Consider the following 72,089-nt stretch of genomic DNA (forward strand, 5'->3'; position numbering starts at 1 on the left):
TATATTTCAAAGGAAATTTTAAATATAAACTCTAAAATACATTTGGCTACTTTTATTTACCTTTCATTGTTTTGGGAAAGAGTGTAAGTACTCTCTATTTAATAACTCAATGGACTCTTAAATTGAGAATTCTAAAAATTATATCCAAATAAATCTAACATTCTTTTGGCTCCTATGAAAAACTGAATTATAGTATTAACCACAAAGTAAAGCATTGTTTCTTTGCTTTTGCTTAGAACAGCTTTTAGGACTTCCATGATCAAACACAACTAATTTCATAAATTCATAGCCAGTCAAGAAGTCAATTTATGTCAGATAGACCTGGCTGAATATTAAGAAGACAGATAAATTCTTCAAGATATTTTCAAAGCATTCTAGTATATAAGGACTATCTTAAGAGAGGCAAAGGAAAACACAACTTGGCCTCCCACCAAGGAAGAATATTTCTTAAAGATTAATAGATATTCTAATTTGTGATATTTCACATGTTGAAGACCATGAGAAATGTAAGTAGTGTTCCAAATGGGAGAAAGTGATAGGAGAAACTGAAATCTGTCTTTCTCCATTGATGTGACGTGTCTAAGATAATGACGATGAAATATACAGATAAGAGCAGGAATATAAACTAGAATGGCCCTTCATTATTTTTTCTGTAATTTCATGCTTTTTACTCTAATCTAAAGTTTTAATTTTTAAAAATAAATCCAACAATATTTAGTTAATTAACTGAAAAATTTACTGATGTAAACAACTAAATGCTAAGATTGGGCTATTTTTCATTTGTTTTAAGAGTTATTTAAAAATCATATCTGAGATTTCAAGAAAGTAGAGGAAGTTCTCAGTTGCCAAATAGGAAGCATTTATAAGAATTCAAAGTGGGTACTGAAGCCAGGGGTTACCACTGGACAACTACCAGTCATAGTGTCACAATGGGAAAATCTTTCATGATTGTTCTCGAAACAAGAAATGAGGCATAAGTCCAACTTATGAAAAGCAGTGTATATGTGCAAGAAAACTCTCAGTGAAAGTCTACCAGAAAAAACAAAATAAAAAAACAAAAGTGACATGTTCAAAAAGCGATAGAGAAGTGACAATGCCTCTAGGTTATGGGTGAATGAGATGATTTTCTCTGAGAATCCTTAAACAGGGGTTGAGACCCATGAATTTAGGATTAAAACTCATACTATAAGCACATGCAAAGGACCCAAAAATGACACAATTATTTAAAGTGGTGCAGATGGTCTACAACCTTATTCAAATTTTTTCTCTAGAATAGTAAGTCCTCAGATTTGTTAGAATATTCTAGATGAAGTTCAAATAAACATGTTTGCAAACAAGCAAAAAAAAAAACCTCATATCATGAAATAGGCTGACATCCATCGTGAATTCAGCAAACATTATTTGAGTACTAACTATATTCTAGATACTGTTCAAAATTCTAGGCATCTTCTAGTAAACAACAAAGGAAAAATAGCTCTTGCATTCACAAGACTTGTGTTTTGATTAAGGAGAGATAGGAAATCCAATATATAACTGCATAAGATAGTATGGTTAACAATCAAAACTTCTATGGGAATCTAGGAGTAAGATAAATGGAGAGTATAGAGGTGAGGGAGTATCATAATGAATAAGACACAGTAGAAACCAACCAACCAAAATGACCAACAGTTCTCCAATTATCCTTCTGTTACCAGTGATATTAAATAGAAGAATTACCCAGCAAAAGTTCCAAAAGTTCTAGGGCCCACAACTGATTTCCCAAACTGTGAATCCGGCAAAAGAACTGAGAACCCTCAGAGAATTTGACTTTGAAAGGCAGTGGGATTTGATTACAGAACTTCCACAGGACTGAGGAGACAGACCCTTGGAGGACAAAACAACCTTGGACACACCAGGACCCAGGAGAAAGGAGTAGTGACCCCACAAGAAACTGAGCCAGACTTGCCTGTGAATGCCCAGGAGTCTCCGGCAGAGGCGTGGGTTGACAGTGGCCTACCATGGGGTCAGGGGCACTGACTATAACAGTCCTGGGAGCCACAGCATGCTGGCATAAGTCCTTTTGAAGGAGGTCACTGTTACCTCCATTACCACTATTACCCCTACCACAGTTAGGCCTCAGGCAAAACTACAGGGAGGGAACACAACAGAAAATTGGATTAAAGATTTACTGAGCATGGCCTGCCCGCCAGAGCAAGATCTATTTTCCCAAAAGCCAGTCACTCCCATAAGGAAGCTCCACAAATCTCATCCTCATCCATCAGAGGGCAGGCAGAATGAAAACCACAATCACAGGAAACTACCAAACTGATTACATGGATCACAGCCCTGCCTAACTCAATGAAACTAAGAACCATGCCATGCAGGTCCACCCAAGATGGAAGGGTTATGGTGGAGAGTTCTGAAAAAATGTGATCCACTGAAGAAGACAATGGCAAACCACTTCAGCATGCTTGCCTTGAGAATCCCATGAACAATATGAAAAGGCAAAAAGATATGACATTGAAAGATGAACTGCCCAAGTTGGTAGGTGCCCAATATGGTACTGGAGAAGAGCAGAGAAATAGCTCCAGAAGAAATGAAGAGGCTGAGCAAAAGCAGAAATGACACACAGTTGTGGATGTGTCTGGTGGTAAAAGTATAAAGTCCAATGATATAATGAACAACATTGCATAAGAACCAGAATGTTAGATCCATGAATCAAGGTAAAACAGAAGTCACCAAACTCTGCTGATGGTAAGAGCAAACATCAACATTTTAGGAATCAGTGAAGTAAAATGAACTGGAATGGGTGAATTTAATTCAGCATTACTTTTGCCAACAAAGGTCTTGTTTTTCCAGGAGCCATGTATGGATGTAAGATCCCCTCACTGTCCAAGGGACTCCTAAGAGTCTTCTTCAGCACCACAGCTCAAAAGCATCAATTCTTTGATACCCAGCCTCCTTTATGGTCCAACTCTCACATCTGTACATGATTACTGGAAAAACTATAACTCTGACTATATGGACCTTTGTCAGCAAAATGATGTCTGTTTTTTAATATGCTGTCAAGTTTTATCACAGCTCTTCTTTCAAGGAGCAATAGTCTTAATTTCATGGCTGCAGTCACCATCTGCAGTGATTTTTGGAGCCCAAGAAAAAACAATCTCTCACTGTTTTCATTGTTTCCCCATCAGTTTTCCAGGAAGTAATGGTACTGGATGCCATGATATTCATTTCTTGAGTGTTGACATTTAAGCCAGCTTTTTCACTCTCTTTCACCTTCATCAAGAGGCTCTTTAGTTCCTCTTCACTTTCTGCCATTAGGGTTATGTCATCTGCATATCTTAGGTTATTGCTATTTCTCCCAGCAATCTTGATTCCAGCTTCTACTTCATGCAATCAGAGTATTTTACAGTCATATCAAACGGAAAGGGCAGTGGTGGTTTAAGAAATTTTGCAAAGGAGATAAGAGCCTTGAAGATGAGGAGTGCGTGGCCAGCCATTAGAAGTTGACAATGATAACTGAGAGCCATCTTTGAAGCTGATCCTTTTACAACTACTTGAGAAGTTGCCAAAGAACTCAATATCGACCATTTTATGGTCGTATGGCATTTGAAGCAAACTGGAATTGTGAAAAAGTGCAGTAAGTGTGTGCCTCATATGCTGATTGCAAATCAAATAAATTGTCATTTTGAAGTGTCATCTTCTCTTATTCTGTGGAACAACAGTGAACAATTTCTTGAATGGTTTGTGATGTGCAACGAAAAGTGGATTTTATACGGTTAGCAGAAATGACCAGCTAGTGGTTGGCCTGAGAAGACACTTCAAGCATTTCCCAAAGCCAAACCTACACCAAAAAAGGTCATGGTTGTTGTTTGGTGGTCTGGTGCACTCTGATCCACCACATCTTTCTCAATTCTGGTGAAACCATTACATCTGAGAAGTGTGTTCAGCTAATTGATGAGGTGCGTGGAAAAATGCAATGCCTTCAGCCAACATTGATCAACAGAAAGGGCCTAATTCTTCACGACAACGTCCAACTGCATGTGGCACAACCAACGCTTCAAAAGTTGAATGAATCGGGCTGTAACTCATCTGCCATAATCATCTGACCTCCCACAACTGACTACAACTTCTTCAAGCATTTGGACAACTCTGTGCAGAAAACTAAGATCATGGCATCTGGTCCCATCACTCCATGGGAAATAGATGGGGAAACAGTGGAAACAGTGTCAGACTTTACTTTTTTGGGCTCCAGAATCACTGCTGATGGTGACTGCAGCCATGAAATTAAAAGACGCTTACTCCTTGGAAGGAAGATTATGGCCAACCTAGATAGCATGTTTAAAAGCAGAGACATTACTTTGCCAACAAAAGTCCGTCTAGTCAAGGCTATGGTTTTTCCAGTGGTCATGTATGGATGTGAGAGTTGGACGGTGAAGAAAGCTGAGCGCCGAAGAATTGATGCTTTTGAACTGTGGTGTTGGAGAAGACTCTTGAGAGTCCCTTGGACTGCAAGGAGATTCAATCAATCCATCCTAAAAGAGATCAATCCTGGGTGTTCATTGGAAGGTCTGATGTTGAAGCTGAAACTCCAATACTTTGGCCACCTCATGCGAAGGGTTGACTCACTGGAAAAGACCCTAATGCTGGGTAGGATTGGGGGCGGGAGGAGAAGGGGACGACAGAGGATGAGATGGTTGGATGGCATCACCGACTCGATGAACATGGGTTTGGGTAGACTCCGGGAGTTGGTGATGGACAGAGAGGCCTGGCGTGCTGCAATTCGTGGGGTCGCAGAGAGTCGGACACGACTGAGCGACTGAACTGAACTGAACTGAACTGTGCAGGGAAAACACTTCTACAATCAGCAGGAGGCAGAAAATGCTTTCCAAGAGTTGTTGAATCCTAAAATACAGCTTTTTATGCTACAGGAATAAACAAACTTATCTCTCATTGGCAAACATTTGTTGATCATAATGGTTCCTATTTTGATTAAAAAATATATGTTTGAGCCTAGTTATAATTTAAAATTCATGGTCTGAAACCACAATTATGTTTGCACCAACCTAATATGATTTTCTTTAAGGACTTCAGATTTTTTTTTTCATGTGATGATTTTATCTGACCCTTCATTTAAACATTAGTTCTAAATATTATTATATCTATGTTGTATCTATCTGAATAAACTCAAATATTTTCAGTGTGTAAATGATAGTATGCTACAGATCTTAGTGATATACTTTTTGTTATTATTCATTTTGAAGATTATTCAGAAAGAGAAGTAAATGACACCCATCTTCACAGATATTAAGGTTATTAATGCCTTGAAATTTTGTAAATTTCAATGCAGGAAATTTACAACTTATATTTCTTCCAACAGTGTATCACTGTCATCTGTTTTATACTTAAGTCAATTAATATATGCATTAACATGTTTCTTTTCTAAATTTTTCCAATTTGAGAAAGTTAAAAATCTTCAAGTACTATTCTTTAATTCTTATTGATGTTGGCCATTTATAACTATTTATTATTGGAAGACACTGTTTTTAACTTGTCTAAACAATTCAACCTAAATGAAAATATTGTAAACACCATATCCCAGGCAATTTTTTTGAAACATGCAAACTGTAATAGAGAGATATGAAGCACATAAATGACAAACAAAACATTTAATGACTCATTACCTGTTTATATTATGCTATTAATGAGAGAAAATACTAAATGAGAAAAATAAAGCAAAATGAGAAAGGTGTTTATACAACTTGCATGCAAAAAATAGTTTTGGAGAAACCAGAAAATTACCCCATTTTATGTTAACAAGAGAAGCCCCTTTGTGGTGTTGACAGAATATTCAGAAGTTTATATGAAAAATTTAATGTTTTACTAACAATAAATTGAAAGTAATGGGTAGAATATTCAACTTACTATTGGCATTATGAATGTAACTCAAACAATTAGTAAATATTAAGATGTTAATAAGTAACAATATCAACAGTTACATCAATAAATATGCCAATAGTTTAAAAACTTATATATGAATAAATTTTAAATTTTCAAAACTGCATCTATATGGATTAAGCCTGCCATGAAATGCACTGAAAAATTTATGGTGTTTATCAATTACTTAAGAGTTTATGTCTACATCTACATGGATAAAGAGCAAATATCCTTATATTTCAAGTTGTGTTCTCTAAAATGGCAACATCTGTTTATAATAAGTTCAGTTTCTAGCCAAATCTAAGAAAGGAAAATAGATGGTTTTAATAGTTAAAAAGATATTTATGGCAGTAATGTATAATTAATATATTGAGAAACTACAGTAAATTAGCTCATATTTTTGGTAAACTTTTTAGCAACTCATGGTATTCTATTCATCATATATTTTTCCACATTAATTTACTTAATATGAACATAGAAATATTTGCTTTGTTTAACATGTGTTTCATGGATCGCTATGAGAAATCACAATTGCAGAAACTTTTTTCACATGGTTTCACAGGACCCATTGGAATCTAAAAATGAAGCAATTGAGATGAAGTCATTAATACTGTAACAATAAACTCTAATTCTTTTAACTTGCATATTCATTTAACATTGTGGCTGACAACATGCAATGATTATAGTTATCATTTTCATCCATGGAATGATTATTTAATTATTCTATAGTCTACATTTTCACACAGAGGGATTAAGAAAGATGTTATGGCCAAAAGCACATCATTTCCCATAAGCTGCACAAATAAGTAAATAAATCAAACAATTATTTCCTAACACACTAACAACCATGAATAGCTCAAGAAAAACAAAGTAAACAAAAAATCACCACCAGAGGCTAGATATTTAATTTATCATGGTAGCAGTATGAAATGGGAGTCTCTGCAAAGACTCAGTGAAATAGTGTATAAAGCATGGCCAGTAATAATCCAATATTAGTAGAATAACGCAATAAGAAAAATTTAAATGGTATAGTTGAACTATCCAAGAAGAGTTATTAGTGATTTTATATGTTTAGTATATAGTACAATAGCAGAGTGAATTATTTCTGATATTTTAAATGAAATTATTTGTGTTCAAAATAAACATCATCAGTTTGTATGCTCAATATAACAGTAGGATTTGATTAAATTTAACTCTACCCTTCAGGCATTGTCGTTTCCTCAAAATCACTTTGGTGAGAATATTGAACAGAATCTAGTTCAGCAAATTAACAAGCATCCAGTACACTCTCTCCATCACAATTTATTCCTAAAATGAAAAATTGAAAATAAAAATCTGGAAAAAATTGCATGCATAGGAAATTTTACTATTAAAAATGTGAGTGGAATTGCATTTAACCATACAGTATTTATATATATTATATATAATAAACAAGCTCACTCATCAAAAAAGTGAAAGATGATCTTGAAGTAATTTGAGTTAATTTTTTATCACAAATTTTTGATTATGAGAATCTGGGAGAATTAAGCTAATTCACATAGTGAATTAATTAACACTAATTCATTTAGTGTTACTAGTCAGAGTATGACATGAAAGTAAGTACCTAGTTGCAGTATTCAAATCCAGCAGGAAAAAAAAAGTTTCCTAACATTACAGGTTAGGAAAAGGAGTGGTAAGTAAATGTGATGAGGAGAATGTTGAGAAAAGGGAACCCTCATACACTATTGAAAGTGAAAGTCATTCAGTCGTATCTGACCCCTTGCAACCCTTCTTGGAATTCTTCAGGCCAGAATACTGGTGTGGGTAGCCTTTCCCTTCTCCAGGGAATCTTCTTGACCAGGAATCAAACCAGGGTCTCCTGCATTGCAGGTGGTTTTTACCAACTGAGCTATCAGGGAAGCCCCAAAATACACTATTGGGGGGAATATAAATTGGTGCTACAGACACTACTGAAAACTGTACAGAGGTTGCTTAAAGTAAAAATAGAGCTACCATATGATCCTGCAGTCTCATCCTGGGTATATATCCAGAAAAGCTACATGCACCCTCGTGTCATAACATTAGTATTTACAAAAGCAAAGACATGGAAGCAGCCCAAGTCCCTATCAACAGGTGACTGAATTAAGATAATGTGGTGTATATATACATTGTATATATACAATGGAATATTACTCAGAAACAAAAACTTATACTGCTATTTGAAGCACCATGGATGGACCTAGAGAATATAATAACAAGTAAAATAAGTAAGACAGTGAAAGACAAATGCTACATGATAGCACTTATATATGTAAGCTAAAAAACAATACGAGTGAATGTATATATAAAAACTCATAGATGTTGTAAAACTTGTAATTACCAAAGGGTGAGAAAAGAGGAATGGACAAATTGGTGGTTGGAATTAACATATATATATAATATATATTGATAAGCAACAATAATACATTGTATACTAGAGGGAACTATATTCCAGATCTTGTAATAATCTATAATGGAATATAAGCTACAAAAATACTGAATACCTGAATACTGTAAAATACTGAATACTGTACACCTGAAACTAAAACAATCCTGTAAAACAACTATATTTCAATTTAAAAAGAGTAATATTTAAAATAATGCAAATTTAATAAATTTAATGACAATTTAATGAGAATTAATGATAAATTTTTGATCAATTTTCTATAAAATATTATATACATAACCTTAGGTTATGTATAATTTGTAATTCACTCATAATATTAATTAATTGTCACAATCTTTTCCCACTTTCTTCCCTTGTTTTTTGCAATGTGGAACTGAAAGAACCATCTTTTTCTATCTACTTAATTTCTTTATTTTGCATTTTTGTAATTATGAATTGTTCTAAAAGGAGCTTCTGAGTTAAACACCTCATTTTCTTTTTGCCTCCATTTTTATTTTTGACAGAATGCAACCATATAATGTTTTTAGAGTCTCTCTGTTTTTACCGAGGTCTTAATTCGAACACAGGATCCTGGTTTTGATGACTATTCATTTCAATTACACTTAAAAAGCTGAAACTGTTTCTTAATAAGATGTATTATCATCTAAATAACCACGCATTATTTAAGTGGAAGGCTTGTGATACGTTACAGACAAGAGCAACTTAATGAAAAAAAAAGCAAAAACATTGCCTACACAAAATGAAATATACATTCAAAAAACACATTGGATAAGATTCATTACCAGATGGAAGAGAATGTAGCAACATTTACAGAACAGTTAAAAACTGGTTTAGGTCTGACATATAGGAAAACATATGACAGAGCTAGGTAAATTTTCCAAATGAATGACTTGAAGGCATATGTCTGAAGTATGAACTTTACCAGGAGAAACTTTTGAAAAAATGTTTTTAAAAAAGATAACATAATAATTATAAAATGTGACTGAATTTTCTAAACAGTTCTAAATATAACAAAATTTTCTGAACAATTTTTTCAGTTCAGTTCAGTTCAGTCACTCAGTTGTGTTCAACTCTTTGCAACCCCATGGACGGCAGCACACCAGGCCTTTCTATCCATTGCCAACTCCCGGTGTTTACTCAAACTCATGCCCATTGAGTCAGTGAGGCCATCCAACCGTCTCATCCTCTGTCGTCCCCTTCTCCTCCTGCCTTCAATCTTTCCCAGCATCCGAGTCTTTTCAAATGAGTCAGTTATTTGCATCAGGTAGCCAAAGTATTGCAGAAGGCAATGGCAACCCCCTCCAGTACTCTTGCCTGAAAATCTCATGGACGGAGGAGCCCGGTAGGCTGCAGTCCATGGGGTCGCTGAGAGTCGGACACTACTGAGAGACTTCACTTTCACTTTTCACTTTCACGCATTGGAGAAGGAAATGGCAACCAACTCCAGTGTGCTTGCCTGGAGAATCCCAGGGACGGGGGAGCCTGGTGGGCAGCCGTCTATGGGGTCGCACAGAGTCGGACACTATTGAAGCGACTTAGCGGCAGCAGCAGCCAAAGTATTGGAGTTTCAGCAATTTTTTTAGAATGTGGTTAACCTGAGGTGGTAGAATCTGGGGTTTGGACAGACTGGTAGAATTTTGTATTATTTATTCTACATATGAATTTGGGAAATTGTTAAATCAAACTTATTTTCAAATAGTTTCCTATTTTCAAGTAGAAAAAAAAAACTGGGAAAATCACATAAAGTGGTATATTAAGAATATAAATAGGATATAATTTTTTAAAACCATATTTTTTATTATGCAGCAAAGAGCAAATTGAACCAATGTGAGATAGCATACTACATAAAAATTTGGAGGGTAGTATGCTAAGTCAGGAAAAGAAAGAGAAAGGCTCTATTATCTCTTATATGGAAACTAAATCCATACACACATACATAAGAAATAGATATAAGCTAATAGATATAGAGAACAGATAGTTGGTTACCAGAGGCACAGGGTGGGGGTTGGGTGAAATGGGAAAACTGTTTCAGTTTAAATAAGTTGAATAAAACAAATAAAACATGTAATTAAATAAATATTTGCAGGAAATGCTGAAATGAAAAGTTCAGGCACTGATGCTAAGAACATGAAATGATATAGCCATTTCAGAGAGCAAAGGAAATGGCAACCCACTCCAGTATTCTTGCCTAGAGAATCCCAGGGATGGTGGAGCCTGGTGGGCTGCCGTCTATGGGGTCGCACAGAGTCGGACATGACTGAAGCGACTTAGCAGCAGCAGTGAACCTTAAACTCACAAATCTGCTCTCTTGGTAAAATACTGTATAAAACTCTAACACAGTCATGAGAACAGACTTTTGTGGGAAAATTCTTTACAAGATTATGTGTGATATTGAAGACTGGCAAAAACATGTTTATCAACCTGAAAAAATAGATAAAACATGTTCAATGCACACCATGTAGTATTATAGCTTTCAAAATTAAATTGATGAGGATTTCTCAGAGCAATTTTGAATGGTCTAAAGAAATGTTGAGTGAAGTAAATGAGAAGCTGAATAACTCAGCACAATTTATCTACATATCAATCCAGCCTACACACATAAAAGGGGCTTCCCAGGTGCCCTTAGAAGTAAGGAACCCACCAGCCAATGCAGCAGACACAGACACCAGTTTGATCCCTGGGTCAGGAAGAGCCCCTGGAGGAGGGTATGGCAACCCACTCTAGTATTCTTGCCTGGAAAATCCCATGGACAGGGGAGCCTGGTGGACTACGGTCCGTAGGGTTTCACAGAGTCAGACATGACTGAAGGGACTTAGTATGCACACATACATGCACAAAAAAGCAAAATAAAACAATACAGTATTTATAGAGCTATCATTAATTAAAAATGTTTGTGGTGGATTCTATAAAAATATCATTATATGAATGTAGTTCCTATTGGGAAGAAGGTATATTTAGATTGAAATATATGCATATAGAAAACTATTGATTACAATGCTAAGAACTATTTTTTTATCTTGAGTATTTTTTAATAAAATGGCATTATACTTTTTCCTATTGGAAACAGAGTTTCATGTTGATATTTTGGAAAAATTTCGGGGGGGAGAAGAGCGGAATACTTCAAAGTGGCAAATCCAAAAAAAATTTTACCATGTTTGAATATGGCATGTTACTATTGATGCCTTGTGTGAAGTGCATGTGAATTTCAAATCTTAAACGAACGTGAAGAAAATGAATCCCTGCAGATGAATACAAAGTTAGAGATGTTTGAGAATTTTAGAAGCTATGAAAAGTGATCGCTGTTGTGAAGCCTGCTGTTTTCTCTTACAACACAACAATAATGTGTAAGTTAAATTGCAACAGGAAGTGTGTGTAATAGTATACTATCCTAGTTGCTTTTCACGCAGAGGTATATGAAAAATGTACAAAAACTTTACAGCAAAAATAAAAAAGGTATTTAATCAGCTTAAACCACTTAAAATTACCCACAGCAGAATATAGACAATTTAAAAAATCATATCCCTATTTTCAAGACAATAGGGATTCAAGAGATATACTGCCTAGTATATAAATTTCAATACAGTTAATGGATGTATTTTTATTCATTAATATGTTTCTTAGTCAATTTGGTACTTTAAGCTTAATAGACTACAAGTGAATAAATGGTGAAGTGGTTTCTCCTCAAGAGATAGATTTTTCAGGTCTGTACTCTCTGGAAAATGTGCTAAGATAATGACTTCCTCTCTGAAATACATTAAAATTTGGCAATCAAATTCTATTTTAAAACTACTCCAAAGATTATTTCTTGATACAAAATAATTTTGATAGCATAAATTATTAGTCTCTAAAGTTGATAATTCTGTAGAGTTGTTTGGCATTATAATCTCAATTTTTAGGTCACAGATTGATAATCAAAATAATTAAGAAAGTTGGCCATTATCCTTGAGAAAGTCAGAAGAATAGCCACAAAATTATTTGCTGCTGCTGTTCAGTGGCTCAGTCATGTCTGATTCTGCAATCCCATGGACTACTGCACACCAGGCTTCCCTGTCCTTCACTATGTCCTAGAGTTGGCTCAAACTCATGCCCATTGAATCTGTGACGCCATCCAACCATCTCATCTTCTGTCGTCTCCTTCTCCCCCTGCCCTCTATCATTCCCAGCATCAGGGTCTTTTCTAGGAGTCGGCTCTTTGCGTCAGGTGGCCAAGTATTGGAGCTTCAGGTTCAGCATCAGTCCTACCAATGAATATTTAGGGTTGATTTCCTTTAGTATTGATTAGTTTGATCCCCTAGCTGTCTAAGGGACTCTGAAGAGTGTTTCCAGCAAAAAAGAGATCAAGTATAATGATAAAAGCAAATTTCCTCGGGAACAATACAGAATGTCCATAATGATTCCTTGTTCTTGTCAGGTCAACAGAAAATGTATCATCCCGGATAAATGCTTACTTAAGCATTTGTGTACTCCCTCACAGCTGCAGATCCCTGGAATACACTGACACCTATTTGACACCTGTGTTCAAGATTTGACACTGTGTTCAAGATGCTGTTTTTGAACACAGCCTCCAAAGAATGAAGGGACTGATTGCTCTCTATGCCCCTATAGTTAGGTCAGCCATGTTTAACTTGAGGAATTTTAATTGAGCTTGATAGGTTCTCCCTTGGATTCACTTGTTGAGCATTTTATAGCTGCTTTGGGACATAGCTGAAAAAAGCAGGCCTTCCAAAATAAAAAGAGTTCAAGGTTTGATGAAAAACTGTTCATGGGACTAGGGTTAAGCAAATGAGGGATTGGGAGAAAAGGGAAAAGGTAATAACTATCCTTAGGTATCTTGATCAGAAGGGTTCTATGAAACCAAAACTATCTCACAATACAGCTAAGATGTCATTTGTATTACTTGCCTTTAAATCCGTGTTGAAATGTGGTTTGATGATGTAAAAGCAATGAGGGGAGTGGTGAGGGGCAAGATGTTGGTTCTCAAAGTAAGGCATTCACAAGATGACCTAGTAGTCATGATCTTCAATATTAGATATAGAAAAAAAAAAAGCCAGTTTCCATAACAAATGTCCTTGATGCAGCCGTAAATATTAATCTTAAGTCATTGCTTTTTAATGTTTTGTGTGATGAAATAGAAATACACATGACACACTTCTGCTTCCTACAAATGTACAATAGTTACATCAAGAAAAAGTACTTTAGAAACAATGACTAACAGTGATTGCTCAGATTGGCTATTTGGTAGCTATTTTCAAAATGAAGGAAGTGATTCAACGGAAACAACACATCTGTTGTCAAAAATAAAATGTGAGTTTTCAAGTTCAGATTAGCATTTTGGAAAACTTGCATCTGCCATCTTAAGCTTGACATGTTCTCAACACAGAGAATTGTCTGATAACATTGGTTGTGATTAATAAATGTTATCTTGATGTTATCTAATGAAATACATCAGCATTTGGAAAAGCTGTGGAAGCATTAAACAATATTTTTAAATTACAAATGCATAATATTACACAACCATACATTACAAAATAAATTCTCAAAGCAACATAGATCAATAACTTTTAAGGAAAGTGCAAAGTGCTTTGGTATGGTTTTAGACTTCAAATTGTAATTGATGCAAACTGCAACTAGTCAAGTAAAATTGCAATATCAAAATGGAATATTCATAACCATCTTAATTTTAAATAATCCCTCTTTCTCAATGTCATGCGTGAGCATATTTTCCATATATTCAAACAAATACCGTATTGAAACATTTTGAATGCAGAAGATCACAAAAATACAGCTGATTTCTTTATTGCCAGTAATCTTATAGTGTTATAAATGTTTAGTAGTGCTACCCTTCACACTAAATTTTCACTGGAGAAAATATATTTTCCTAAATTATATTGATAATAAAGTTAATTTTTTTAATAATTATTTTTATTTCTCTGTTTTCATTTGTAATATGACATATATTAACAGACATGCCTCACATGAAAAGGGCATTTTGGAGTCAATAATTTTTAAGAGATTAAAAGTTGATGGATCTAAACATTTGAGAATTTCTGCTTTTCATTACCAGAGGCATCAGAAACCCTTAATAAAACTGTCTGCTTGCTGCAAGTTTCTATCCCTCATGCATCAAACTGATTATGCTTTATACCTTTATGCATGTGTACTAAGTTGCTTCAGTTGTGTCCAACTCTGCAACTCCACGGACTGTGTAGCCTGTCAGGCTCCTCTGTCCATGGGGTTGTCCTGGCAAGAATAGTGGAATGGGTTGTCATTTCCTTCTGCCTTATACCTTTATAGTTAATCCAAATTGTTCTTTATTAGTAAAGTGCTGTTTGTAAATAAATATTCAAAGGTGGCTTTGAGGAGAAGTAACATTTCTGGTATAAAATTTTCCCAACCTGATTCATTTTTTTAATACTCTTCAATAGGTTTTGTTTTATTAATGGAGATTTTTGTCTTATGTATATTCAAGTCTGCAGATATTTTTGGTTACTGAAAATGTAAAATGTTTCTGTAATAACGTGGGTGCGTATTATCAGAAAAGAATAAAATGTTACTTTTGAATAATAATCTTTAATCAAGTTACAAAAATCCTTTATTAGTTTTAATATTTAAGCATTTTTATACTTTCATTTTAAAAAATATTCTTCTAGTGTGAAGAGGTATTCTGTTGAATGTTCTGATGGTCATTTCAGTTTTATTAAGTATATTCAGTTGATTGTATTATCTTAATAATGTGCACTTATAAATGATTACAAAACCACATGTCCTCCAATTCCTGATTTTCATAGACACTTTTTTTTTTTTAATATTTTACAGTTTAGGTTAATAATTACTCAGCTATTGTTTAAAGATCTTTCCAGTATTTAATCTTTCATTTTATTCTTAAGAGTTTACCTGAGAAATATCAGCATTTCTAAAACAATAGGTTGAAATTCTTTAAATAAAATTGGAACGCTTAGTTATTAAAAGGTAAAAGGATATTTATCTTCAAATTTCTAAGTTAACTCGAACTTTATCCTGACCCTTTTTATTTTGATGTAGTCACCTCTTTTTGAGCCAAAAGCAATTTGAAATAGTGTTAGTTACTTCTGCCACTGAGTTATTTATAACTATAATTTAAATGCAAATCATCTGGTATTATGAAAGTGGAAGTGTTAGTCAATCAGTCATGTCCAACTCTTTGTGACATCATGGATTATATAGCCCACCAGGCTCCTCTGCCCATGGGATTCTCCATGCAAGTATATTGGAGTATACTTCATTCCCTTGCCATTCCCTTCTCCAGGGGATCTTCCCAACCCAGGGATTGAACCTGGGTCTCCTGCATTGCAGGCAGATTCTTTACCATCTGAGCCACCAGATAGTATTATAAGTATGGTATTATAACTCTTGCCTATACTTTTTTCATTATAAAGTTTATCACCATGATGTCTCTTTAGATTGCTTAGTAATTTTTTTCTAAAATTCTACTTTCTGTGGTAAAAGAAAATATTTTTATTTTTCATTTGATAAACTAAATATCATTTTTCCCATGATTTTACATGGATGCTTTATCAATTTAATTCTATATATTACATGCATATTAGATTTGAGACATCTTTTTAATCCAGTTGAAAAACTAATTTAGATTTTAATTGGAGAGCATTTAATATAATGATGGTTTTGATGTCTTGGTTATTTGAAATATATAGGAAGCAATTGAGCAAGCAAAATGTAACCAAATACATTTCAGATATAAGCTTGAGTCTCTGAATGATTTTACCTAGAAGAACAGAGGTTTCAAACAGTGATAAATTCCAGGGTAGTTTTTTAAGTTAGTGGCAAAGATGATATGGAAAAAGAAAATATCACTAGACATAAAGAGCTCAAGAAACTGAGGATTCAAGGTAATGGTTTGCTTATCTCATGGATGTTAACATCCCCGGGGACAATGAAATAGTGAGTACAAAAACAAAATCTCTGATTTAAGTGCCACAAAATAAAGGAGGAATACAGGTGAGGAATCTTGAGTAGTTGACTATGGTGAACCTGGCAGTTTAAATATAAAAGTTATTACTACTGTTTGGATACACTTTTATTGGCATCATGTTGTACTTACAAACTTAGCTGTTTTTCACTTCCAATGATTTTGCTTTCAATGAACTGTGCTGTGCTCAGTTGCTCAGTCATGTCCAACTCTGTGACCTCATGGACTGTAGGCTCCCAGGCTCCTCTTTCTATGGGATTCTCCAGGCAAGAATACTGGACTGGGTTGCCATGCCCTCCTCCAGGGCATCTTCCTGATCCAGTGATCAAACCCACATCTCTTGGATTGGCAGGTGGATTCTTTACCACTGAGCAACTCTGGAAGCCCATCAGGTGGATTCAAATTATAGTTCTAGACCATAACTGCACATTTAATAAAAAGCTTTTTTACTTACAATAATTATCCTTAGTTTATACTAAGTTAGCCTGAAAATTGCTGTTATTTTATAATCCTTCATAACTTGCGGTGTTTAATCCAAGTGAAAATGTGAGACCCCTTTGTTCTAAAATAATTTTGAGGCAGTGATAATAGAGCATTAAACCAAGTGGGACATCCTTTTGATCGCAGGCGCTTTACAATAACACAAGTGGTTGTCTATGAAGTCAGCTAACTCCAAGATAAATATTTAAGATAATTTACATTGTGTTTTGTTATTTTGATGCTTCAGTGAATTGTCTGTTTTTTGTTTGCTTGTTTAAAATTACTAATGCTTGTATTCCTAGCCCATGCATCTAACTTTAGTCACTTCTACTTAGGGAAAAAGTTTTCATGGCAGAATAATAGAAAGAGAAGAAAAGATAACAATCTGGGAATTTTACTGCTAAATACCTACTATGTCTTGAGCTATCACTTCCTTTACCTGTCAAAAATCTGATTAGAAAAGAAAAAAGCACTCCATTTGTTGAAAGAGTGAAAGAAAATTAGAGGAAAGAGGAAACAAAAAGGTTGCCACTGGTGAGAATCTCTGAGCAGAAAAGTTTCCCCTTGACTACATGAAGTTCACTTCAAGAGTAATGACATATACAGCAGACATATTTGGGGAAATACGGCACTAGTGGTAAGAAACCTGCTTGCCAATGCAGGAGACACAGGAGACGCAGGTTCAATCCCTGGGTCAGGAAGATCCCCTGGAGGAGGGCATGGCAACCCACTCTAGTATTCTTGCTTGGAGAATCCCATGGATAGAGGAGACTGTTGGGCTACAGTCCAGAGAGTCGTGAAGAGTCTGACATGACTGAAGCAACTTAGCACATTAAACAAACAAAGAAAAGACCAGTGCCACAGCTTCCCTTTAAGGGGCCACAGTGTGACTTGAGATTTCTAGAGCAAGGCTGACAAAGTGGTAGAGTCCCCTTTAAGGAATGAAATAATTGGAGTGATCCCCAAATTGTTCCATAAGACTAAGGAAAAAACAAGGGTAAGTGAAGCTTCCTAGGCCTACTAAGTGGCCTGAAAACTAGCTAAGTGTGTATACTGCCTGAAGAAGGCTACTTTTTGAAGACGGGACGCCTCTGTTGAAATTGTTTTAACAACTTATTCAGACATCCATTCTTAGAGTAGGCCCTTTGACAGTTACCAACATGGAGATATGGTGATATTTGAGAAAGACAGGGGGTCTTTAATATTTCTAGTAGCAGCTTCTTCAGAACATATTAAGACACAGGAGTGGATACCTCCTCTCCAGTGATGCTACCGACTTGATAAGACTTTAGTGTTTATAACTAATCCTAGGAAGGAAACGGGAAAAATGCTTAAAATGACTAAGTTTTCTGGAGTTTTTATGAACACTTTTTATTCCTCCTAGAGCAATTAATGCTCATTAAGTTAGAAAACAAAACAAAACAACAACAACAAAACACTTTCTTTTCCATGCATATTTGAGGGTTTCTTTAAAACCTCTACTCAATAAACTAGCATTTGCATTTTTTGTCCACAAAAACTTGTGCTTTAGAGTTATTATGTATGTCAGTAAGAACATGAATATTAATATTTTAATATTAATATATTAAAGGAATTTTCAACATCATTCATAAAAGAATCATACTTTTATAAAACTTAATTACTAAATATATTTTAAACTGTTGAGTATAAATGGCTTATCATGACAAATTGGTAGAGTTATTGCATTGATAACGTGATTCTATTTTTGAACAAACCAACACGACATATTAGGAAAAACACTTTTTAACCTCAGGGCAACAAGTTCTCATATTACTTTTTTCATGTTTCACCCTGTTTTGATTCCCTTATGCCAAGGGCAAATAATAGAACATTTACAATTTTTATTTGTTTTCTATTTGTCATCTCTATTTTTGACAAGACTCAAAGTTTTAATATATGGGACTATCATGTTCTAAAATGGATCTAAACTATTAAAATGTTGTGAAGGAAAAGTGATTCTATGTAATATATGTTCAAATCATCAAGGCACACTGATTTTCTGATTTGTGGCATCAATTCAATAGAAGCAGCATAAGTCTGTCATGGAGTCCTTTCACAATTTTGAATTTGACCATCTTCCTTAAAGTATTTATTTCAATCATTCATATTTAATATAACTATATTATACATTAATATAACTATATCATACATTAATATAACTGCTTATTAATTACAATTACTAATAGTACCTGTATTGGTTTGCTACAGCTGCCATAAAGAAATTTACAAACTGTGGGGCTTAAACAACAGAAATTGTTCATCACAGGACCGCATGGCTTTCAAGCTGCAGAAATAAGCCTTGAATACCCCTGTGAAATATGGAGTGATGAGTGGGAAAAGAGGAGAAAGCTAAATTGTTCTTATTTTTTATCTCTACCTCTTTTTGCATAGAATTTTATTTTAAAAGCCCAGGTCTCAAGAATGATTAACTGGCATAAATCCTGTGTTGACATAAGGAGTAGCCATGACTCTTTCATGTTTTTTAGCTTTAATTTAATCCTTTATTTGATTTTAGAGGTAGGGCCAAACACTGAGCTTTAAAGAAAGGAAATTGCTACTGAGAAGGCCTAGTGAACTTAAACATTGCAGTTTTAATTCTTCATTGGCTCCTGAACTGAGAAAATAGTATTACGTGTTCCCCATGCCTAGCAGCTATTCTCCACAAGAGATCCTATATGACCTTAATTTTGATTAAACCTGTGCATTCTGCAAAAGGTTGCATGATGCTAACTTAAACAGTACAGAAATTAGCACCCAGCAAGGACATTTTAGGTAAGGAAACTTTTGAAAATAAGTTATGTTAAAGTGGATATGACAAGCCTAGACAGTGTATTATAAAGCAGAGACATCACTTTGCCACCTAAGGTCTGAATAGTCAAAACTATAGTTTTTCCAGCAGTCATGCATGGATGTGAGAGTTTAAATATAAAGAAGGCTGAGTGCCGAAGAATTGATGCTTTTGAACTGATGCTGGAGAAGACTCTTCAGAGTCTCTTGGACTGCAAGGAGATCCAACCAATCAATCCTAAATGAAATCAGTCCTGAATATTCATTGGAAAGACTGATGCTGAAGCTGAAGCTCCAATACTTTGGCCACTTGATGCAAAGAGCTGACTCATTGGAAAAGGCCTTGATACTGGGAAAGATTGAGGGCAGGAGAAGAAAGGGGCAACAGAAGGTGAGATGGTTGGATGGCGTCACTGACTCAATGGGCATGGATTTAAATAAACTCTGGGAGATGGTGAAGGATAGGAAAGCCTGGTATGCTGCAGTTCATGGGGGTCACAAAGAGTTGGACACAACTTAATCGACTGAACAACAAAAACTATTAACTGTTAACTGAAGGATGAGATGCTCTGACCCAGGTGATGATGGGAAAGTGGAAAGTCACATGAATTGGAATGTAGTCAAGGAAGCTCTTGATATGTTCAGGAAACTATGCGTAGTTGAATAACATTAATGCAGGGGAATTGGAGGGTTGGGGCTGCTGAAGAAATTAGTGATTAGGTAATGATCTACCTTGATTATGTGTGACTTAAGCACCAAAGTAGTTAGTAACTTATTCAAATTTATAGGTAGGAAGAGAATCAGTTAAGAGGTTTTTGAAGAGATAGAAGAAAAAAAAAGCACAATTCTGCTATAAAATACAGAAGTGGAAGAGGGATAGACTACAAGATGATACTCAATAGTTATCTAAGAAACAGGATAATGAGAATCTACTGTATAGCACAGGATTTAAAAAAAGTGCAATCTATTTCTAGGACATATATTTTTAACCTCAAAAATGCATTCCAATACACAATCAGTTCGGTTCAGTCACTCAGTTGTGTCCGACTCTTTGCGACCCCATGAATCGCAGCACGCCAGGCCTCCCTGTCCATCACCAACTCCCGGAGTTTACAAAAACCCATGTCCATTGAGTCAGTGATGCCATCCAACCATTTCATCCTCTGTTGTCCCCTTCTCCTCCTGCCCCCAATCCTTCCCAGCATTAGGGTCTTTTCCAATGAGTCAACACTTGCATGAGGTGGCCAAAGTATTGGAGTTTCAGCTTCAACATTAGTCCTTCCAATGAACACCCAGGACTGATCTCCTTTAGGATGGACTGGTTGGATCTCCTTGAAGTCCAAGGGACTCTCAAGAGTCTTCTCCAACACCACAGTTCAAAAGCATCAATTCTTCGGCGCTCAGCTTTCTTCATCATCCAATTCTCACATCCACACATGACCACTGGAAAAACCATAGCCTTGACTAGACAGACTAGGTACAGAAAAATTGTGTTTGACTCCATTTACACAAGGTACCCAAATACAATCAAATCATAGAATCAGAAAGTACATTGGTAGATGCCAGGGCCTGGGGGTGTGGTCAGGAATAGGGACTTAGTGTTTAATTGGGACAAAGTTTCAGTTTTGGAAAATGAAAAACTCAAGAGATGGATGATGGTGAGAGTTGTAAAACAATGTGAATGCATTCGATTCCATGAAATTATGCACTTAAATATGGTTAAAATAGTATTATTTTTTGACCTTTACTACAATAAAAAGAACATTAAAAATTCTGGTTAAAACTAGATTCTCTGGAGCATAACAGTTTTAGGTTTAAACACCATTATCATTGGTTCCTTCCCTCCTTCCATGTCTCCTTCCAACAAGTCCCAAAAATTTAAAAAAAGATTTTAATGCAAAGAAATTAAGGTGGAAATCAATAGTAAAGAAATAAGAAACAGTCACAAGTAGGTGAAAACAAGACAATGTTATTTTCAGGACTCACTGAGAATTCTTAATTGTCAATGAACCAAAGAGAAGTCACAAAGAAGTTAGAAAATACTTTGAAAACAAAACATAACAAAGAAAATATTGTGAGATGAAACTAAAACACTGCTTAAAGAGAAATGTATAGCTATAAATGACTATTTAGAGGGATGGAGGAAGGAGGTGAAAAAATAGATCTCAATTCAATAAATCAAAAGTATACTCTAAGACAAAAGGAATTAAAAAAAAAGCCTCAGGAAGGAAAATGCTAGTCAACTGCATCTAGAAGCAAATGCATGCATATGTCCTATATCATGACCAAGTGGACAAAGTCACAAGGAAACAATATTGATTAAGCATCAAACAATGTTGATCTAATAAAAATGAACCAATCTAATACATATAAATGGCATATAAATAGAATAAAGGACAAAAAGAAAAACAATATAATACAGGAAAAATATCTATAAAAAATTCAACACCCTTCTATAACAAGAGCCCTTGTTAAACAAGGAACGGAGGGAACTTCCTGAATCTCAAGGGTAATTATAAAATACCCACAGCTAACATCATGCTTAATGGTATAAAATTGAAAATCTTCTCCCTATGATCAGGAACAAGATAAAAATATTGCTTTTATGAATTCTATTCCACATTGAGCTGCAGGTTCTAGCCAGAGAAATTAGAAAGCAATGCAAAGGGATCTAGATTGTAGAGAATAAGTACAAAACTACACCTATTTCCATATGACATGATCTTTTCTACTGAGATCCGAAAAGCTTCTAGAATGAGATTAATGCTGGACTTTATAACAATCTAATGACTTGGAAGTCTAGAAATAAATTCTAATATATGGTCAATTAATTTCATCAGCGTTTTCACGACAATTCAATGAAGAAGGAATAGTCTTTTCAACAAATGTTTTTCCCATTCAGAAGACTACAGTTTTTCCTTCCATATCATTTTCACACAATTGTCTCAAGACAATTGGAGGCTTTCCTAGTGGCTTAGTGATGAAGAATCCACCTGGCAATGCAGGAGACACAGTTTTGATCTCTGGTCCGGGAGGATCCCACATTCTTTGGAGCAATTAAGCCCCGGGGCCATAACTATTGAGCCTGTGCCCTACAGCTGGGGAATTGCAAATACTGAGCCCATGTGCTGCAGCTAATGAAGCCTGCACAACCTAGAGCCTGTGCTCCATCATAAGAGAAGCCACTGAATGAGAAGCGTGCTGACTGCAATTACAAGGTATCCCCATTCTGCACAACTAGAGAAAAGTCTGTGCAGCAACAGAGACCCAGCACAGCCAAAAATAAATAAATGAATTTATAAAAATAAAAAGACACCTGGAGACTGAAGTGGTCAAGTAATGTTCCCTAGTCTATCACTATTCAGTTGCAGAGTCTGCATGCCAGATTCTGTGCCCTTAACTAGAGTCTACTATTTATAGCCATCCAAACACCAGTGAATGAGGTAAAAAATGTTGACACAAAAGTCACCCATTGTCTAACAGCTGGCAAAGCACATAATCAAATACAATTATTTAAAAATAAAGTAACAATATCATCTAGAATCTATCTCAAAAATAATTGCTTATTTTCAAATATCCTTACCCATATTAACTTCAGCAAAATATATGTAAATGCCTAATATTTAAAAATAATACTCATCTATTTTATTTAAACTAAAGAGAGAATCCAGAGGCTCTTAGCCTTTTATTGCTTCTTTTCTGGTGTGTGTGTGTGTGTGTTTGAGTGCATACGTGCGCAAGCTCAATCGTGTCCGCCTCTTTGTGACACCATGGATTGTAGCCCATCAGCCTCCTCTGTTATGTGATTTTCCAGATGAAAATATTGAAATGGATTGCTATTTTCTTCTCCACCTTTTCTGGTACATTTTTTGGAATCGTATAATATTAAATAACTGAGAGAAAAGATCTCTTATGAACATTCTTTCCACATGATTCATTTAGTTATATAATTAAGTTAAAAATATATTTTATTCAAAGAAAGCTTTGGGATTTGAAGTCTAAATAAGCCTTTATCTATTACCAAAAGTAGAATCTAATTAGATCTATCTGATTAAAAGCCATCCCATTCTAATTTCTGATTGGAATATTTATAATAGAGAACAGTGTCTTCCCATAATACTAATTTCTTTATATCCCCTTATATTGGCTGATAGCCTAAAATATTAATCTCAAAAAGAAAAACCTTTTATTAATTGGTTACCTGATATTCTGGGTAGTATTAAAGCAAAGCAAGCATTAAGTGTTATAAATATCAAAATTCACTAAAAACTACCTTTGATTTTTAGTTGCCCAGTTCTTTATTGGGTCTACTATTTTTTTTTAAGCACTTATTTATTTGGCTGCACGAGGTCTCAGTTGCTGTATGCAGGATCTTCGGTCTTAGTTGTGACATGAGGGATCTTTCAGTTGTGGCATGTGGGATCCACTTCCTGGACTAGGGATCAAACTTGGGCCCCCTGCACTGGGAACATGGCATTTTAGTCACTGGACCATCAGGGAAGTCTCATACTAACTTCTTCTTTATATTCCTTTATATTGGATGATGGCCTTCCCCGGTGGTTCAGTGGTAAAGAATCTGTCTGCGATACAGAAGACGCAGGAGGTGTGGGTGCAATCCCTTGGTCAGGAAGATTCCCTAAAGAAAGGGCATAGCAACCCCCTCCATTATTCTTTTCTGGAGAATCCCATGGACAGAGGAGCCTGGCGAGTTACAATCCATGGGGTCACAAAGAGTCAGACACAACCCAAGCAACTGAGCAGGCATGCTGGTTGACAATCTAAAAAATTAATCTCTCCATAAAAACCTGAGTGGTATTAAAACAAAGTGAATATGAAGTGTCAAAAACATCAAAGTTCATCAGAATTATTTTCCCTGAGTTTGAGTATTAACACCTATACATTGAATATAATTCATTACAGGCTATATAAGAAAACACTGATCATGCAATATTCATGCTATTGTACTAATAGTTGACATGATCTTACAGGCCAGAAGATTTTAAGTTGAAAACAATTATAGCCATATAGACAAAAATGTTCTTAAGGCATTAAGTAAAAGAAGAATACTCTATTATATCATTCTTCACTATCTCCAAAACCAAGAGTATGGAGACCAAGATAAAAAGAATTCCTCCAGGCCTACTATGCTTTGGGCATTTTTTTTTTTCTTTTCATTTTCATAAATTAGTTCATGTAATATCAAAACAGGGGTTTCCCAGGTGACACTAATTATAAAGAACTCACTTGCCAATGCAGGAAATGTAAGAGACTCAGGTTCAATTCCTGAGCCAGGAAGATCTGGTGGAGGAGGGCATGGCAACCCACTCCAGTGTTCTTGACTGGAGAAACCCACAGACAGAGGAGCCTGGTGAGCTGTGGTCCATAGGGCTGCAAAGAGTAGGACAACACTAAAGCAACTTAGCACGCATGCACACAATATCAAGACAATCCTAAAAATACATTGCTTTTATTTTATATGTAAGACTCTGAAGCACACAGAGAATAGCAACATATACAAGACTATATAAAACTGGTCTCTTTAATAGCTGAGGTGTGAACCAAAAATTCTGGTTTCAAAGGGTGAGATTTTAATCATTATGCCCCTTCAGGAAACAATGGTAAATTATGAGGCTCTATGAAAGTCAGATGCAACTCATAATACAAAGCAATTCCAATTTTGAAGGAATACTAACACAAGAATTTCATTTATTTCTTATGTTTGTCATACATTTCCCATAAGTGAGACTATATAATTAGTTTCATTTGATAAGTGAGACAGGCAGAAGTAAATCCATGTATGCCCCACAGTTACTCTGTGGAAGTAGAAGTGAAAAATTAATGTTTTCGTTGTGAATTCAGTGTTATTGAACCACATTACCTTAAAGCCCATACCAATTTCTGTTCAGGCCCAAAGCACAAGCATGCTGTTAATAAGAGAATGTGAGGTAAAAGATTTTATATTTTGTCTTTCCTCTTTACATATAACTCCATGAACTTGACATCTCAAAAGTTCTCTCTCACATCTTGATTTCATTTACAACAAAATTTAGACTTCAGTGTGTTTTAGGGCTACAGATTCACTGTTACACTGAGGTAAAACCTCAACTCCAAGATTAATTATACTTACAAAAAATTGTCAGATAATCTTGGCTTTAAAATTATAAGCAGGGTTGGTTTTTTAGCCATCTTTGATCTTTGCAGCAATTTACTAATGAAATTGATAAACTGGAAGAACTGAGATTTTTCCAAAATAAAAAAAAATAATAAAACTTGTAAATAATTTTAATTGAATTCATTACACTAGCATCAATAATCCATTGTTTCTGTTAGGGTAATTAGCACATGTTATTTGTTTACAGATGTTAGGTTAAATGTTCACAAAGCCCAAGGTTTAATATAACTGTCTTTTGTTATTGATTTCAGAAAAATTTAACTCAGATATGAAGACAGATAAAACAATTTTGAGGTGAGGATAAAAGGTAATAATAACCACACCTATACACACACGCAAAAGATTTGAGCACAGATTTGTGATCGAATCAAACATTATGGAAATTAAAGTATGTTTTATTTTCTCGTTCCTAGACAAACTTATTTTCAACTTTGTGCTTTTATTGCTTTATCTGAAAGTTAGCCAAGTATAATAATAAAAAATTTTGATTTGTATCATAGCAAACACCCTCTTCCAACAACACAAGAGAAAACTCTACACATGGACATCACCAGATGGTCGACACTGAAATCAGATTGATTATATTCTTTGAAGCCAAAGATGGAGAAGCTCTATACAGTCAGCAAAAGCAAGACCGAGAGCTGACTGTGGCTCAGATCATGAATTCCTTATTGCCAAATACTTTCCCTTTACGTGGCAATTTTTTCAGAAATATGTCTATATTTCCCCGTATTTAAAAAGACATTTTACAAATTTATGTGATTTAGGGAGAAGGCAATGGCACCCCACTCCAGTACTCTTGCCTGGAAAATCGCATGGACGGAGGAGCCTGGTGGGCTACAGTCCATGGGGTCGCTAAGAGTCGGACACGACTGAGCGACTTCACTTTCACTTTTCCCTTTCATGCACTGGAGAAAGAAATGGCAACCCACTCCAGTATTCTTGCCTGGAGAATCCTAGGGACGGCGGAGCCTGGTGAGCTGCCGTCTATGGGGTCGCACAGAGTCGGACACGACTGAAGCGACTTAGCATAGCATAGCATAGCATGTGATTTAGAGAGGGTAATCCAGTACTCTGTGACAACTTAGAGAGGTGGGCTAGGGGGCATGGGAGGTACAAGACAGAGGGGATATATATATATTAATGGCAGTTTCATGCTTTTGAATGGCATAAACCAACACAACATTGTAAAGCAATTATTCTCTAATTAAATCATAAAAAAAATTTAACAATCACATAAATCAGTTAATTGCATAAATTTTATTTTTATAAACTTTGTATTCAATGATTTGGAGTTTATATTTTATAAAAATGTTAAAGCAATATATCCATTCAAGATAAATAAAGTAAAAATATTAATTTTCAGTAATAAATTTCTAACTTTTTCAGCTAGGCTCACTTCTCTAAAAAAAAAACATGTTTTTGCAAATCAGTATTTACCACACAGTTTCTAAGTACTTTCATACTTATTTACAAAGCTTGAGAGGCCCACATACTCAAATTCACTTAATGGCTTTTGTGAAAAGTTTATTTATATCAGGAAAAAATCTGCTTCTTCAATCAAGATATTTAAACCAATCAGCAAAGAAAAATTAATTTCTACTAAATTGGTTCTCAACAGGATAAGTTAATTGCAAGAGAGTTCAATGCATGTGGAAAATTCAAGAAGGAAACTGAAACTTCAACATTTTTCTTAATTTAAAAAGACTCATTAATTTTGAGTTGTCAGCACAATAACCTAAATATGTCCACCAAACAATAAAGTCATTATCATAGAGCTATGTGTAGATCTGGAAGTAAATATCATATCAGTAAAGCAAATTTCCTACGGTTACTTTTTCCTTCTTGTCCTTAACTATGAATTGAGAACTTCTTTCACTTCTACTTAAGGATTGAAAAAAAAAAAAAAGGAAAGAAATTTCTTAGTTTATTGCTTATAAATCCAGAGATTAGAATTTTGCAAATTAAGAATATTTTATAACAACTAGCACCAGGAGAAACCATCCTAGTTAAAGATATTTTTATGTAAAAAGATATTAGTTTAACTCATTGAGATAGAAATTGTCTTCTATTAGAAAGCAGACATTAGAAGAACACATTTATTAATTTGTGTACATGTGTTTCTAGATTATTTATGGAAAGAAGGGGTCAAGAGGGTAAGTTGAGAAAGACAGACTTCAATTCAGTTCAGTTCAGTCTCTCAGTCGTGTCCGACTCTTTGCCGACCCCATGGACTGCAGCACACCAGGCCTCCCCGTCCATCATCAACTCCCGGAGTTTACCCAAACTCATATTCATTGAGTCAGTGATGCCATCCAATCATCTCATCCTCTGTCGTCCCCTCTCTTCCTCCCCTCAATCTTTCCTAGCATCAGGGGCTTTTCCAATGAGTCAGCTCTTCACATTAGGTGGCCAAAGTATTGGAGTTTCAGCTTCAACATCAGTCCTTCCACTGAACACTCAGGACTGATCTCTTTTAGGACGGACTGGTTGGATCTCCTTGCAGACTGATCCTCTTTAGGATGGACTGGTTGGATCTCCTTGCAGTCCAAGGGACTCTCAAGAGTCTTCTCCAACACCACAGTTCAAAAGCATCAATTCTTCCGCACTCAGCTTTTTTTACAGTCCAACTCTCACATCCATACATGACCACTGGAAAAAACTATAGCCTTGACTAGACAGACCTTTGTTAACAAAGTAATGTCTCTGCTTCTTAATATGAAGTCTAGGTTGGTCATAACGCTTCTTCCAAGGAGTAAGCATCTTTTAATTTCATAGCTGCCGTCACCATCGGCAGTGATTTTGGAGCCCAAAAAAATAAATTATGACACTGTTTCCACTGTTTCCCCATCTATTTCCCATGAAGTGATGGGACCAGATTCCATGATCTTAATTTTCTGAATGTTGAGTTTTAAGCCAACTTTTTCAGCCTCTTCTTTCACTTTCATCAAGAGGCTCTTTAGTTCTTCTTCATTTTCTGCCGTAAGGGTGGTGTCATCTGCATGTCTGAGGTTACTGATATTTCTCCCGGCAATCTTGATTCCAGCTTGTGCTTCCTCCAGCCCAGTGTTTCTCATGATGTACTCTGCAGATAAGTTAAATAAGCAGGGTGACAATATACAGCCTTGACATACTCCTTTTCCTATTTGGAACCAGTCTGTTTTTCTATGTCCAGTTCTAACTGTTGCTTCCTGACCTGCATACATATTTCTCAAGAGGCATGTCAGGTGGTCTGGTATTCACATCTCTTTCAGAATTTTCCACAGTTTATTGTGGAAAGTCAAAGGCTTTGGCATAGTCAACAAAGCAGAAATAGATGTTTTTCTGGAACTCTCTTGTTTTTTCAATGATCCATCGGATGCTGGCAATTTGATCTCTGGTTCCCCTGCCTTTTCTAAATCCAGCTTGAAAATTTGTAAGATCATGGTTCACATATTGATGAAGCCTGGCTTGGAGAATTTTGAGCATTATTTTGCTAGTGTGTGAGATGAGTGCAACTGTGTGATAGTTTGAACATTCTTTGACCTTGCCTTTCTTTGGGATTGGAATGAAAACTGACCTTCTCCAGTCCTGTGGCCACTGCTGAGTTTTCCAAATGTGCTGGCATATTGAGTGCAGCACTTTCACAGCATCATCTTTGAGGAATTGAAATGGATAAACTGTAATTTCATCACCTCCACTAGCTTTGATCGAAGTGATGCTTTCTAAGGCCCACTTGACTTCACATTCCAGTATGCTTGGCTCTAGGTGAGTGATCACACCATCATGGTTATGTGGGTCATGAAGATCTTTTTTATACAGTTCTTCTGTGTATTCTTGCCACCTCTTTCCAATATATTCTGCTTCTGTTAGGTCCATACCATTTCTATCCTTTATTGTGCTCATCTTTGAATGAAATGTTCCCTTGGTATCTCTAATTTTCTTGAAAAGATCTCTAGTCTTTCCCATTCTATTATTTTCCTCTATTTCTTTGCACTGATCACTAAAGAAGGCTTTCTTATCTCTCCTTGCTATTCTTTGGAACTCTGCATTCAAATGGGTATACCTTTCCTTTTCTCCTTTGCTTTCACTTCTCTTCTTTTCATAGTTATTTATAAGGGCTCCTCAGACAGCCATTTTTCTTTTTTGCATTTCTTTTTCTTGGGGATGGTCTTGCTCTCTGTCTCCTGTATAATGTCATGAACCTCTGTCCATATTTCATCAGGCACTCTATCAGATCTAGCAAAAAAAATAGCAAAAAATATAATAATAATAACAATCATCCCAGTTACAAATTTGGCAGAGGAACTGCACACAAATTTTTCTGAAGATATACAAATGGCCACTAGGTACATGAAAATGTGCTCAATATCACTAATCATTAGCAGAATGCAAGTTAAAACCACAATGAGGTATCACTTCACAACTGAAAAATGGCTATCATCAAACATAGTACTGTCAAGGAAGAAGAGAAAGGATATCTTGTTCACTGTTTGTGAGAATGTGCAACAGGTGCAGCTGGGATGGAAAACAGCATGGAGATCCCTCAAAAAATTAAAAATAGAACTACAATATGATCCAGAAATTCCATTCTTGGGTGTATATCCAAGAGATGTGAAAAGTTTGTCAATAGACCAATTGATTAAAAAAAAAAAAAAAAGATAAATGGATGAATATACAGTGGGATATTATTCAGTCCTAAGAAAATCCTGCCATTTGTGACAATATAATTAGACCCTAAGGCCATTACACTAAGTTAAATAAGGTAGAAAAAGATGAACAATGCATGGCATCAGTTTTACACAGAATAGGAAAAAAAAAAAAAAACTCATAAAACAGTAGAAAGGTGGTTGCTATAAATCCTGGGAATCTAAAGTAAAACAGTTACTATAGTTGATACTGTATAACTGTAGTTTGCTAAGAGAATTAGAACTTCAATATTCTCAACGGCAAAAAATATAAATATGTGAGGTGATTAAATACATGAGTTAATCCTTTAACAATTTAAATAGATTCAAGGATGAGAATAAAGCAGTTCAACTTCTAGGAAAAACAGAAATTAACAAATGGAAATTTTATGAAAAAACTGAAACATAGAGTGTTTCACCTACTTTGAACTTAACTGGTATAAGTGCCCTATTGTTTTCCCATATTCCTCCAAAAGTCTTATAAGCAGAAAAGTTTTTCTACACAGATGACCCTTGAACAATACAAGGGTTAGGGGCAATAGCACCTGGGCAGAAAAATCATTTCCTATATAATTCAAGTAGCTGATGGTACCGTATATTTGTGTCACTGGAAATAATGACATGACAAGTTAGGACACTTTAACTTTTTGGAATGCTTTTCCAAATTGTAACAGTGATTAAGGCAAGAGTTGTCAGTTTCATCAGTCCCTACCCACTCTGCCAAAATGACTTGGAATAAAAGAATCTGGATTATGTATTTCAGGTTTCTAGATTCCTACGATGGAAGATAAAAACCTTGAGACTAATGGTTATATTTTCATCTTCAAGAGAAACAAATTTAAACTAGAACTGAAGAGATAAAATGTCATGAGAGATGAAATGATTAAATGGATGATAAAATACATTTCTGGACCAATAGCCTGAACAATTTGTTTTCAATGCCCTATGAAATCTTGGAAGAATGTGTTTCAAATGAAGACTTACTAAAGAAAGGGAAAAAAATAAGAGGAGCAATGGGTTTGGCAAAAGAAGAATGCCATCACTGGGAATGAGGTTGATAAGATGATTTGTAAGAGATTCTTCAATAAAGAGTCATTAAATATTTTTCTTTAAATTTCACACATTTTCAGAATTCAAGAGTGGAAGGGCAAGTAGATAGAAGGTCCCTTTTCACTTAACCCCCTCTAGACAGGATAACTAGACCCTGTGCACTGGTGGTTAGGGTGGGGGTCTAAGCTCTAGCAGTCCCTTTCCCACTATGGTTCTATCTTCTTAAAATACAAAAGCATGAAAGACCTTGTCCTGGGGGATCAACTTTTGTGATCCTCATGCCCAAATGTGTGCACTGAAAATTTTCTCTTCAGATTGTTGTAAATGCCTAGAGATTATGGTGAAAGCTGAGATCAGTCACAGCCCTGATGCTCGTCACTATATAGCTATGTTAGAAGCAAGCAGACTCTTGACAGTATATCTCTTAACACTATACATATGCACATATGTGCATTTATGGAGATAGTTAAATATTTGAAGTTGAATGTAATTTATAAAATCTAAGCACACGTCAAAGAAAAAACAAGCTAGAAAAGAGTTAAAGCAGTGAAAACAAATTTTACTCAAGACTACTATAATAGAGGAAAAAGATCTCAATATTGAACCAGATTCAAGCCTGGAAAAATCAAGCTGGAAAAATCAAGCTGGACAATAGTTAAAGCAGTAAAAAACAAATTTTACTCAAGACCACTAAATAGAGGAAAAAGATCTCAATACAGAACCAAGTTCAATTCTCAATATAGCATGTTCAGTTCAGTTCAGTCGCACAGTCGTGTCTGACTCTTTGCGACCCCATGAATTGCAACACGCCAGCCTCCCTGTCCATCACCAACTCCCAGAGTCTAGCCAAACCCATGTCCATCGAGTCAGTAATGCCATCCAACCATCTCATCCTTCGTTGTCCCTTCTCCTCCTGCCCCCAATCCTTCCCAGCATTAGGGTCTTTTCCAATGAGTCAATTCTTCGCATGAGGTGGACAAAGTATTGGACTTTCAGCTTCAACACCAGTCCTTCCAATGAACACCCAGAACTGATCTCCTTTAGGATGGGCTGGTTGGATCTCCTTGCAGTCCAAGGGACCTTCAAGAGTATTCTCCAATATCACAGTTCAAAAGCATCAATTCTTTGGTGCTCAGCTTTCTTCACTGTCCAACTCTCACATCCATACATGACCACTGGAAAAACCATAGCCTTGACTAGACGGACTTTGTTGGCAAAGTAATGTCTCTGCTTTTCAATATGCTATCTAGGTTAGTCATAACCTTCCTTCCAAGGAGTAAGCGTCTTTTAATTTCATGGCTGCAGTCACCATCAGCAGTGATTCTGGAGCCCAAAAACGTAAAGTCTGACACTGTTTCCACTGTTTCCCCATCTATTTCCCATGAAGTGATGGGACCAGATGCCATGATCTTAGTTTTCTGAATGTTGAGCTTTAAGCCAACATTTTCCACTCTCCTCTTTCACTTTATTCAAGAGGCTCTTTAGTTCTTCTTCACTTTCTGCCATAAGGGTGGTGTCATCTGCATATCTGAGGTTATTGATATTTCTCCCGGCAATCTTAATTCCAGCTTGTGTTTCTTCCAGCCCAGCGTTTCTCATGATGTACTCTGCATAAAAGTTAAACAAGCAGGGTGACAATATACAGCCTTGATGTACTCCTTTTCCTATTTGGAACCAGTCTGTTGTTCCATGTCCAGTTCTAACTATTGCTTCCTGACCTGCATACAGGTTTGTCAAGAGACAGGTCAGATGGTCTGGTATGACCATCTCTTTCAGAATTTTCCACAGTTTATTGTGATCCACACAGTCAAATGCTTTGGCATAGTCAATAAAGCAGAAATAGATGTTTTTCTGGAACTCTCTTGCTTTTCAGTGATCCAGCGGATATTGACAATTTGATCTCTGGTTCCTCTGCCTTTTCTAAAACCAGCTTGAACATCTGGAAGTTCATGGTTCATGTATTGCTGAAGCCTGGCTTGGAGAATTTTGAAAATTACTTTACTAGCGTGTGAGATGAGTGCAATTGTGCGATAGTTTGAGCATTCTTTGCCTTTGCCTTTCTTTGGGGTTGGAATGAAAACTGACCTTTTCCAGTCCTGTAGCCACTGCTGAGTTTTCCAGATTTGCTGGCATATTGAGTGCAGCACTTTCATAGCATCATCTTTGAGGATTTGAAATAGCTCAACTGAAATTCCATCACCTCCACTAGCTTTGTTCGTTTCGTAGTGATGCTTTCTAAGGCCCACTTGACTTCACATTCCAGGATGTCTGGCTCTAGGTGAGTGATCGTAAATAGAAATTTATATACATACAAGAGGACAGAGATCAGGGATGGAAAATTACTAACAGGCAACATCTAAGAGGGGGTATGTGAGGTTCTGACTATACCAACCTGACAGGATTATTTGCTGAAGACAGGCCAAGGTGATCAGACATCACCTGAGGCATGGTGGAAGATAAAGAACACAATTAGATATGAAGGGTGATTAGACATCAAGGGTGGATGTTCTAGTTAAACTGAGTTAGCAGGGGTCTTGCTAAAAGTGAGTTTTACAAGAGTGCATAAATGGCTCCAGGAAAAGGTTTAGAAGTCTAAGTAAATTTGGTTAAACAAAGAAGGTCTGTAACATGTTAAAAGGAAGCATTCAGGAGCTTCCCTGGTGACTCAGTGGTAAAGGATCTGCCTGCAAATGCAAGAGACATGGGCTAGATCCCTGATCTAGGATGATCCCACATACATTGGAGCAACTAAGCCGGTACACGACAACTATTGAAAAACCCTGATGCTGGGAAAGATTGAAGGCGAGAGGAGAAGGGGACAACAGAGGATGAGATGGTTCAATGGCATCACCATTTCAATGGACATGCGTTTGAGTAAACTCCGGGAATTGGTGATGGACAGGGAGGCCTGGTGTGCTACAGTCCATGCGGTCACAAAGAGTTGGATATGACTGAGTGACTGAACTGAACTAAACCACAACTACTGAGCCTGTGCTCTAGAGCCCAGGAGCCACAATTACTGAGCCCAGGTACTGTAGCCACTGAAGAGTCCATGCTCTAGAGTCCATAGAGTCTACAGTCTATGCTCCACCATAGAGTCAACACTCCCTAGAGTACACGCTCCGCCGCTAAAGAAGCCAGAAGAAGCCAAGGCAGTAAGAAGCCCACACATAGCTACTAGAGAATAACCAGTCCCTGAACATTTCAACTAGAGAAAATCCTTTGCAGCAATGAAGACCCAGCACAGACAAAATAAATAAAATTATGAAAAAAATAAAATAATAAATAGAATCATTTCAAAATGTGTACAAACTGTCTAATAAACGCAAGTTGTGATTGTTCCATTTTTTTAATATTTGAAGAAAATAGTAACCTAAACATAAAATATACACTTAGTTATATATTTGTTTTGTTATGTTATGTGTGTGTTCAGTCAGTTGTGTCTGACTCTCTGCAACCCCATGGACTGTAGCCTTACAGGCTCCTCTGACCATGGAATTCCCCAGGTAAGAAAACTGGAGTGGGTTACCACTTTCTACTCCAGGGCATCATCTTGACCCAGGTGTTGAAACTGTGCCCTCTAGCTTCCTGCAATGGTGTCTTCCCAGGTGATGCAGTGATAAAGAAACATCTGAAAAGTAGGATATACAATTAGATCTCTGGGTTGGGAAGATGATTTAGAAAAGGAAATGACAACCTATTTCAATATTCTTGCCTGGGAAATTCCATGGAGAGATGAGCCTGGTGGGCCACAGTCCATGGGGTCACAAAGAGCAATTATATATTAGCATCATTAAATTTAAAGAAGTATATTAAAGTAAGAATTGCAGCAATACTGAAAAATATGAGTATGGTTTTATATTACAAATCCATGATTAGGGATTTAGTCATGCATGAAATTCACAGGAATGAAATTTTTTTTGCAAAGCCGTATGACCTTTGGATGTCCAATTCCCTCCCCCATAGCATCCTTCCATTTAGCAAATTATGGCAGAGAAATATTATTTTAGTCTTTCTTTGTGGATAAGTATTTTAGACAGTTCTCTTTGTAAAAAAAAAAACAAAAAAAAACACACACATAACCCAAACCAGCTTAGGGACAAGATACCATCTCAGAAGGATTTGGTGATATTGTTATTCACAATAAAAATATTTCAACGGGGGGGAAAAAAACTGTTCTTTTATTTAATTTAAAACCTCGAGAAGTGGTAAACTGTGGTAGGCTCTGTAAGTGGGTGCTAGCAAAGACTGGGTCCATTTCTGTAGTGACGAAGTGGTACATCCCATTACCTCCCTTGTTTGAGGCAAACTAAAGGGAAGCTCTGAGAAGACACTCTAGTCAAAAGACAACATGAGTAGCCTCCATAATGGTTCACAAAGAGTGGTTGCTATTCAGTCACTCAGTCTTGTCTGACTCTTTGCTACACCATGGGCTATGCACACCAGGCTTCACTGTCCTTCACCATCTCCTGGAGTTTGCTCAAACTCATGTCCACTGAGTCAGTGATGCCATCCAACCATCTCATTCTCTGTTGTTCCCCTCTCCTCCTGACTTCAATCTTTCTCAACATCAGGGTCTTTTCTAATGAGCTGGTCCTTCGAATCAGGTGGTCAAAGTACTGGAGCTTCAGCTTTAGCATCAGTCCATCCAATGAATATTCAGGACTGATCTCCTTTAGGATGGACTGGTTGGATCTCCTCGCAGTCCAAGGGACTCTTAAGAGTCTTCTCCAGCACCATAGTTCGAAAGTATCAATTCTTCAGTACTCTGCTTTTTTTATTGTCCAGTTCTCACATCTGTACATGACTACTGGAAAAACCAAGGCTTTGACTATACAGACTTTGGAGGAAAAGTAATGGCTCTGCTTTTTTATACACTGTTTTGTATTTGTATTTAATACACTGTCTTGGTTTGTCATTGCTTTTCTTCCAAGGGGCAAGTGTCTTTTAATTTCAGTGTTAAAGCCAACTCATTTCATTTTTGCACAATTACAAACTTTATTTAAAAAAAAAAAAATAGTTTTAAGCAAAGCCTACCAATTAGTCTCCATTCTGTATCTGGAGCTATGCCAGGCAATTGTCCGTTACAAGTATTATGTCTTCAAGCATGTGAAGATGTATTCTACATTATGCACCTTATTCTTTCCTCATTCTATTCACATCCCAATATCCTGCTTATTTTCCTTTTGAATGCACTTTGCCTTAATATTATATCCATTAAAATTGACACAATTGGAATTGAATGAACTCCTCTAGCTGTGGAAAGTGAATATGAATCAGAATGGAAGAATGAATCTGATACTTCTGAAATGACACCATTTCTTTTTTCACTAAGAATTTACAATTATCTTAGTAGTCATATCAATTTCCATTTCTAAACTTGTGTTAAATAAGCATGTATTTTCACGTTAAAATACAGTCTTTACATTTCTTAAATGAAATAGTAGCAAGCCAAGTCCAATATGGTGAATTGGATCTACTTTACCCCAAATGAAGAATTTCACATCTATTCATTTTAATTGTGTGAATCCATTACTCAAATTGTTGAGATTTTTATATATTTAAATTTTAATTATATCCCTTTCATCATTTAATCTTTTCCTCTTATTATCAAATATATGAATAAGAATTCTGTGAATGCACATCTAAGAGTGTGGCTAACATCCATACTTGAAATTTACATTCTGCTATGTAATACTTAAGGGTTTTCAGCTAACTTACAATACACCAAGTGCAACTTTAACTGATCGTATTCACTATAGCACATTCAACATTTTGAAGTATCCTGTAAAAATAAGATATATTGGTTCATACATATATATACACCTACATAATTTTACAAAAGTAACCATTTTACAACAGTATGTAGTAACTATATGTATATTTTAGTCAATCTTTGCTGGATCTTAGTAACCATCTCTAAGTATTTAAATAATACATTCTATCCTAAACAGTTAAATGTCCAACAACATTGAGGTATAATTTGAAGAATTTGCTGTGTTTTTCACTCTGTGGAATATTTTCCTCTATTTTAGCTAGTTAAGCAGTACTTCTCAATTACTACACTACAAAGAGGCATTCTGCTAACATACGTGCTAGTTACTTGATATGCTGATGTGTGTGCATGCTAAGTCACTTCAGTCATGTCAACTCTTGAGGCTTTGCCACCCTATAGGCTGTAGCCCACCAGGCACTTCTGTCCATGGGGATTCTCCAAGCAAGAATACTGAAACAAGTTGCCCTCCTCCGGGGGATCTTTCTGACCCAGGGATCAAACCCAAGAGTGGCAGTTACTTTATCATTAGCGCCACCTGGGAAGCCCTGTGATATGCTGAAAGTGGAGTTAATTTTAATCTGGAAACATCACCTAAAGTAAATTGCTTACTGAATTATTTCTTGAATATTTCTTGAAATCCTAGTTATGATTTTTATGTTGTTCTCTTCAGATTTCAAATGTTGTCCCCTTGAAGGGTAAATGGCCTGAAGAGTGTTTGAGAATTTTTGCCAGTAGTATGTCTCTTGTGAATACACCATATTCTACTCAAACATTATTTACACTAAACAAATTATTCTGTTGAAATCACTATCTTTATTTCACAAATGCATTAATCCTAACATAGTTTGCTGTACCTAGTGTATTTTCTGGTCATTCTTGTTTGAGTTTTTTTAGAATTACAGTATCATTTATGAACTCATATCAAATAATTTGAACATATCTAATAATTCCTCTTTTAAACTTCTGAGTTCATTAGCCACTTCATTTTGCCATGATGAGCTTTCGAGTTTTTCAATACTTATATAATTAGAGAACCCCTAAACTTAATAACTATTCAAATTTAATCTCTAGCTGGATGGTCGTATTTCTGTGAAAAACAATCAGGTGTCATATTTCTACTACCACCACTGCTCCAAATCCAGTCCTACATTACAGTTTCAACATATAGTTACTGGAGGATTAAAGAGGGAAAAAAAGGGACATCAACAAAACATACATGTCACATGTACACACCAACTACTGCATCAAGTAAGATGACAAAGTAAACATGTAATTTTATTTTTTAAGAAAAATAATGTTTCATCTCTAGGAAAAAATTTTAGAAGTTTCCTGTCTATTCAAAAAATGTCATGGAACCTTTAAAGCACTGAAAAGGAAACACAGTGATATGGATTACTTTCCCCTTGTACTGTTTTTTCTTATCTTCCAAGATTTTTCTCTGTCTTTTTCAAGTTCTTTTGATCACTAATGAGGTTCAGACATTGCTGCAGTACATTTTTTACTTGCCAAGTAGATCCAGGTTTTTAAGCTATCTTTAGAATTCAAATAAAATGTGCTATTCTGCTGAGTCTGGCTAAATGTTATTCTTTATTAGTAAAATGCATTTGTAAATTATGTAAAAAATGCAATTCACCTTACATAATTGCTAAAAGTCCCATTATTAGTAATTTTAATACTCATTTTAGATTCCTTAAGAAGTGGTTCCTGTTATATTTTAAATATTCTAAGTTGGTATTTAAAATTTTTATAGAATGAAATATGTACTATTTGAGTAAAATTTACTGGGTAAGACAATTACTTGATTTGAGGTAGGATAATAAGACATCATTGCCACAGTCTTGTAATAGATTTATTACAAGAGGTCCACAGGTTTTTCAGGTCTGATGGATGTGTGCTCAATTAACGTCTCTACCACTTACTAGATCTGGTATAGCTATTGATGTAAGTGTAAAATGAAATTGAATTTTGCTTACTAAATTATGAGAATTTAATGTGATATGTATTAGAAACTTATTATTTAGTATGCTTCCAATGTCATTTTTTTTTTTTATTTCCTAGGCATACATGGACAAACTTTTCCCTCTCTCTGTCTCGAAGAAGTTAAAATGCATTTTTCTTTCTCTACTAATTTTCTAGAGCTGCCATAACAAACTACTACAAACTTGGTAGCTTAAAAAGAAAACCTGAAATTTATTCCCTTAAAGTTCTGGAGCCTAGAAGCCTGAAATCAAGGTATTGACAGGGTCATGCTCCCTCCAAAGCCTCTAGGGGAGAATCTGTTTCATGCTTTTCTCTGTTCAATCCTTGGCTTTATTTAACTTACAGCTAGCTAGGTAATGCCAATCTTTGTTTAGGTTTTCACACAGCCATTTTTCCTCTGTGTTTCTGTTCACATGTGTCTTTCCTTATAAGGGAAATCCATCATATTGGATTCAGCCTCTTTCTAATGATATCTTAATTTGATCGCATCTGCAAACCACATTTTTAAATAAGATCACATTTACAGGTACCAGGGATTAGGACAAGATAGGTTTGGGGGACATAACTCAACCTATGCGTGTGTGCTCGGTTTGGTCAGTTGTGTCCGACTTTTTGCAACTGTCTGGACTACAGCCCGGCAGCAGACAGGTTGCCATGTCCTGCTTCAGGGGATCTTCCCAACCTAGGAATCAAAGGGACTGATTCTTTACCACTGAAATACCTGGGAAGCCCCAATTTAACCTGTAATACTTTCTATTCCAAGAAAAGTACCACTATCCCAACTAACACTGTAATCTTTTCTTTCCTCGATGTATGTATTCTCTGACCTCTGATTTAAGAATCAGATAAAGCTCCAAGAATTAGAGAAATGCTACACTTACCATTACATTGGTGGTGGTGGTGGTTTAATCGCTAAGTCGTGTCCGACTCTTGCGATTCCATGGACACTGGAGCCTGGCAGGCTGCGGTCCATGAGATTCTCCAGGCAAGAATACTGGAAAGGAATGCCATATTCTTCTCCAGGGGATCTTCCCAACCCAGGAATCGAATCTGGGTCTCCTGCATTGTAGGCAGATTCTTTACCAACTGAGCTACAAGGGAAGCCCCACCATCACATTATCATGTAGAAATTTTTCTGCTTTATTCATTTTTAAGTATACAATTACTATAGACAGAAAAAAAATAAAAGCATGATATCAATGCAATTAGTTTATTAAGCTTCAAAGTGTATAAGACATATTAAATACTATAGAATCTAGACTCTGGCCATTTCTATCAGTTGTTGATGGGTAAAATAACAAAACATTTTTCCAGTTTTTATATATTGTGTCCTTTGAAGCAACAGTGAAGTGAACCATTAAAAAGTAAATCACTCCACTGAACTGAAAAACAGACTATGATTGGGAAAACTAATGCCTTAGGAAAAAGCAGGTTTTGTAATCTCTGTATTCATGTCTCTTTTTGTCTTTGATAGATGATGAAAAAAGCTACATTCTAAACAAAACTGCTACAGTGACTGAAAAACCATTACTTTTTGTTTTATATATCAAGAGAAGTTTTAGCACCTCACCTCAGATGCCTACTAAATGGAAAGTGACAGGACAATGAGAAAAACAGCCCTATCAAATTTACCATTTTATAGTTCATTTTCTGATGACAAATGAGACATCTATTTCACAGGCCTTCAATTTACTTGACAAAATAAAAGGGGGAAAATTTGCTCTTGGATTACTCATAGGTTGTTTTGCAACATAAAATTTTACTATAATTCATATTTAATATATGTATCCATTTTGACTATCTGGCTTATGTTAATCATAGAAACTTCTAAAGATTCATAGAGGAAGAGATATCTTCTGAAGGTTATTTATTAAAAAAGCAAAAAGTTATTTATTAATAAAGCAAAGGAGTCTACTTGGAATTTGTTGGCTGGGAAAAGTAGACTCACGGACAAGCTTAATTTGAAAGGCAGATAGTGCTAGACTATATGCATGACCCAAAGTGTGCAACTTACTTAACCATGCAATCAATGAAAGAATTAGAGCAAGCTAAAGGGGACTTAGAAGTTCTAAATAGGGCAGAAGCATGTGAGAATTTTAAGGAAGGTAAGTAGGGCAGAGCTGACTGAAGATAAAATCTGAGCAAAGGTATAAAGAAAGTTACACAATTGGCAAAACAGAAATCCAAGGCAAGAGTTTTCCAGGCAGGATAACCAGTTAGAGTAAATGTCCTAAAGCAGAAGTGCCTAGTCCACAGGAAGGAAAGCAAAGAGACTAGGGAAGCAAAAGTAAGGAGGAGAGAAGAATAACAGAAATAACAGACACAAGGTATCACAGAGCCTCATAGACTTTTGGCTATTACTTTGCCAGTAATAGTCCCTGGCATGGTGTTGTGTGGAAGGGAGAGCAACATATTATTTTCCCTTGCTTAAAGTGGGTAACTCTGGTCATGATGATGGGAACAGATGATAGGAAGCATGGGCAAAAAATAAATAAATAAATAAAGGCATAGAAACTATTGGATGAAATTTAAAACATCCTCAAAAGTGCTGATGGTTGATTGTACTACCAGAGGAAGTGATGAGCAGCAGTAAATTTCTGGTCATATTTTGAATACAGAATTGGATGATTTTTTGATAGATTACACATGCAATTAGAGGGAGAAAATTGTGTGTGGTATGGGAGGCAGAGAGAGAAAGGAAAGGGAAAGGTTGATGATAATTTTATTCTAGAATTTGAACCTCATTAGCTGGAAAGATTAAATTATCCATGAAGAGGGACAGGTGTGTGGGTATATTAAATGCGAGTGCATGTATGTGCTTCAGGAGAGGGACTCTCCAGAGTCCAGTTGGAGGTCAATTAAGTTAGAGGTATTTATTTGTCATCCTTTTAGCAATACTAAATGATGTCAGAATGTTTTACCTTGCACTCGTCTTCTCTCCCAATGTCCTGACCATAGACAACTCAGATGGGAATCAGAGATATAGGAGCATAAGCTGGGACAAGCTAAGAAGGCAGAATCCATCTTCTCTTTCCTACAAGTCAGTCATTAGTCCAATTTAATGTTGAAGAAAGATATGAAGTTTAATTTGGATAAGATATGAAATCCAACTGAACTGGATTAAACAAAAGGAAAAAGATGGTAATAGTAATAAATGTGGAGCTCAACTTCCTACACATCAAAGACACATCATACATATAAAGATGAACCAATAAAAAAAAGATAATTCAATTGACCAGATAAAAGGCAATCTAGAAACAATGAATAGCTGACTAAATGACACGGAAGAATGAAAGAGTTATCTGGAAGATAGAATAATGAAAATCACACAATCAGAATAGTGGACAGAAAGACAAATGAAAAAATATAATAAACAAATGTGAGATCTAAGAGATAATACAAAATGTGTCAACCTATGTATTACAGGGTTTCTGGAATAAGAATAGGGAAGGAGATAAAAGTGTATTGAAGAAACTATGGCTGAAAACTTCCCAAACCTAAAGAAGGAAATAGACATGCAAGCACAGAAAGAACAGAGGGTTCCAAACAAGATGAATACAAACGGCCCCATGTCAAGACATATCACAATTAAAATGGCAAAAGTAAAATATAAAGAGAGAATTCTAAAGGCAACAAGAGAAAAAGAGTTAAAAAGGAAGTCCCATAATGTTATCAGCTGATTTCCCCACAGAAACCCTTCAGGCAGAAGGTATTAGAATTCTACATTTGAAGTCTTGAAAGAAAAAAAAAAAAAAAATCCTGCAGCCTAAGAAATCTATCCAATAATAGAATCATTTTGAGTAGAAGTAGAGAAAGAATTTCTGAGACAAGTAAAATATGTAAAGAATTCAGCAATACTAAACCTATCCTAGAAGAAATATTGAAGTGTCTTCTTCACATACAAAAGAAGTAAAAACTTCTAGTAAAGAAGAAATCACAATAGGAAAGACAAATATATAAAAGAGTTGAAGATCATTTAAATAAGCCTGTATTATAATATATTAATATTTACATATTGTTTATATTTAAAAATGTAAAAATAACTATAAAAATAAGCATGAATATGTAAAATGGGACAACAAAAATCACAAAATGTAGGAGAGTAGAGCATTGGTATTTTAGAATGTGTTTGAACTTGAACGACTATCAGTTTAAAGTAAGTAAATATAGTTTTGGATCAACATGCCTGAACTCCATGGTAATCACAAATCAAAAACATGAAATAAATTCACAAAAATCAGAAAGGAATCCAAACATGTTACAAAATAAAAATCAAACCACCAAGGAAAAGACAAAAGGGGGAAATGAATAAAAAAGGATTATGCAAACTAGAAAACAAAGTCTAAAATGGCAATAAGTACATGCCTATCAATAAGAGCTGTAAATGTCAACAGCATAAATGTTTAGATCAAAAGACAGAGCTATTGATTTTTATAATAATATAAGAACCTGCAATATGTTGCCTACAAAAGACTCACTACAGGTGAAAGACACAGAGCCAAAATGAGGAGATGGAAAAACATATTTCATGCAAATAGAAATGACAAGAAATTAAGGCTAACAGTACTCTCACCAGACAAAATAGACTACAAAACAGGCCATAAAGACAAAGAAGGGTATTATATAATAAAGGGAACAATATAAGAAGTGGATATTACACTCATTAACATATACATCCAATAAAAGATCACCTAAATATAAAAAGGAAATGCTGACAAAAGGAGAAATTGACAATTATACAATGATAGAAGATTTTAACACCACATTGACATCGATGAAGAGATCATTAAGACAGAAAAGACCATGGAAGTCCTAAATACCACAACCAACCAGTTCAACTTAATTAATATCTACAAACACTATGTTCAAAAAAAGTGCAGAATGCACATTCTTTCCAAGTGCACATGAAAAGTTCTCTAGGATAGACCACATACCAAGTCACAAAACAACCCTCACAAATTTGAGGATAGAAATTTTATCAAGTATTCTTCCTGACCATAACAGTATGAAATTAGAAATCAACTACAGTAAGAAAAGCCAGAAAAGAACAAAATCATGAAGATTAGACAACAGGCTACAGGTCATTGATGAAATCAATGAAGAAATTAGAAAAATACCTTGAAACAATTTAAAATAAAAAACACTGCAAAATCTATGGGATACAGCAACTTAAATTTAGAGGGGATTTCACAGAAAGAATCTTTTTTTTTTTTTTTTAAGAAACAGAAAGAATCTTAAATAAATAACCTAACACATAAATGAATTAGAAACAAGAACAAAATGAAAGTCCTCAGAAGAAAATAAAGATCAGAGATAAAAGAAATAAAATTGAGGTCAAAAATAAAAAATAAAAGAACAATAAAACTAACAGCTGGATTTTTGAGAAGATAAACAAAATAGACAAACATCTAGCCAGGTTCACCAAGAGGAAAAGAGGACCCAAATAAAGTAAGAAATCAAACAAGAGAAATAGCAATTGATACCCAAGAAATGCAAAATATCTTAAGATAATACTATGAACAGTTATATGCTAAAAATGGACAAACTAGAAGAAAAGGACAAGTTTCTGGAAACATATATCATGCCAAGATTGAGCCAAACAAAAATTTTGACTAAACTGATCACTAGAAGTGAAATAGGATTTGTAATAAAGTAATTCCCTGAAAACTAAAGTCTAGGACAGAAAAGTTTCAATAGAAAATTTTACCTAACACATAAAGAAGAACTTATATCTCTTCTTCTCAAATTATTCCAAAAAATTGAAGACGAGAGTGTACCACTAAATGCATTCTATGAGACCCCCATCATCCTGATACCAAAATTAGACAAAGGCATGATAAAAAGAAAATTACAAACCAATATATTTGATGCATAGAGGCAAAAACTCAACAAAATATTTGTAAACTAAATCAAGCAATGCATAAAAGGACCATACATCACAAATAAGTTGGACTTATTGCAGAGTTACAAAAATGTTTCAACAAATGCAAATCAATGTGATACACTACATTAGCAAAATAAGACAAAAGTCATATGAACATCTCAATAGATGTAGAAAAAGCATTTGACAAATTAAAATTCAACATACATGAATAGTAAAAACTATAAAAGTAGGTATAGAGGGAAAATATTTCAACATAAAAAGGCCATTTATGACAAACACAGAGCCAATATAATACTCTATGGTAAAAAACTGAAACCCTGTTATATTCAACAAAAACAAATTTAAAAATTCAACTGCATTACTTTCCCCACATTGTAAAGTACTGGAGGCTTTGCTTTATATAGTATTAACTATGGGGGCTTCCCTCATAGCTCAGTCAGTAAAGAATCTGCCTGCAATGCAGGAGACCCAGGTTCAATTCCTGGGCTGGAAAGATCCCCTGAAGGAGGAAATGGCAATCCACTCCAGTATACTTGCCTGGAGAATCCCATTGACAGAGGAGCCTGGCAGGCTACAATCCATGGGATCCACAAGAGTCAGAATAACTTAGCCACTAAACCAATCAACCAACCATGGAGATTGAGAAAACAAAGCTTGCTTGAGAGCAATACGATAATAAAATATTTCCCAGTTTATATACCATCAGTCAAACTGCCAGATCACTTAAATACTTTTTGCTTTGAGTATGAAGAAAAGCTAAGGCCTTCCTTAGAAATCCTATTTTCAATACCTGTCCTTGATTTGGGGTTGCACTCAGACTGAAACCTAAATTCACAGACCTGAGTGGTTGTTGGGAAGATCCCCTGTAGAAAGGATAGGCTACCCACTCCAGTGTTCCTGGGCTTCTCTGGTGACTCAGATGGTAAAGAATCCACCTGCAATGAAGGAAACCTGGGTTCAAGCCCTGGTTTGGGAAGATCCCCTGGAGGAGGGCATGGTGACCGACTCCAGTATTCTTGCCTGGAGAATCCTCTAGGGGGGCTACAATCCATGGGGTCATAAAGAGTTGGACGTGACTGAGGGACTAAACACAGTACACTGCACAGCAAGTGGTTGTCAAAAATGATTCTGCATACGAAAATATACCATCAGTTGGGGCAACAGAACCCTGGCAGAATCATGTGTAAATCCTCAAAGAAATTTTAAAAACTATCCTCAAATAGAAGTTATATGTAAATTTTCAAGAAATATAAACTCCTAACTATATATCACTGACAAACATTGAGAAAGCAAGCCAACATATATTAAATAGAAGCCTATAGAATCAGACCTGAATTTAAATTTGTTTAATAAATATAAGGAATTTAAATATGAGGGAGAAGGAAGAGGTGAATAAAATATACCCAGGACATTCAGAAAGAGAATGAATCTTTAGAATTAGATACACAGAGAGAGACATACACACTATGGAATGCAGTTCAATCTGTGCTCTGTTTCAGGTTATAATACAGAAGGATGTTAAAAAAAAAAAAACCTCTATTTTTACTAAAAAATAGAAAAAAGAAAACAAAAACAGTAGATAAATCAAAACACTATTTTCTGTAGACTGCTTTTCTCCTCTCAAAATTCATAGGTTGAAACTCATTTCCCAATATAATGGTATCGGGAAATGAGGCCTTTAGAAGTGGTTAGATCATGATTGTGGAGCCCTTATAAAAGGGGCCCCTGAGAGCCCCAGGTTAGAAGGCTGTCCTTCAAACAGGGGACAGGTGCTGACCAGACACGGACTGTCAGCACCTTGATCTTAGAATCTGCAGCCTCCAGCATTGTGGGAGACAAATTTCTATGGTTTATAAGCTCCCCATACTACTTGATCATCCCATCCTTCACTCACAGTTATATGTTGATTTCATCGTGGGAGAGGGCAGGGAAGTCGGATTACATCTCTTTTACTATCTGAACCATTTCACCAAGAAGCTACACCCAAGGGTCTCATTCTCATCTGAACTTTTAAGTCAGGATCAGTGTTACAATAAGATGAAACTTTGGGGATCTTGGGAAATCCTGAGTTTGCGTGTCACTGAAATGTACAAAGGTTGTAAAAGTTGAATTATTGGGGTCTTCAAATGACAGGATATATTACTCCTCCCATAGAGAAACAGTTTCTTTCCCTTTTACTTGAACCTTGCCTTAACTTGTAATGAGTTTGTCCAGAGTGTCAGCAATCCTCTGCCTGTTCTAGACCTAGGTTTCAAGAGTCATGGCTGTTTGTTTTCACCTTGGTCATGTGATTTATCTGTGAAGAGAGTGTCCTTTCTTGAGTGAAAGAACAGAAGAAGAATGTGACCTGGCAAGTCCTCAGGTTTTCCAGTTGAGGCAGCTAGGATACCAACATGCTAACTTGCATTCAATTTTCATAAGTGCTTTCAGATGACTAACCACACAGTGACTCACGCCTCAACCAGCAGCAGTTCAAATGACAGTTTAAACACTGCCTCTGCAGATATATGAAAGGCTCTAAGCCTTGGACTTTTAATTTTGAATCATAAAATCTTTGTGGTGTGCCCATCTGTTTCTTATACCTCTGATGTTTCAGCATTATCTTTCTTGGTTTCAAAACCAATTATCTAGAGTCATGAATTTATTTCAGAATTTTTTTTTTCATGATTTTAAAAAGAGATGTAATAACTACTAACAAGATGAGGTAAGTTTTGTGTCTGTTACCTCAAAGGTTCCCAGTCTCTGGGATCTAATGCCTTATGATCTGAGGTGGAGCTGATGTAATAACAACAGAAATAAATAAATGCATTTATTTTACATTACACAATAAATGCAATGGGCTTGAATCATCCTGAAACTATCTCCCACCAACTATCCATGGGAAAAAATGTCTTCCCTGAAACCAGTCCCTGGTGCCAAAAAGGTTGGGGTCCACCCTCTATTGGATCAGATGGATGATTATCCTAACATCTTAGTAAATCAGAACAAAAATCAGACACTTGTGCTTCAGAAGTCACTGTGGCAAATGTCTCAGTTTTTATCAAAGTAGTATTTTATTCGTTCAAATAGCTGATTTTTCTTTTAGTTTGTATAATATATGCATATGAGCAAATGCAAACATTGAATAAATGCACACACTCACACTTATACACACATTTAGATTCACAGATCACTTCAGAGCATATACCTAACATCTCTTAAAAGCTCTCAGGTCAGGGTAACAGTAACATTATTACTGGGATTGTGAGTAGGATTTTGCTTTTGAACTCTGGTGTTGGAGAAGACTCTTGAGAGTCCCATGGACTGCAAGGAGATCCAACCAGTCCATCCTAAAGGAGATCAGTCCTGGGTGTTCATTGGAAGGACAGATGTTGAAGCTGAAACTCCAATACTTTGGCCACCTCATGCGAAGAGTTGACTCATTGGAAAAGACCCTAATGCTGGGAAGGATTCGGGGCAGGAGGAGAAGGGGATGTCAGAGGATGAGATGGCTGGATGCCACCGACTCGATGGACATGAGTTTGGGTAGACTCCGGGAGTTGGTGATGGATAGGGAGGCCTGGCATGCTGTGATTCATGGGGTCACAAAGAGTCAGACACGACTGAGCGACTGAACTGAACTGAACTGAGTAGGGTTTTAGTTTTCCTCTTGTCAACTTGCCTGACATTGGGGAACATATGCCTGCTTAAGTTAAGGGTGATCTGTCTGCAGATTATATTTTCTGTCTGGCAATTTTCAGTTTCACTTCAGATTTTAGGAGTATTTTATCATACCTCTGAAGTATTTTTGTGTTTCATGGAGAAATGTGATAAAGGAATGATATTACCCTTGGCCAAGGAGTTTACTAAAGCAGGGCCAATATAGGAGGGAGCCTGTTGAGAGTGTTGAAACCAGACTATGTAATGAAGCAAGTTCATCTGATGATAAAGTGTGTGATTTGCTAGGGTCTAACCCACAGTTTTAATATTGGCATATGTAACGCTTCTTCCCATCAGACATTTATTTTAAGTTCAAAACAACTGGAGAGTAAAGAAGAATTTAGATTATTGCAATAAAGCCCGACCCAAGTTTGAATTGGCAGAGTCTAGGCTATGATGATACTGTTCAGATTAGTTGTACATTTAACTATTTAACTATTCTTTTTCTGCATGTTGGTCTTACCTTAGGATCTAAGAGGAAAATATACCGAGAAGATCAGTCATAAATCCTAAGTCCTGTGGAACATTATGTCGTTCTATGATTTTATTCTCAAGAGACATAATTTCCTTTGAGGAGAGCTGGCACAGCTGGCCCCTGAGATCCTATTAGAAGACTTAGGAGACTACTGAAGTTCACAAACAAGTTTACAAGCTCCCCAGGGAAGCATTGTAATTCAACTCTCACCTATACACACTCAGATTGAATTGAATTGAATATTCAGAAGTCTCTCTCAAGAATCCCTAAGCAGACCATGTCATTTGTTTTTCTCCTAATCAAGGTAGAAATACTCATTCACCACCTGAAATGAGAATAATTTATCTCCATCTAATTATCTGATTAGCTTCAATCTATTGACAAAACAGTAATTGACTTTTTGGTCTTTTTAACTCTTCCTATATGTTGTACCAGAATTTCCCAGATGGCTCAATGGTCAAGAATCCACCTGTCAATTCAGGCGATGCAGGTTCAATCCCTGGGTCAGGAACATCCCCTGGAGAAGGAAATAACAACCCATTCTAGTATTCTTGCCCGGGAAATCACATGGAGAGGGAGCTTGGTGGGGGTGGCAAGAATTGGACAGGATAAAGCAACTAAACAACATATATCGCACCATTCTATGTGATGTTGTATGGGGAAAATCAATTTAAAATGAATTCAGGCTAGCAAAATCATGTTTAAAGTGCTTTCTTATGTTTCTGAAAACCACAGTTCACACTCCATGAATAATCCCTTTGCTCAAAAGTAGGTGGCAAGAAACCAAGGTATCATGTTGTGGAAAAAAACTATTGGCCTTGCACCTTCACTTTATCACCAGCAGGGGGCAGGTAGTGGGGATTAAAGTGTGCAAAAATTGGGAGGGAAATTTTGGAAAATATACATATTATAAAAAATATTGTGAAACAGAGCACCATTCCATGTTCGATGCATGTGACAAGGGCTCAGGGCCGGGGCAATGGGATGATCCAGAAGGATGGGATGGGGAGGGAGGTGGGTGGGGGGTCCGGGAAGGGGAACACATGTAAACCCATGGCTGATTCATGTCAATGTATGGCAAAAACTATTACAATATTGTAAAGTAAAAAAAAAAATAAATAAATAAAACTCATGCTGAGTAAAAAAAAAAAAAAAAAAAAATTCCATGTGGATGGAATCAGGCAGCATGTAAAAAAAAAAAAAAAAAAAAAAATATTAAGCTTAAAATATTCTAGATATGTGCTTTTTAAAAGGGCATAAAGTTTCAAGAATGATGAATATGATGGAGGATAAGCCTGTTCAAAGTAACATTCTTTCTGATAATAACCATGTATTATTCATGCAGTTCTTTATAATATAGTTTATAAACTTCTAGAGTTTATAGGTCAGATGCTTGCATAATTTTTCTTAAATAAGCAGAGACAGAATTACATTTTCCTCAGGTCTTTTCTTCAGCATGTTTTGGTAGCTAATAAATCTGTGAATGTTCATTGTTTGTTCAGTTGGTTTGCTTTTAGGTCAGTGTGTCACAAATAATTATCTGCTTCCCATCTATAAATAAGGGCATAATTGCTCATTATCTGAATAAACATATCACCTTTAGTCCAGGCATTACTGGGAAAGCTTATTTGAGTTAAGCGTCCAGATCAGAATGACCATTATCAGAATTTTAGGAGGGATAAACAGTGTGAGGCAAAAATATAAAAAAATCTTTCATGGGATTTGAAGCAAGTATTATCTAAATTATTTTGGGTTACAAATACATGTTTACAATTTAAAGGCAACTATTAATGTAATCATAACCTTTAATAGAATTAGAAATATTTCAAAAATCTTTCAAACCCATGACAGTTCTATTAATTTGACAGCTACAGATCATTTCATTTAGTCACAAATGAAAAAGTTAATAGGGAAAAATAATGTATAATCCAGTGAAATTATGAGAGGAATCATTTCAACTATATAAACATAAAATATATTCAACTGTCCCACCCTGACAAAAGATATATGCTCAGTTTGTTGTTGTTGTTCAGTTGCTAAGTCATGTCCCACTCTTTGCAATCCCATGGACTGTAGCATGCCAGGCTATTCTGTCCTCCACTATGTCTCCCAGAGTTTAATCAAATTTATGTCATTAAGTTGATAATGCTATATAACCATCTCAACATCCGCTGCCCCCTTTTCCTTTTACTTTAAATCTTTCCCAGCATCAGGGTCTTTTCCAATGAGTTGCTCTTCACATCAGATGGCCAAAGGATTGGAGCTTCAGCATCAGTCCTTCCAATGAATATTCAGGGTTCATTTCCTTCAGGACTGAGTGGTTTGATCTCCTTACAGTCAAAGGGACTCTCAAAAATCTTCTCCAACACCACAGTTCAAAAGCATCAATTCTTCAGCACTTAGCCTTCTTTATGGTCCAGCTCTCACATCCATACATGATTGCTGGAAAAACCATAACTTTGACTAGATGGCTTTCCAGCTTTGACTGGAAAAACCATAGCTTTATCAGCAAAGTGATGTCTCCACTTTTTCATATGCTGTCTAGGTTTGTCATATCTTTCCAAGGAAAAAGTGCCTTTTAATTTCATGGCTGCAGTCATATTCTACAGTGATTTTGGAGCCCAAGAAAAGAAAATCTGTCACTACCTCCACTTTTTCCTTTTCTATTTGTGATGAAGTGATGGGACCAATTCTATGAAGACCTAGAACACCTTCTAGAACTTACACCAAAGAAAGAGGCCCTTTTTCCTCATAGGGGATTGTGTTTAATACTTGATAGGAAATGCAATATTTAATTTCAAGCATAAGATCATGGCATCCGATCCCATGATTTCATGGCAAATAGATGGGGAAACAGTGGATGACTTTATTTCTTTGGGCTCCAAAATCACTGCAGATGGTGACTACTGTCATGAAATTAAAAAATGCTTGCTCCTTGCAAAAAAAGATATGACAAACCTAGACAGCATATTAAAAAGCAGAGACATTGCTTTCCAACAAAGTTCCATCGAATAAAAGCTATGGTCTTTCCAGTAGTCAAATATGGATGGATGTGAGAGTTGGACCATAAAGAAGGCTGAGTGCCAAAGTATTGATGCTTTTGGACTGTGGTGCTGGAGATTATTGAGATTCCCTTGGACTACAAGGAGATCAAATCAGTCAGTCTTAAAGGAAATCAGTTCTGGATATTCACTAGAAGGACTGATGCTAAAGTTAAAACTTCAATACTTTGTCCTCCTGATGCCAAGTACTGACTCATTAGAAAAGACCCTGATGCTGGGGCAGATTGAAAGCAGAAGGAGAAGGTGATGACAGAGGATAAGATGGTTGGATGGCATCACTGACTCGATGGACATGAGTTTGAGCAAGCTTTGGGAGTTGGTGATGGACAAGGAAGCCTAGCATGCTGCAGTCCATGCGGTTGCAAAGAGTCAGACATGACTGAGAGACTGAACTGAACTGATTCCCTATATTGCACAGAATCATGTTAACTAGGGCTTAAACATATTAAAATTGTATCCCCTAGATATCCTCAGGTGGAAAAAAAAGGCACATGAATTTTAAAACTAAATATTTACAAATATAGACCTTGCAAATACTTAGGTAACAATTTTAATTAAAATGAAAACAAAGGTAATACTAACACCATCTAAAATAGTATTTTGACCAGATGTCAAATATAGTTGGTTTAGGTCCATACTATTTATAGCATTTGATAAACATTATAGCAGCTGAATAAGCATACCCTAAGATGAGCAAGAAAGAATAGATAAATACAGTACCATTTGGTCTTTGTAACATAATTTAAGTAATCAGTAATTATATACAGAAACTGAGTGAAATTATCAATAAGTTTGCACTATCAGTTGAAATACGCCTAGACCACTGAACTTTCCGTAAATAAAAACATCCAACTAAATTGCCATGTAAAAGACTCATTATAACCTTAAAAATCAAGAAAATCACATCATCCAAGTCAAATAATCAAGTCAGTAAGTCATGAAAGGGCAAAAAAGTTGACAATGATTTCACCAACAAAAGTGTGAAAAAATACAAAACATCAATCCACAATTATGTTAAAGAGGGAAACAATTCTTAAAAACCTCTGCAAGTGTGACGCTTCCTCTCTGCTCAGAACCAAAAATCATAGAGGTAAAAGCATTTACCATTTTAAAATCTAAGAGAAACATAAAGAAGTAGTAAGTTTCAGAATTAACTAAAATAGACTGGAGGTTGTTATCAAATGGACAGACAAGATTAATGTGCTACAAAACTATACTTTGTATAACATAGTAAATAAATTCTTAAATTTGGAAGTCTCTAAAATATAATTTTCTTATGATACAATTTATATCTTACCCTTACACAAATTTGTAGATTAAATGAATTCTCTAAATTTCAAACAGTTAAAGCTTTTTCAGTCTGTGACTTTAATTTTGGCAGCATCATTCATGTAACATGTTTTCAGCTTCTGATCATTTCTAGTTAGTTCCATGTGCTTATAGCTACATGCAAAATTATCTTCTAACCATAAGTCTCAATTCATCTTTATTCCTTTATTCCCCCTGCTATAGACTGAATGTCTGTGCTCCCTCCTCACACTCATATACTGAGACCTAAACACTTAATCTCCAATGTAATGGTGTTTAGAGACACAGCATTTAGGAAGTGATTAGCTTATGATGGTGGACTCCCCGTGAATGAGATCAGTGTCCTTAGTGAAAGGGACCCAGAGACAGCTCATTCATCACATTAGAACCAGAGGAAAGGCAGTGGTCTATGAATGAGGAAGCAGGTCCTTTCGAGACAGTCAATGTGCAAGTGCCTTGATCTTGGATTTTACAGTTTCCAGAATGATGAAAAAAAAAAAATTCCAGTGTTTATAGGCCACTCAGTCTGTGGCATTTTGCCACAGCAGCCAAACAGACCCAAACATCCCACCCCTCCCCTATCTGATGATGGCAATCTTGAAGCATCGGGATGGAACAGGAAGGTTACAATCTTAAACTTATCTTTGTGGCAGAGGCTGAATATAAACGGGGCTCTGCCATTCAGAAGCTTTCAAAATGGCATTTCTACTACTTGAAGTCTGAACGAAGCAGGCTTTACAAATACTTTTCATCAAATTTCTTGACATTGTCATTTTTTCTTATTATAAAGAGCCAGTTCGTTCCTATTCTTTGCATTCTGAAAATAGATACTCTCCATGTTTTTCAGACTTCAAGTATCTTGACATGCTCTGTTGTCTGTCCTTTCAGTTTGCAAATAAAGCGATTCTTCTTGTCTGAGCTCATTTCTTTCTACTTTAGTTAGAGGCAGTCAGTAATAATCAATCCATATTTCTAACATTCTGCTTTCCAACCCTATTCTCAAATCCGCAAACTTGATAAAAATCTTAGCTGAATATCAAAAAAGGATAGTTTTACCAAGTACTTTGCTATTGCATAGCATGGAGCTACTAAGGTTTGTATATCCATATTCTTATAGGAAACACATCTCTGGACCAGATAACAGAGCGCTGATGGAGCATCATATGTTGGTTTTCCATGCCCATTCCTCCACAAGGTGACGTGCACCTATGTGTGCAGTTGTTGTTCAATCACTAAGTTGTGTCCAATTCTTTGTGACTCTATGGACTGCGGTATGCCAGGCTTTCCTGTCCTTCCACGTGTGTAGTAGTGTTGCACAACAGGAGTGAAAGTGAAAGTCGCTCAGTCCTGTCTGACTCCTTGTAACCCCATGTGCTATACATGCCAGAACTTCTCCAGGCCAGAATACTGGAGTAAGTATTTCCCTTCTCCAAGGGGTCTTCCCAACTCAGGGATCAAACACAGGTCTTCTGCATTGCAGGTGGATTCTTTGCCAGCTGAGCCACGAAGGAAGTGCAGAACAGGAGAGGATCTTTCAAATTATGAGCCTCAGTCTCTGTATAGAGCTGGTAGCACAACTGCCCATCTTCCTTTCTGGAAATAGAGACCATATCTTTTCCTCTGGAAACTAAGAAAAATATCTCTAGGAGGGAGAAAAAAAAATGATATCATGGGATTTATTATTCTGGACTGTGAGCATAGCTCCAGGGGTAAAAGTTGAGAGCAGGCTAGAGAAGTTATAGACATTCTCTATATTTATTATAGTTTGTCTATTTTCTTTGCTTAGAAGGCTTAGACAATGCAGAAATATTGAGAAATAAAGAGAAAATTGTCTCCCGTTAGGTTCTCTATCTTTCCAATATATCATCTTCCTCACTGATCACTATTCTGACCTCTAAACCAAAGCCTTGAATTTCAGGTTTTATTTATGGCAACAATCAACTTCAGTGCATCACTTTCTATTTGATCAAATGTCTATAATTCCTTTAACTAAGGAAATAAGAAAAATCTGTAGCTCAATTAAACAGACATTTCTCATTAATATAAATTCAAATTAGATTGGAATGGGCATAGTGTCTCAATTCCATGGAGTATTCAGGCACCCCATAAGGTGATAGAGTCTGTTATCTTCAACACAAGGATTCATGGATATCCACACAGCAATGTCTTGGGGGTAAACAAGGGATTGTCTATGGAGAAATATTTGGTCTGGGAGTAGAAGTACACAAGCTATCCAGTACACATAAACTAAACAGAAATCCTATTACCATACCTAACCACAAGACAACTTGGAAACATTGAGAATAAGAGGTAGGTTTGCTTATCATCTAGCCAGTCTCTGCTGTAGTTCTACCTCCACTTTCATGTTTGCCTTTTTCTAAGTGATTGTCAACATCATTTCTCACCAAAATTACAAAATCAAACTTCCTAGTGGGTGATTTCTGATACCCAAGATCTATTTGCTTTTAATTATCAATTAAGTTCCTTTCATCAAATACAAAGTTTTGACAGATGAGGATACTATAACATTTTTATACAAAATTATGCATTCTAAGGGATTGTTTTTTCTAGCCTCTATTCACTCATTGTCCTTGTAATTCAAAGATATTTACATTTAAGCCCCAGGGCTGGTTTTCATAAATGTCATCTCTGTTCTATCAGAGGACTAATAGCTGACTGATTTAAACCTGTCAATTTTCCCCCTGGGCTTGTAAAATAGATGTTAATGAAAGTTGGCTAATGGCATAGCCCTTCATATTATTATTGCTCACCTGTCAATATAGCGTGCTTTCCTGTACAAATCAATGCATCTTGTTCTATCTTTACCAAATTCCAATCTACCTCTTATAAAAGTCTTAGTAACTTTAATGTGACAGTTAAAACCTAATTAAGGGATCCTAGAATAACATAATTTACCTAAACAAAACGGGTTATTACTGTTACTAATTGCTTTGTTGGTGTTGCTGCTTAGTTGTTCAGTCGTGTCTTACTCTTTGTAACTGTTCGTGGACTGTAGCCCTCTAGGATCCGCTGTCCACGGATATTTTCAGGAAAGAATATTGGAGTGAGTTGTCATTTCCTCCTCCAGGGGATTTTCCTGACCCAGGAATTAAACCCACATCTCTGGCATTGCAGGGAGATTCTTTACCACTGAGCCATCTGGGAAACCCACTACTTCTCTTAGTGTTACACTAAAAGAAAGAGTCCTGATAAAAGGGTTAGCATGTGAGTGGAAAAGGAATGTGAGGCAAGAAAAGTGTATCACTGATGCAGGTATGTAGGGCAAGCCAATCCAAGCATGAAGGAATACACTGGTTCTTCATAATGGGGCAATTAAAGCATAATACCTCTAGGAAACTCTGAAGAATAGTATGCATCTTAGAGTTGTTCAACAAGGTCTAGAAGAAAGGAATAACTTAATTATGAACACCAGTCCTTACTGGTCACATGTCTAGCATGTTTATATTCCCCTTCATCGTTATTTATGTAATGTCCTTCTTCATCATTGATAATTTTCCTTGTTTGTTGTTCTGAAATGATGATAGCGTCTCCTGCTTTCAGTTGGTGTTAGCATAATACATGTTTTTTCCTTCCAATTACTTTGTTTGTATCTTACTTTAAAGTGGGATACTTGTAGACAACATATCTTTGATCTCATTTTCTTATCCATTCTTATAAATCTATCTTTTAATGATGATGGTCAAAGCCATTACTGACATTGCTAGATTATAATATAGCATATTTGTTACTATTTGTTGCCCTTGCTGTTTACTACTATTTTATCTTCCACTGCTTTCCAGCCTTTGTAGTTCTAATTGAGCACTTTGTATGATTTCATTTTCTCCCATTTATTAGAATATCAGTTATACTCTATTTTTTAATGGTTGACCTAGAGTTTGCAATAAACACTCACAGCTAATCCAAGTCTATGTTTGAATACTATACCACTTTATAGTAAATACGTTATATCAAAATTATCCCTGAGACCTCCCTGGTGATCCAGTGGCTAAGATTTCATGTTCTTAATGTAGCACACCCAGGTTTCAATCCTGGTTAGGGAACTATATCCAAAATGCTACAACTGAACATCCCATTTGCTACAACTAAGACCCAATTCAGTCAAATAATTTTCAAAAATTATCCTAGTTTTCCTTCTGTCCTTTGGATCACTGTCATTCGTTTCACTTATACATAGTAATAAGTACATACTTACAAAAACAGATGAGGATGTTGTTGTTCAGTTCCTAAACCATGTCTAACTCTTTGGAGCCCCATGGACTATAGCACGCCAGCTTCCCTGTCACTCACTATTTGTGGGAGTTAGCTCAAATTCATATCCATTGTATTGGTGACATTATCTAAACATTTCATCTTCTGTCCCCCTCTTTTAGCCTTCAATCTTTCCTAGCATCAGGGTCTTTTCCAAAGAGTTGGATCTTCATATCAGGTACATAAACATGATTGAAATCATCATTATTTTTAGCTGTTATCTATACAGTTCAGTAGCTCAGTCATGTCTGACTCTTTGTGACCCCATGGACTGCAGCACGCCAGGACTCCCTGTCCAAAACCAAATCCTGGAGCTTACTCAAACTCATGTCCATTGAGTTGGTGATGCCATCCAACCATCTCATCCTCTGACATCCCCTTCTCCTCTTGGCTTCAATGTTTCACAGCATCAGGGTCTTTTCCAAGTAGTCAGCTCTTCACATGAGGTGTTCAAAGTATTGGAGTTTCAGCTTCAACATCAGTCCTTCCAATGAACATCCAGGACTGATCTCACTTAGGATGGACAGGTTGGATCTCCTTGCAGGCCAAGGGACTCCCAAGAGTCTTCTCCAACACCACAGTTCAAAAGCATCAACTCTTCAGTGTTCAGCTTTCCTTATAGTTCAACTCTCACATCCATACATGACCACTGGAAAAACCATAGCCTTGACTACCTGGAACTTTGCTGACAAAGTAGTGTCTCTGCTTTTTAATATACTGTCTAGGTTGGTCATAACTTTCCTTCCAAGGAGTAAGTGTCTTTAAATTCATGGCTGAGTCACCATCTGCAGTGATTTTGAAGCCCCCCAAAATAAGATCAGCTACTGTTTCCATTGTTTCCCCATTTGCCATGAAGTGAAAGGACTGGATGCCATGATCTTAGTTTTCTTAATGTTGAGCTTTAAGCCAGTTTTTTCACTCTCCTCTTTCACGTTCATCAAGAGGCTCTTTAGTTGTTCTTTACTTTCTGCCATAAGGGTGGTGTCATCTGCATATCTGAGGTTATTGATATTTCTCCTGGCAATCTTGAGTCCAGCTTGTGTTTCTTCCAGCCCAGCATTTCTCATGATGTACTCTGCATATAAGTTAAATAAGCAGGGTGACAATATACAGCCTTGACATACTCCTTTTCCAATTTGGAACAGTCTATTGTTCCATGTCCAGTTCTAACTGTTGCTTCCTGACCTGCATACAGGTTTCTCAAGAGACAGGTCAGATGGTCTGATATTCCCATCTCTTTCAGAATTTTCCACAGGTTTTTTGTAATCCACACACTTAAAGGCTTTGGCATAATCAATAAAGCAGAAAGAGATGTTTCTCTGGAACTCTCTTGCTTTTTCGATGATCAATCAAATGTTGGAAATTTGATCCCTGGTTCCTCTGCCTTTTCTAAATCCAGCTTGAACATCTGGAAATTCATGGTTCATGTATTGCTGAAGCCTGGCTTGGAGAATTTTCAGCATTATTTTGCTAGAAGGTGAGAAGAGCGCAATTGTGCGGTAGTTTGAGCGTTCTTTGGTATTGCTTTTCTTTTGGATTGAAATAAAAACTGACCTTTTCCAGTTCCGTGGCCACTTCTGAGTTTTCCAAATTTGCTGGCATATTGAGTGCAGCACTTTCATAGCATCATCTTTGAGGATTTGAAATAGCTCAACTGGAATTCCATCACCTTCACTAGCTTTGTCCATAGTGATGCTTCCTAAGGCCCACTTGACTTCACACTCCAGACTGTCTGGCTATAGGTTAGTGTTCACACAATCATGATTATCTGGGTCATGAAGATCTTTTTTGTACAGTTCTTCAGTGTATTCTTGCCACCTCTTCTTAATATCTTCTGCTTCTGTTAGATCTATACCATTTCTGTCCTTTATTGAGCTCATCTTTGCATAAAATGTTCCCTCGGTATCTCTAATTACCTTGAAGAGATCTCTCCTCTTTCCCATTCTATTATTTTCCTCTATTTCTTTGCACTGATAACGGAGGAAGGCTTCCTTATCTCTCCTTGCTATTCTTTGGAACTCTGCATTCAAATGGGCATATCTTTCCTTTCCTCCTTTGCTTTTGGCTTCTCTTCTCAGTATTTGTAAGGCCTCTTCAGACAATCATTTTGCCTTTTGGCATTTCTTTTTCTTGGGGATGGTCTTGATCCCTGTCTCCTTTACAATGTCATGAAACTTCATCCATAGTTCATCAGGCAATCTGTCTATCAGATCTAGTCCCTTAAATCTATTTCTCATTTCCACTGTATAATCATAAGCGATTTGATTTAGGTCATACCTGAATGGTCTAGTGGTTTTCTCTACTTTCCTTTAATTTAAATCTGAATTTGGCAATAAGGAGTTCATGATCTGAGCCACAGTCAGCTCCTGGTCTTGTTTTTGCTGCCTGTATAGAGCTTCTCCATCTTTGGCTGCAAAGAATATAGTCAATCGGATTTCAGTGTTGGCCATCTGGGGATGTCCACGTGTAGAGTCTTCTCTTGTGTTGTTGGAAGAGGGTGTTTGCTATGACTGGTATGTTCTCTTGGCAAAACTCTTAGCCTTTACCCTGCTTCATTCTGTACTCCAAGGCCAAATTTGCCTGTTACTCCAGGTGTTTCTTGACTTCCTATTTTTGCATTCCATTCCCCTATAGTGAAAAGGATATCTTTTTTGGGTGTTATTTCTAAAAGTTCTTGTAGGTCTTCATAGAACCGTTCAACTTCAGCTTCTTCAGTGTTACTGGTCTGGGCATAGACTTGGATTACTATGATATTGAATGATTTGCCTTGAAAATGAACAGAGATCATTCTGTCATTTTTGAGACTGCATCCAAGTACTGCATTCTGGACTCTTGTTGACTATGATGGATATTCCATTTCTTCTAAGGATTCCTGCCCACAGTAGTGGATATAATAGTCATCTGAGTTAAATTCATCCATTCCAGTCCATTTTAGTTTGCTGATTCCTACAACGTCAACGTTCACTCTTGTCATCTTCTGTTTGACCACTTCCAATTTGCCTTGATTCATGGACCTAACATTCCAGGTTCCTATGCAATATCGCTCTTTACAGCATCAGACCTTGTTTCTATCATCAGTCACATCCACAACTGGGTGTTGTTTTTGCTTTGGTTCCATCCCTTCATTCTTTCTGGAGTTATTTCTCCACTGATCTCTAGTAGCATCTGATCTCCAGAGCACCTACCAACCTGGGGATTTCATCTTTCAGTTTCCTATCTTTTTGCCTTTTCATACTGTTCATGGGATTCTCAAGGCAAGAATACTTTGTTTTCTCCAGTGGACCACATTTTGTTATCTATTAGATCTACTGAAATGAAATTAAAAGATTCTTGGTTCTTGGAATAAAAGTTATGACCAACCTAAACAGCATATTAAAAAGCAGAGGCATTGCTTTGCCAACAAAGTTCCATATAGTCAATGCTATGGTTTTTCCAGCTGTCATGTATGGATGTGAGATTTGGACCATAAAGAAGGTTGAGTGATGAAGAATTGATGCTTTCGAACTGTGGTGTTGGAGAAGGCTCTTGGGAGTCCCTTGGACTGCAAGGAGATCAAACTAGTCAATCCTAAAAGAATTCAACCCTGAGTATTCATTGGAAGGACTGATGCTGAAGCTGAAGCTCCAATACTTTGGCCACCTGATGTAAAGTTGTGACTCATTAGAAAATACTCTAATGTTGGGAAAGACAGAAGGCAGGAGGAGAAGCAGATAACAGAGGACAAGATGATTGGAGGGCATCACTAAGTCAATGGTCATGAGTTTGAAAAATTCCGGGGGTTAGTGAAGGACAGGGAAGCTTGATGTACTACAGTCTAGGGTGTTGCAAAGAGTCGAACATGACTGAGTGACTGGACAACATTAGATTCATAAAGAAAAATAAGGATTTCTGTTATCTTCATTACTCTTCTTTCACTGTATATGACATATTAAAAAAATAAATAAATAAACTGCTGTAAATAGACCTTCAGTAAAGTGGAAACAATGGCAGATTTTATTTTCTTGGGCTCCAAAATCACAGTGGATGGTGACTGCAGCTATGAAATTAAAAGAGGTTTGCTCCTCGGAAGAAAAGTTATGACAAACTTAGACAGTGTACTAAAAAGCAGACATCATTTTGCTGACAAAAGTCTGTAATACCAAAGTCATGGTGTTTTCAGTAGTCATGTATGGATGTGAGAATTGGACCATAAAGAAGACTGAGTGCCAGAAAATTGATTGCTTTCTAACTATGGTGCTGGAGAAGACTCTTGCAAGTCCCTTGGACAGCAAGGAGATCACAGCAGTCAATCCTAAAGGAAATCAACCCTGAATATTCTTAGATGGGCAGATGCTGAATCTGAGGCTCCAATACTTTGGCCACCTGATGCGAAGAGCTGACTGAAAAAGATCCTTATGCAGGGAAAGATTGAAGGCAAGGAGGAGAAGGGGATGACAGAGAATGAGATGGTTGAATGGCATCTCTGACTCAATGGACATGAGTTTGAGCAGACTCTGGGAGGTAGTGAAGGACAGGGAAACCTGGTGTGTGGTAGTTCATGAGGTCACAGATATTCAGATATGACTGAATGGCTGAACAACAATCAAAAGGACCCAACTGAAAGCTGCATGTCATTCAAACAAGAGAGTGGCTAGTGGTAGCAGTGGAGGTAGTGAAGATCCATTTAATGTGATGTCAGTTTTGGAAGTAGGACCAACAGGAAGAGTGAAGAGAAAGTAAGACTGTAAAACTGGCCCTGAGTGTTTATATTTTCTCAATCAATTAAATCAATATTTTTTTGGAGTTATTTACTAGTGTATAGAAGATTGATAAAAAGAGGTATATGTGAATGCTGAATTTAAATTTTCCTATTAGGTCTGTGAAGGATGCTTATTTAACTGACATTCAAGTGCAAATGTTCAGGGATAAGTTGTGTACAAAACCAAAGCTTCAGCACAAATTGAAATTGGAGTTTGCTTTATGAATTCAAGAAGAGTCAGTAAATAGATCTTAATTGAAGGGTATTTGATATCACTACAAAATAGTGAATACAGGGAGTAAAGAACATTCCTCAGATAAATTCTCAAAGAATCTTAGTATTTATAGAGAGGAAAGAAATACTAATAGGAGGATGATAGAAGGAGGCAGTGTATTGATGGAAATGCAGAAAACATCCTTATCTCGGAAATCAAGTAAAGAAACTGTTTAATACGAGAGGCACCAATCAACTTTTTCAAATACTGTTGAAGGGCACCAAGTTTACTGTAGGAATTTTAAAAATGGAAGATTGACAAGAGTGATTTCAGTGATTTAACCTTGATGACTGTTTAATTGCAAAGGTTGAGAGAATGAGAGAAGAGTCAACAGAGATGATGAGTTTATATGTGTGTATGTCTTAGAGACAGGGACACATGTATCGCTTACAGCTTTCTCTTAGTAAATAAGGACAAAAGTGCAATATACACATTATTTTAAATTGTATTAGTATAAACATCAAGTTAATTAGTGATAGAAATAATCCAATAAACACTTTAAATGTTGTAGCAGGAGGGATAAGAGATAACTATCAAGACAGGGATTAGGCATGATGGCATGAGATCCAGTGAACAAACAGGGTAATGGCTTTAGATGTAAGAGAGCAATGAATCCATTGTAACAGAAGGCAAGAATGGGTGCATCCACAGATTTAGATAAACTGGTAAAATGAGGAATTTACTTCAAATTGTTTCTATGATAATGTGAGTTTTGAGTGAGTGGGGAAGTGAAGAAATTTAAGAAGTTCACTGATTGGCTAAGTGAATTGCTCAGGAAATATAATTTTTTCAACCGATCCCAAGGGAATACCTAATGCCTGTGTCCACAAATTCAAAATGAGACAATTTCCTGTGATTGCAGATACTACATATGCGTGTGTATATGTTAGTCCCATTCAAATTCAATAATGTATTAACCGGTTTATAGAGAAATACACTTATCCAGGTATGGGATTTGCTCAGGCCATGAGCAGAAAATTTGAGGTTATCTGAGAGATAGTAATTACATTCAGTTCAGTTCAGTCGCTCAGTCGTGTCCAACTCTTTGCGATCCCATGAATTGCAGCATGCCAGGCCTCTCTGTCCATCACCAACTCCCGGAGTCTACCCAAACCCATGTCCATCGAGTCGGTGATGCTATCCAACCATCTCATCCTCTGTCGCCCCCTTCTCCTCCTGCCCCCAATCCTACCCAGCATTAGGGTCTTTTCAATGAGTCAACTCTTTGCATGAGGTGGCCAAAGTATTGGAGTTTCAGCTTCAACATCAGTCCTTCCAATGAACACCCAGGATTGATCTCTTTTAGGGTGGATTGATTGGATCTCCTTGCAGTCCAAGGGACTCTCAAGAGTCTTCTCCAACACCACAGTTCAAAAGCATCAATTCTTCGGCTCTCAGCTTTCTTCATCGTCCAACTCTCACATCCATACATGACCATGGGAAAAATCATAGCCTTGACTAGACGGACTTTTGTTGGCAAAGTAATGTCTCTGCTTTTAAATATGCTGTCTAGGTTGACCACAACCTTCCTTCCAAGGAGTAAGTGTCTTTTAATTTCATGGCTGCAATCACCATCAGCAGTGATTTTGGAGCCCAAAAAAATAAAGTCTGATACTGTTTCCACTGTTTCCCCGTCTATTTCCCATGAAGTGATGGGACCAGATGCCATGATCTTAGTTTTCTGAACGTTGAGTTTTAAGCCAACTTTTTCACTCTCCTCTTTCACTTTCATCAAGAGGCTCTTTAGTTCTTCTTCACTTTCTGCCATAAGGATGGTGTCATCTGCATATCTGAGGTTATTGATATTTCTCCTGGCAAACTTGATTCCAGCTTGTGTTTCTTCCAGCCCAGTGTTTCTCATGAATATATCACAAAATCTAAGCTGAGTAACAAGGGGAGGATAAATAGTAGAAAGGAACTTTCCATATGGCTCAGTGGTAAAGAATCTGCCTGCCAATGCAGGAGATTCAGAAGACACAGTATCAATCCCTGGGTCAGGAAGATCCCCTGGAGGAGGAAATGGCAACCCACACAAGTATTCTTGCCTGAGAAGTCCCATGGCAGAGAAGGTTGGCAGGCTATAGTCCATGAGGTCAACAAAGTCAGACACGACTGAGCAGCAGCAAACAGTGGAAAAAGTGATAGTTAGTGCAACCAAGTTCAAGACAAGGTCATATTTTATTCTGTTTCCTTATGTGAGTAAATTAAAAGAATAAGCTGGAAATACAGAAACTGTAATTCATAGCAGATCACTATACTTCTAAGGACTGCAACAACTGACAATGATAAGCTCTAATGTATGAGAACACTCGAGTATGGAGTGTGGAAGAAGAAAATTTTAACATTGATGAAAATAACAAGAATTGAGAAGTCAGAAAATGGATATGGCAGTTATGAAAGAGCCTTGATGTATTGTGATTCATATCTTCTTTGTGGCTATATGTGCTCACAGAAAAATAAAAATATATGAGCAAGAAGTACTGCCTTATTTATTCTTTGATGCTAGATTAGAAGAGTACAAATTCATTCTTATAGAAGTGGAATTTCTTTCTCCAATGGTTAATCTGTGATGGCTATGTGATTTTTCAACCAATGTTGTTGTTGTTCAGTTGCTAAATCATGTCCAACTCTTCGTGACCACATGAACTGCAGCACACCAGGCTTCTCTGTCTATCACTGTCTCCCTGAGTTTGCTCAAACTCATCTCCATTGAGTCAATGATGCCATCCTACCAGCCCCTTCTCCTCTTGACCTCAATTTTTCCCAGCATCAGAGTATTTTCCAATGAGTCAGCACTTCACATCAGGTGGCCAAAGTACTGAAGTGTCAGCTTCAGCATCAGTCCTTCCAATGAATATTCAGGACAGATTTCTTTAGGATTGACTGGTTTGATCTCCTCACTGCTAAGGGATTCTCAAAAGTCTTCTCTAGCACCAGAGTTCAGAAGTACCAAATTCTTTAGCACTCAGCCTTTGTTATGGTCCAACTCTCAGATCCATACATGACTACTGGAAAAACCATAGCTTTGACTATATGGACCTTTGTCGTCAAAGTTATGTCTCTGCTTTTTAATACACTGTATAGGTTTGTCATAGCTATTCTTCCAAGAAGCAAGTTTATTTTAATTTCATGGCTGCAGTCACCATCTGCATTGATTTTGGAGCCCAAGAAAATGAAATGGAAAATGTTCCCACATTTTCCCCAACTATTTGCCATGAAGTGACTGCAAAATTCATGCTCAAATTGAAGAAAGTAGGAAAATCCACTAGGCCATTCAGGTATGACCTAAATCAAATCTAATATGATCATACATTGGAGGTGATGGATAGATTCAAGGGACTAGATCTGGCAGGCAGAGTGCCTAAAGAACTTTGGAGGGAGGTTTGTAATATTGTACTGGAGGTGATGACCAAAACCAATTCCAAGATAAAGAAATGCAAGAAGGCAAAGTGGTTGTCTGAGGAGGCCTTACAAATAGCTGAGAAGAGAAGAGAGGCAAAAGACAAAGAAGAAATGAAACGTATATCCATCTGAATTCAGAGTTCCAAGGAATAGCAAGCAGAGATAAGAACACCTTCCTAAGTGATCAATGCAAAGAAATAGAGGAAAACAATAGAATGGGAAAGACTAAAGGTCTCCTTTTGAAAACTGGGGATACCAAGGGAAAAATTCATAAAAAGATAAGCATAATAAAGGACAAAAACATCAAGGAACTAACAGAGGCAGATTAAGAAAAGATGTCAAGAAAACACAGAACTGTACAGAAAAGCTCTTAATGATCCAGTTAACCACAATGATGTGGTCACTCACCTAGAGCCAGACATCCTGGAGTCCGAAGTCAAGCCCACTTAGGAAGCCTTACTATATGGAATCACCTCCATTGAATTGAATGATTGGATTCCAATCACTGGTGATTGAATTCCAGCTGAGCTATTTTAAATCTTAAAAGATGATGGTGTTAAAGTGTTGCACTGATTATGCCAGCAGATTTGGGAGACTCAGCAGTGACCACAGGACTGGAAAAGGTCAGTTTTCATTCCAATCTCAAAGAAGAGTAATGCCAAATAATGTTCAAATTATGGTACAATTACACTCATTTCACATGCCAGCAAGATCATGCTCAAAATCTTTCTGCCAATGGAACTCTAGCAAAAATGATAAAAGCAAAGACTTGAAAAGTACTTGAGCACTGATTTTTACCCTATTTCATAGTGTTTTAAAATTTTCAACTACCAGAAAAAGAAGCCCTAAATATCCTCCCCGATAATAAGAGACACATGGCCTGCTGCTGCTGTTGCTGCTAAGTTGCTTCAGTCGTGTCCGACTCTGTGAGACCCCATAGATGGAAGCCCACCAGGCTCCCCAGTCCCTGGGATTCTCCAGGCAAGAATACTGGAGTGGGTTGCCATTTCCTTCTCCAGTGCATGAAAGTGAAAAGTGAAAAGTGAAGTCGCTCAGTTGTCTCTGACTCCTAGCGAACCCATGGACTGCAGCCTACCAGGCTCCTCCGTCCATGGGATTTTCCAGGCAAGATTACTGGAATGGGGTGCCATTGCCTTCCCCGACACATGGCCTAGCCTCCTCCAATTTGCCAAGAGCCTACAATATACTGGTCATGTAACTAGTTCATCACGAATTACCCCACTATTAGCTGACTGGCCAGTTGCATAAGCTGCCAAGAGAGAACAATAAAGCTGGCCCAGTGAGGAAAACTTTCCCAGTCAAACTACAGAACTAGCTAAATACATGATTACTGTTTTAAGCCACTGACATTTTGGATGTTATTACACAGCAATATGTAATTAGTAGAAATGTTGCACTTATGTCACTGATCTGGAGAATGAGAGATGGTGATGGCTAGAAAAAAGTAAAGAAACTATTAAGCAAGACTGAAAAATGGTGAATCAAAGGATACAAAAATCAATGAGGAAATTATAGCAAGCTGGAAAAGGATGGCCCATATTATTTTGTAGTAAAACAGCTGGCAAAACTGTCACCTACTCTAATTGCAAAGCTGAAAGCTTAGGTGCAATATACACATCTAGCACATCCTTCTATGTACTATCTGTGGAGGAGCGATGCAGGTAATTTGTCTCTCTAGCCCGGTAGAAACACTACCAATACTGTTTTTAATATGATATTTAGATCAAGATTTTGTACTTCAATCTTAAGGGCAGAATTTTATGAGATAATTTAAATGTCTGGGACAAGATTGAGTATATTTTCCATGTGAAAGAAACAAGAATAAATTATAGCCAGAGGATGGTTGTGCTTGATTACCAAATGCCCACAAATTCCTTCCTTTCCATGAATATTATGAAACGGTGGAGAGTATTGCTCCATACCTGCACCTGGGATAGCTATATAACTTTCTTTGGCCTTTACTAGTAAATGTGATAAAAGTAAAATCTTAAGTACTTATGTATTAGGGATGTCTTATGTCACAGCTATTATAACCATTCAATCACTACATGAAGCAATCCAAGCTAGTGTGCTGGATTATAAGAGCAAGTCAGGTACTTCTCTCACCCCCATTCAACAGCTTACAAAAGCTGTACGTCTGAAAGAGGGCACCCTTGCTCATCCAGGCACAGGCCACCCCCTGAGTTGACAACATGGGCAAGTCCAGCAGCTTTCAGCTGAGCTCTGACCGAACCAGCCAGCGGATTCACAACTATGAGCTGATTAAGTGGCTAATATTAAAACTACTAAATCTGAGGATGCTTCCATAAGCCCAAGAGAGAACTAAAATACTTTTCATCTCTAGGAAGCTCTCTGATGCCAGTGAGCTTTAAAACTGCCACCATATTTAGTCCAACAGTAATCACAGAAGATTCTTTTGATAAAGACTTTTTAGTTTGCTACAATGACACATTTAAAAAATAGGCATAAGAATTATAGAAATTTGCAGGTAAGCTTATGAGAAATAAACAAATCCATTTCCACCTTTATTTGTATTATAAAATGTGTAATTTTTTCAGAAATTGTTTTAAGTATAACTTCTATGATCTGATTATGCACACCTCACTCCATCTCCTTAATAAAGATAATTCTTATCCAAGAAAATCATCATTACATTTAAGGATTTGTAGCATCATTACCTGTCATAATTAAAAGGGCTTAATACCATTTGAAATGATTTACATGATTACATTTATGACTAATTTTATTTATATGAAAAAGAAAAACATGTACATTCAGATGTTGCAAAATATCTAGCTAACAGAACAAATGGTATGGGAAATAGTACAGATAGGTGTTGTTTCGTCATCCAAAGAATTCAAAAATTACTTTTAAGAGATTCATTAGAACCTACTGATTTAAAATCCTAACAATTAGCTTTCAAATGGTCAGGGATACTTTATCTCTTCTCCCTTTTCAGCACTGTTCACAGGATATGTTTCCAAATTTCTGCTACATTATCTTCTTGGAGGAACTAGTACTTTGGTTTTATATTGAAAATAAAATACTGGAAAAAAATTTGACTTATTTTCTAAAAAAATTCAAACATTAGCAACACAATCTTAACAGAAAAATTCCCTGAAGAAGGCTGAAGCCTACAATCAGACCAGAATCATTAGAAGCTATTGCTGCTGTTAAGTCACGTCAGTTGTGTCTGACTCTGTGCGACCCCATAGATGGAAGCCCACCAGGCTCCAGCCCTGGGATTCTCTAGGCAAGAATACTGGAGTGGGTTGCCATTTCCTTCTCCAGATTAGAAGCTACAGATACAGGGAAAAACAAAATAAAAGACTATAAAATATCCCTCTGCTAAACCATGCATGCAATGCATATTGATCTCTCCTGATATTAACTAACTGCATTATAAATAAGATATACATGTTGTTTAAAGAGACTAACACTCTTTTAATTCAACTGAAACTATCCAACCAAATTTACTTATACCTTTATTTTTATTTATTTATTTATTTATTTTTTTGTGTGGGACACACGTGTCCTCTTCCAGGTAGATCATGCTGCTAATCGTACCCAGTTTGGGGAGAAAATTCACAACTTTTTGGGCTGATCCAGGAGAAGCTGGCCCGGATGGCTATGCTGCAGTATGTGATCGAGGTGAGGGCCGCCCCCTGTCCCCAGAGCCCTTCTTCCCAGACGGGTCAGACTATAACCCTACTTATACCTTTAAATTAGACCCCAAGCTTTATAAATCTGACTCAAAATCAAAACTAGAGGAAGAGAAAAAAATAAGCTTTCATTTTATCTGCAACTTCTATATATGTATTAAGCCTGCACACTATTCTGAGCAATGGCAACAAATTTGATTTTATAATTGACCAAGTAAAAAGAGTGAGGAAATTAATACTGAAAGATGATGATGATGAAATTTAGTATTGATCAAGGAGTGCTCATACTGAACAGGAGAAAGGCAAGGCATTAATATTAGCTAATTGAAATAGAAGTTGAATTATTAAATAGAAAAAGCCAGGGTAATCTAGACCTTGCCAAAGGAGACAAAGAAAGGAGACAAAATAAGAAACCTAGCATAAGGTAGGAATGATGTATATCCTTTTAATCACAGGAATCAATGAGAGCCGAAAGCACTTTATTATTCCTGCTAACTGGAGATCACTGCCTCAAAGTTGTAACTGTATATATTCTCTTTCCAATATCCTTGGTGATGGGAACTTGAAATTATAGTGTCAGTTGTTGTTTCCTGTTTAGTCACTAAGTCATGTCTGATGTTTTGTGACCCCATGGACAATAGTTCACAAGCCTTCTCTGTAGTGAATGCAGAAACTAGGACTGAGAAAGGAAACACACTTCAGGTCATTTCACTAAGGACTCACTGAATTAGGGAGTCAGTTACTGGGTTTGTTCTCTACCTTTGCTTTATCCCAAAGTTGTTAGCCCTGCTGCAAACCAAATTTGAGAAGCTGGCTAGGAGCCAAGTTCCTAAACTCCAAGGCAATTTGCAGGTGGTGTGAATTTTAATTCACGTACATTAACCAAGGATTTCAACTTAAGTTTTAGAGCATTTGCTCCCACATACATACAAGGCAAGAGACACTCAAAGGAAGTGAGCTTCCCTTTTACACGGGAATCTTATTCTCAGCTCCTATTTATATTTAGTATTATGTTTTCCAAATCGCTGAGGCTTCTCTGAGTGTACCACTGAAGTTGGAGTAGCCTTCTGAGACTAGGCAAATAACAATAACTGAAACATGAATAAGTACTCCAAAAAAACACCAGGAGTATGTTTTTGTTAATCTTCTCTTTCTCTTCTAAACAAGAAATTTCTGTGTGATTTTACCACTTCCTGGACAGCGTAATTTAGTTTTCCCTAAGACTCTTCTGATTCCTTGATCTCAGAATTTCTGTGTTATTGACTAGACAAACCTTTGACCATGTGGATCACAACAAACTGTAGAAATTTCTTCCAGAGGTGGGAATACCAGACCACCTGACCTGCCTCCTGAGAAATCTGGATGAAGGTCAAGAAGCAACAGTTAGAACTGGACATGGAACAACAGACTGGTTCCAAATCGGGAAAGGAGTACATCAAGGCTGTATATTGTCACCCTGCTTATTTAACTTATATGCAAAGTACATCATGAGAAACACTGGGCTGGATGAAGCACAGCTGGAATGAAGATTGCCAGGAGAAATATCAATAATCTCAGATATGCAGATGACACCACCTTTATGGCAGAAAGCGAAGAAGGACTAAAGAGCCTCTTGATGAATGTGAAAGAGGAGAGTGAAAAAGTTGGCTTAAACTCAACATTCAGAAAACAAAGATCATGGCATCTAGTCCCATCATTTCATGGCAAACACATGGAGAAACAGTGGAAACCAGTGGCAGAATTTATTTTTTTGGGCTCCAAAATCACTGCAGATGGTGACTGCAGCCATGAAGTAAAAAGATGCTTACTCCTTGGAAGAAAATTTATGACCAACCTAGACAGCATATTAAAAAGCAGAGACATTACTTTGCCAACAAAGGTCTGTCTAGTCAAGGCTATAGTTTTTCCAGTGGTCATGTATAGATGTGAGAGTTGGACTATAAAGAAAGCTGAGCACCAAAAAGTTGATGCTTTTGAACTGTGGTGTTGGGGAAGACTCTTGAGAGTCCCTTGGACTGCAAGGAGATCCATCCAGTCCCTCATAAAGGAAAT

The sequence above is a fragment of the Giraffa tippelskirchi genome, chromosome 2, assembly GCF_054371585.1.
Source record: "Giraffa tippelskirchi isolate mGirTip1 chromosome 2, T2T-mGirTip1v1.2.pri, whole genome shotgun sequence".
NCBI classification, from domain to species: Eukaryota; Metazoa; Chordata; class Mammalia; order Artiodactyla; family Giraffidae; genus Giraffa; species Giraffa tippelskirchi.